This window comes from Mus musculus, chromosome 9 (assembly GCF_000001635.26).
Source record: "Mus musculus strain C57BL/6J chromosome 9, GRCm38.p6 C57BL/6J".
NCBI lineage: Eukaryota > Metazoa > Chordata > Mammalia > Rodentia > Muridae > Mus > Mus musculus.
Genome location: NC_000075.6, coordinates 12,176,695 through 12,248,783, shown reverse-complemented (window position 1 = coordinate 12,248,783; position 72,089 = coordinate 12,176,695). Strand labels below are relative to the sequence as shown.

Sequence of the window (72,089 nt, the reverse complement as noted above, 5' to 3'; positions counted from 1 at the left end):
TGCTCCCTCTACTACTCTTCAATAATGGATTACTGAAGGGAAGGGATGAAGGACAGAAGGAAAGGATGGAAGGAATGGAGTAAAATTTTAAAGAGCATTGATTGTAAGAGCCAGAGGACCACCTGCTGTAAGATAGCATCTGCTTGACATGACAGGGAGCTGCTCACATGAAGTCACAATGCTAGGGTCACCTAAACGTAACAACAGCATAATAATGAATAATGATAACAACAGCAGCCGTGCCAATATGGGTGAGAAGTTTTCACAAGTTCACACCTCTGTGGAAAGGCTAAAGGCAACTAATGAGTAATTATTCTCCAGGGATCTGACCCCTTATAGATTATCCAAACCCAATTGGTCAGTTCTAAACACATATGCATTTGAGGATAACTTAATGTCATCAACACGCAATATTTATGTTATATATAAAATATATGTAACAATAATAAAGAAAAATAGATCATGAACTTAAGAGAGAGTCACAGAAGCACAGGAGAAATGGAAGAAGGAAAGGACATGGTGAAAATGATGTTAAACTTAGGGTTCCTGTGTGAAATTCCAAAAACAAAACAAATAAATAAAATAAAGCAAATCAACATCAACTAAAACACCACCCACCCAACAACAGCACCACCTACCAAAACCAGCAATGAGAGTATCCAGGAAAGTCAAGTTAGTAGTACCATTGCTAATGGGGCTTTATTAAAAAAAAAAAAAAAAAGAGTATTCAGCTGAGATGAAGAGCCACAGACTGAGCATGTGCTCACTATTAGTAAAAAATGTTCCAATGCTAAAAAATCAAAATGAATTTAAATAAGATGAGGATTTGAAGAGAGGTATCACTAGTAAAGCAAGGATGACTGCCAAAACATTTAACTTGATTTCTGAGGGAACGAAGGGTTACTACTCACCACATTTTTAAACCCCTCACTTCTATTAATGTATCGATAAACACTGCCAACTTTAATTCATTTAATTACAGAGAGAAATCTAATTGGATGCCAGGAAAATCCCATTTATACTGGGCATAAGTGTCCCATTTGTCTACATCCTTCCCTGACTTCCAGAGTACCTGAATCTTCCTTGTTTCCCCTTTCCTAGGGCTGGCTTCTCTTTGCTCATTACTCTTCATCTTCTGATCGGATCACAGGGTAACTCTTGGCTTTGGCTTACTCTTTTTGGATGTCCTTTTTCTTGATGATTTTTCTATTTTAATTTATTTTGTTGTGATATAATATACTGACCAAAACAAAACAAAACAAAACAAACAACAACAACAAAAAAAACCTTAACAGAGTAAAGTGTTTATTTTAGCTATAACTCCAGTTTATATACCATCAACTGAAAGGAAGGAAATATCAAGGCAGGAAATAAAACACCTAGTCTGGACACATCGACAGTCAATAGTAAAGAGAAAAGAAATGCCTTCTCTTCTGCTTGCACCTAGGTTTCTCCTTTTATTCCTTTCCATCACTCATTCATGGGGAATGTGTAACCTACAATGGGTTGGATCTTCCTTTATTAAATAAGAAAGAATATCATCCCCTATGGACATGCCCACTGCCCAAATCCATCATTAAGACTCTATCTATGTCAAGGCTATTCTTGATTGTGTATAAATAATAATGACAGCTAACCAGCACAGTAACAGGTCATTTCCATGTTTATACCTTCTAGATGTGCAAGGCTGGAAGGTCTCTTTCTGTTCTAGGTCTTGGCTCGGGGAGGTAGAAAACACCAGTTCCTCTTTCTGTAGCTCCAAAGTTCTTCCCCGTGCCGAATTTCCTTTATTAGAAAGTGTTAGATTGTTCCAGTTGTACTGGTAAAAACGGAAGTTACAGAAAGAAATATCCTATGGAAACTCAGTGTGAACATGGATTCATTTGCTATTTTCATCTGGCTCTTAATGTAGGTCAAAATACCTGTCATCTCTGATGAGGACAGACAGATCTCTGCCTAGTAAGTTTTTTTTTTCCTTTTTGTCCTCCAAAAGTGTTAAACCAATTTGATTTCATTAGATAAATAAATAAATAATTACATAAATGAATCTCCCCAACACTTAATTTCAGTAAAATGGAATATAAACCATTTAGTCCTACCCAAGGTGTCCTCAAAACTGTACCCTAGTATTTCTATTGCTCAGATTCATGCTCCACCCATGGATTTCTTACTTTAGTCACCAGAGCAAAGCTACACTTTACTGCCTGAGACATTCATAGAGCACTTAGTTCTTTTTATTTACTGACAGATATCTCTTAGAATAGTGCCTGGGATATATCAGCAACTGTCTATGAACCTAAAGAATTGGTGAATCCTAAATTTATGAGAAAAGAAAACCAAATTTCACAGTAAAATCTGGATTTAGGAGGGACAAGCTATTTGCCTAATAAGAACATGATTAGCCTCAAATACATGGTGAATAGACTAATATAATTGATACAATCTTCTAAAAGGAAGTACAGTTTTTATCTATTCATGAGCCCCAAGTAACTATAGTGACTAGTGTGTGCTAAATTCAACGTTGTGATCATCATAGTTGCTTGGATAGCTTAATAAATACATTGGAAATCCTGACCTACCAAAAGGCATTGGTTTACTTTATCTACTTTGTGTATATGTACAAATGTATTCATATACTTTCTTGAGCAATATTCTAATTCACATGTTCTTTGGATTCTGAGATCCAAAGCTTGAACTAGAGTAACTGATCTTTCCTAAACTTAAGAATGACAGAGCAAGGCCATTGCTTGTGGTCTACCAGTATACACTAAAAATGTACTTATGCAGAAAGGAAAGCACCAGTGGTCTCATGCCAGTTCATTTCTTGATTAATTTTTTTTTCTTCTTTTTTATTTTGAGACAGGACTGTATAGTCCTGGCTATCCTGGAATTCACTTTGTAGACCAGGCTGGCCTTGAAATCAGAAATCTGCCAGCCTCTGCCTCCTGAGTATTAAAGGTGTGTGCCACCACACCCGGCTACTTATTTTCTTTTTCAGCAGTGTTTTTTTGGTTTTTGTATCTATCTTCTCACCTGCATTTCCCCATTCTACCCATTTCCATTATTCCATGTAACAGAGTTCTTGGATTATGCTTGTCTTTGTCCTTAGCCTGGCAGCTGAACACATGTTTGTATGGAAAAAAGAAAAGCACTCTCAAATTTTATAATTGTATACAATACAAAGTATAGTGGAATAATGCACAGGGGGATATATGTCAGGCTCAAAACTTTTTTTTTTCTTTTGCTGATTGTAGACAGGACAAGCAGGGGAGATAACGGGGTGCCTTCAGCAGACTTAAGTATGCTGGAATTGCTGCAAGGTAACAAGCAAGTCTGAGTGTTGTATCCCCATGGAGAATATCTCTGTAGATCCACTCTTTTCATCCCCATGCGTCATGATGACATAAATGGTACTAAGAGTAAAATAATACTTTCTAGTTGCTTAATTAAGATACCTTTTGCTTAATTGTTTATACATGCTTCCCTACTCTCACCACCTAGCTTTTCTGAACAATTTCAGAAGATAAGTACAGTGAGATTTTAACGTCCTCAGGGCAGAAAATCTTCTAGAAGCTCTTATGTGTTTTTGAAATTATTAATTGTAGAGGTAAAACTTTAAAATGGACAGTATCAACTACTGCTAGAAAAAAAATTAAGCTCATGTGGAAATAAATGTACACCAATAAAACAAATTTATATTCTTACACAAAATGGATGCTTAGTACTTACAATAAACTAGAACTGTAATAGAAATATTGAGTAATTCATTCAATTACTCCCAGGCAGTGTTTTAAAAATGTTTTATTTATAAGAATATAGCAGTCAAACCCACAGTGTGAGCGAGCTTCTAACAACATACCAAAGATGACAGCACAAATATGAGTGATGTACAAAAGCAAAGACCAAATCATATTTTAGTTGTAGAAATCTAAGCAAATCATAATTTTAATTATAGTTACTGTTGTGTACTAACTATACAAATAAATAGGACAAATGTGACTATAAGTGGTGTTGGACACCACTATTAAGGCTGTAATCTTCCATGTCACAAAAGGTTTTCTGACATTGTTACAATGAAGTACTCCCTTTTTTCTTCAATTACATTTCCAATGCTATCCCAAAAGTCCCCCACCCTCTCTCCCCACTCCCATACCCATTCACCCTGAACACCTCTTCCCACACTCCAAGGTTCATATAGTCTTTCTTCACTCCAAATAAAGCACACTAGCTTCTTCACTAAATATCATCTAATAGAGCAATTTCATTGAATACCATTTAAAAGAGTTGTAACATTGAAATACTCAGAGAAGACTTTTTCCTCCTGGCACTCACTGGACTGAGATCTTGCCAACCCACCCATTTGGACTCTACTCCATGCTTCCCTACTGGAGAAAGTGAACCACAAAACTACAAAGGGGCACCTTCCTCATGCACACAATAACACTAAAAGTGTTATGTGAGGTCAGTTTATCACAACTTTGTAGCTAATAGAAGGACTACCAATAATAGCTAAGGAATGCTCCATTTCTATGATATATTTTACAGAATGTAATACAAATTAGTAGAAGTAGAATGTGTACAGAACAGAGTGAATATTTTCATATTATCCATTTATCATGTTTTTAGGAACTGATATTTTACTGTAGAGTATAAAGCATTAAGTTAAAGGTCTGGGAAACATATTATAATTATGCAGAGAGAAATGAAAGCTGATCGTGTCCAGGGCAATTCTCAGTGACATTAACCATCAATCAGAATATAAAGTTAATGTTGATATTAGTGGGTTTAGATGAAGGACAAATGAGTCTGTGATTCAGAATATCTTAGCAATAATTAATAAGGCTTTAATAAGATGTGTGACTGTAAAATCAGCAAGTTGTAACATGAATGCCATGGAAACTGAAGTCTTGTTAGAAGCAAGTTTTTAATTTAAGCCAGCCAGAGCCTGTATCATCCTGCTCCAGCAGGTTGCTAGCTTCTGCAGAAGTCAGTAGTGACTGACATATCTCAGATGGAGACACACATTTTCTCTTTCCCCAAGTTTTATCTCTCTTCCTTTCCTCTTTGTTTAGGGTACATATTTCCTGCTCTCTTGATACAAGCAGGAACCATACCATTGAAATGATAACAGGCTTTTTTCAGATTAATGACTTCTACCCTCAGTTAAGATAAAACAAGAGCAACATTTTGCTCATCTTTTTTATCCCTCTCTGGATGTTGTTGTTGTTGTTGTTGTTGATATTATTATTGTTTGTTTATTTATTTTGCATTCTTCTCATAGTTACTTGAGAAGTTAAGACATCCAGGATTTGTTCAAATGTACTGAGTAGTTTTTTGCTTCTGGCCATTCTTGGACATTCAAAACCAGGTATAAACATATCACCTTAAGAACACTATAATAAAAGAGTAGCTGATCATTTCTTGAAGTGAAAAAGAAAATCAGATCCCCTGACATGAGATCTAAGTCTGTTTGTCATTGCCTTGCTGCATCTGGGAAATATAGAAACCAGGCTGACTCTAACATATGGACTAAGGACACAGAATTAATTCAGGCATACTGAGATATGTTCAAATACTATTACTCTAAGAACTTTTATGGTGCCAATCCCTCTCATACTCTCACAGTGCTCATTCATAAAGCAAGAATAGCAAAGTATTTTATAAAATACTATGTGAAAAGAACTCAGCTCAGTGCACAGTGTACATCAGTCCCTTGATAAATGGTAGTACTGGATTTTGGTCGATGCTAGTCAAACTAGGTACTTAACTCTATAGGTGGAACAACATTATGAACTAACCAGTACCCCGGAGCTCTTGACTCTAGATGCATATGTATCAAAAGATGGCCTAGTCGGCCATCACTGGAAAGAGAGGCCCATTGGACACGCAAACTTTATATGCCCCTGTACAGGGGAACGCCAGGGCCAAAAAGGGGGAGTGGGTGGGTAGGGGAGTAGGGGTGGGTGGGTATGGGGGACTTTTGGTATAGCATTGGAAATGTAAATGAGCTAAATACCTAATAAAAAATGGAAAAAATGGGAAAAAAAGAAAAAAAAAGAATTTGTGTATGTGCATGAGGCATGAGCTACAGGTAAACATCACTATGCCTGGCTGTATTTAAGACAATTTCTGCCACATTTTCAGATGATCCTCAGGCCTTCCTTATAATACATATGACTGATGGCATCGAGTAGACAAAGGAAGGGAGGTCCAGTGAGATTATAACCCACCCTAGTGAATACCATTAACGACAGATTCTTCTCAATTGTGATTCACTCAGTTTCTAACTACACATCCCCACTTGTTCATAGTCTTCTGCTAAGTATTTCCTGATAATGTTCATACTGCAGCCTTTCTACCATCCCATCATTCAAGTTTTCATTTCAGAGTTAATAACATGCTTCACCAGCTGTTACTGATAAATCACACGCAACACCACTTGTTGACTTATGTTCTCACACAAGAGGATTGCTGGAAGTCAAATATACATTGTTGGTAAGCAATTTTCACATTGCTTCTACAGAAAGAATCTTAAGGCCTTGTAAATGGAGATGTGAGGTAATCTGAAATCCATTAAGAGAAACAGGTTGTTGAACTCCCACCTCATTCTATACACAAGGTGAACGTTCTTTGTACTAGAAACATGTATCTAAACTGTCCAAACATGAAAATGCATAAATATACATTTTATTCCTTTCAGTAAGGAACATTTTCTGAAACAAAGCATGAAGGGTAAATCTAATTAATAATCTCTTAAACTCCCAGATTATTGAAAAACAGGGAAGAGGTAATATAGATGAGAGAAAATTGTTAAAAAAATATGTTGACAATGAAGAAAAATTCAGCATATGTTATCAAATTTCTACCTTTCAAAGCTTTATAAAATGTTAGAGATGAGCAAGAGAGTTTCAGATACTTTGTTAGAGATCTAGAACACATCAAAGAAACATAAATAAAGTTCATGAATCCCAATAAAGATCACAAAATGATGATAAATTATATTTATACATATCAAACATATAGAAATGAAAGTTATAAAACTAAATAGGACAGTGGAGACTTTATTCAAACTTTAAAACATAGTACAAATTGAAGAGGTTTAGCAATGAGTGTGAAGATTGGAGATATATATGTATATACATCTATCTATCTATCTATCTATCTATATATATATATATATATATATATATAGATAGATGTATACATATATATACATATATATATACACATACACATATATATCTCCTGTTCACAGACACACACACACACACGTGTGTGTGTGTGTGTGTGTGTGTGTGTGTGTGTGTATCCTATATATAATAAAAACTGTAAATGCTCAAGTAAAGTTTCAAGAAACATCAACAAGAATGTCTATGGAAAAGATGTCCTCAACAGTTTTGAGAAGAACAAAGAAGGTATGATAAAATCATGGCTAAATGCACTGGAGTATGTTCCCCTCAGAGGATTTTAAATAAATGTTTAAGGAATGTATCTGAACAATATTTTCAAATAAAAATGTAGATAATTTTGAGTGTAATAAAACTCCAATGTATCTAGAAAGAAACATTTCCCAATTCATTTCACTCAGTCTTATATAGTCAACTCAACTGTCCTAATTTCTACACTCATGACCATGTAACTTGGAAACATAGTGGACAAGCAGAGAGAAATATTTGACAAACACTCTGTATACAGATTAATAGTCTGTGGGGTCTTAATGAAAGTAGGTGTCATCATGAACCTTGAGCTTTCTCTCTGAAAGACAGGAAAATAGATTTTGCTTAGGCAAAGGCAGGAGGGAAAAGAGATCAGAAAGCTTAAAGTTATATCTATAGCTTTGAAAATGAAGACTTGTTCATTATGTCTACTTCCTAACAAAAAGCAGTTTAGAGATATCCATCAGAGAATTGTTAACATGTTACTAAAATCTATAGGTATGAATCAGATTATCAGGGGCAGATGTTTATGAATAAATATAATATTTAGAAATAGGAGCAGACATGACACAAAATATAGAGAAACAGAAAACTACAAGAGAATGATTTTATTCTTGTAAGAAAACGGTATTTGCCTAATCTTTTGAAAAATCAGCATTGAATATGTGGGGCAGTCAACATGGAGGCACACACACCCTGGAGGTGAATCCAGAAGAAAGAGAATGGTAAAGTCATTCCTGGCAATATACTGATTTAGAAGATATCCTGTGTTACATGAGAACCTGTCTCATAAACAATGATAATAAAACCATAGAACAGCAACAATGAGATGCAGGAAGATGGACGGTCAAGAATAGGTGTGCATTTCCTGGGTCATCAGAAGTTGTTCTGACTTATATTTTGTATGTGTACATATTTTTATGTTTTTTAAATGCATGTTGTAATTATATATAGCTATGACAGAGGAGCCAGAATATAATAGAAAATAATAAGGAATCTCTAAAAAATGATTATAAATTCTAAAACCAGCTTGGGACATGTGATTGTCATCCATTTCTTGGGAGGTAAAGAAGGAAGGATCAAAAGTTCTTTTTCATCTTCATAGTCACCAAAGATTCAGAGCAGTCTAGGCTATGAGAGAATCCCCCACTCCACACATAGAGAAATACACACAGACAGGAGAGAGACAAAGAAGGGGAAAGTTAGGTGAGAAGACAAAAGAGAAAACAGAGACTTGAGAGGAAGAAGAAAGAGGCAGAGAGAGTGAGTGCATTCTAACTCTGATATATTCAAGCAAAAGCTTTATAGATCTTAGACTCAAGACATTATAAACACAAATAACTTTCTGAATGGAAAACAGCCATTTGCTGATCACTGTAACTTAGGATCAGCTAGCATTAAGATAGTACAATTTCCTCATGTGGCTTTAAACATTATGTCAGTGCACATAGGATTTGTTTCCCTTTATGATGAATAGATATAACAATAGTGGTTTCTCTCTTGAAGCACAAATTGTTTGCTTGACAATCAAGAAAATTATAATGTTTCAGGTTATACCTTAAATCCACAGATCACTTTGTCAAATCCAGACCAAAAATGGATTAAAATGCATTAAAGATTCACAGCCACCTGCCAGATAAACTGAGAACAGGAGTTTGAAGTATTGCAGCACAAAATAAGCACAAAATAAGTGCCAAGAAACCTGTTCTTCATTGTTTTATAACCTCCTACATACAGAAGGTTTTTGATATCACTCTACATTCATACAAGATGTGGATAATGTGGCTTGAGGATCAACTGCTTGCTAACTAGCTAGAATTTGCATCTGTGATGTTCCATCATCACTGAACTTGTTAGTGTCATTATACTGTATGACAGGATGCTGTGTGGTTTGGCTGATGTGCTTCAAACTGTATTTATCATTTGGGGAAAGGTGAATCTTGTCTTTAATCTCTGGGTTAGGATAACCATGAACATTCATCACATAATGTACTGGTTTCCTTTGCATATTTGTTCACAGATATACAAAATACTTATTGTAAATAGAACTGAGGAAGCATCAGGCTTTTCCTGTGGGGATTCATCTGTTGCCTGTAATGTGGCTTGATGTGAACGTTGTTTCAACTACCCAGTAGGTGCTGCTTTCAACCAGAGATCTACAATCCAGGCTCTGCTTCTATGGACTTCTTGGTAATAACTGTCTTCCTACACACATTTGAAAACAAAGTCATTGTGAAAAGTCATTGCCTTTTCATGAAGAATCTTAAACAGCATCATAAGCACAGAATATCAGGCTAAGGATGATAATGAAAATAATAAACATTTCTCTAAACATTGCACTGAGTGTATTTCACATTTTCAGCTTTCTATCTTCTTTTTTTAATATTTTTTTACATATTTTACTCAATTACATTTCCAATGCTATCCCAAAAGTCCCCCATACCCTCCCCCCCCACTTCCCTACCTACCCATTCCCGTTTTTTTGGCCCTGGCGTTCCCCTGTACTGGGGCATATAAAGTTTGCGTGTCCAATGGGCCTCTCTTTCCAGTGATGGCCGACTAGGCCATCTTTTGATACATATGCAGCTAGAGTCAAGAGCTCCGGGGTACTGGTTAGTTGATAATGTTGTTCCACCTATAGGGTTGCAGATCCCTTTAGCTCCTTGGGTACTTTCTCTAGCTCCTCCATTGGGAGCCCTGTGATCCATCCAATAGCTGACTGTGAGCATCCACTTCTGTGTTTGCTAGGCCCCGGCATAGTCTCACAAGAGACAGCTACATCTGGGTCCTTTCGAATAAATCTTGCTAGTGTATGCAATGGTGTCAGCGTTTGGAAGCTGATTATGGGGTGGTTCCCTGGATATGGCAGTCTCTAGATGGTCCATCCTTTTGTCTCAGCTCCAAACTTTGTCTCTGTAATTCCTTCCATGGGTGTTTTGTTCCCAATTCCAAGGAGGGGCATAGTGTCCACACTTCAGTCTTCGTTCTTCTTGAGTTTCATGTGTTTAGCAAATTGTATCTTATATCTTGGGTATCCTAGGTTTTGAGCTAATATCCACTTATCAGTGAGTACATATTGTGTGAGTTCCTTTGTGAATGTGTTACCTCACTCAGGATGATGCCCTCCAGGTCCATCCATTTGGCTAGGAATTTCATAAATTCATTCTTTTTAATAGCTGAGTAGTACTCCATTGTGTAGATGTACCACATTTTCTGTATCCATTCCTCTGTTGAGGGAAATCTGGGTTCTTTCCAGCTTCTGGCTATTATAAATAAGGCTGCTATGAACATAGTGGAGCATGTGTCCTTCTTACCAGTTGGGGCATCTTCTGGATATATGCCCAGGAGAGGTATTACTGGATCCTCCGGTAGTACTATGTCCAATTTTCTGAGGAACCGCCAGACGGATTTCCAGAGTGGTTGTACAAGCCTGCAATCCCACCAACAATGGAGGAGTGTTCCTCTTTCTCCACATCCACGCCAGCATCTGCTGTCACCTGAATTTTTGATCTTAGCCATTCTGACTGGTGTGAGGTGGAATCTCAGGGTTGTTTTGATTTGCATTTCCCTGATGATTAAGGATGTTGAACATTTTTCAGGTGCTTCTCTGCCATTCGGTATTCCTCAGGTGAGAATTCTTTGTTCAATTCTGAGCCCCATTTTTTAATGGGGTTATTTGATTTTCAAGACATCCATAATTAAAATTATGCAGCTACTTCCTGTGGATTAAAAGATTCATCCCTGGATGAAGGCCCTTCAGACTGAGGAAATAAATGGTAAATATTGAAACTCAAGAGTCACCAAGTTCCTTCCCCAGCAGGGGTACACAAATAGTAGCACCTTGCAGGTGCAGGTTACAAATGAGGGCAGTAGTTTCAATGTGTATCCTGAAAATCCTCCAGGAACTCCAGGATGTATCTTCAGTGAGATCTCTCCCATTCTAGCACGACTTAGATGCCTTTGGATTACACAAAATTCTATAAATAACCTTAGTGAATATAGGAATTCAGTAAGCTATAATCTTAATCAAATCATTTTCATGGCCTATTGTCTGTGCTGTATTTGAGGTTTACTTATCTTTGTGCAAATTTCCTCAAGAAGACCCATGCAGGAGCAGACATAATAGGTTTATTCTTATCATGAAATTTCTAAAATCGTTTTACATGATCCTAAAATATTTTTAAAATTTTTCTTTACATATGCTGATGTTCAACATTATTACAGGAAACTAGTTTAGATGCCAACTAACTTAATGTTATGACTTCAATGAGAATGTTACATGGGCTCAAATATTTGGATATTTCCCCAGTTGGTGACTCTCTTTGGGTTGTTTCAAAGACATAGCCTTGCTTCTGGAAGCACATCACTCTGTTTTGTATGTGTGAATGAATTCTCACCTCATGTCCAGTTCTTTCTCTCTGTTTTGTGCTTAGATTAGGTTTAGGAAGTGAATGCTCATCTTCTTGTCACTTGCTGCCATGCCTGTCACTTGCTGCCATGACTTACTAACTTGATGAACCACATATCTGGAAGCACAAATCCAAATAAACATTTTATCACAGCAAGAGTACCTTATTTGGTACTTAGTACCTTATTTGGTAATTAGTGTGTGCTTTTGTTCTACCATAAGTTGTACATCTTGGGATACAAAGATTCATCTTTTTAGAGAGTTTGATCTCCATTTTTAATATTTACCATCTATTCAAAAAACTCATAAGTGCTTCAGAAATAGGAGAAAGAACCTCAACATGTTCAATGTTCAGAAAATAACACCTAGAGCAGAGCTTCCCAATGCTGATGTGAAGGAAATCAGGATCTTGGCATCAGTCTCCTTCTGCCATCAGCACTTCCTTCTACAAGGTAGGCTATGAAAGATGAATCTACTTTGACCCAGGTTCTCCCATAGAACTTTGATTCCTGTCCACACAGCCAGCCATGGCCACAAACTGCATAAGTATTCATGTAAATTTGTTCCACATCCCTGTGTTAGAGTTGTCAGTGAAGAAACCTCAGGTCACCATCATCTGATAGTAGATTCTAAAAACCTAATTCTAAAAAGCTTGCCTTGTTCCTAGAGCAAGTGAGCTATTTGGGGATGACAAGGAGAATTACACAGCAAGACTGGGCTAGGTTTCCTCTCTCATTCTATCAGAATTATATCACACTTTTTATCCAATCATATTTCCACACAGCTGCCCTTCCTCAAATCCAAGCATAAAAATGCATACTTTCTTACACATTTTTAGGTTTTTATTTATGAAGAATCCTTTCTCCTACTATATAAAATATTAAGTTTTTGTCAGGCAGTTTGTCTTGTTAACATATAATTTTCTGCTAAGAACGTTAGCTAGGAACTCAATGACTAGTAAAGAAGTATTTAGTGACCTTTTTGCCCTACATCAGCTTTGAATGATCTTGTATTGTAAGACGCAATATCTAGTTTAGATCAAGAAATAGGAATGAGAGAACCAAATGCTTACATTTATCTTTGGTCTCTAGGTTATTCCTTACCTAATGTCTGCACTTTCTCACCTACCCCAGTGGAATCTCACAAAGAGTAGGTGGAAACTCACTAAAATGGAAACAAATGGACCAATCACCAGAAAGAAGCATTCCCCTGCAGCAGTCTAAATATTTTTCTTGCAATTATAAAAATTCCATAGTCAACAGAATAAAAAGTTATATGGAGGTTAGCAAAAAGTCTGAAACTTTGTTTATCGGTTGAATCCAGAAATATGTGTAAAGAGACATTAATTAAATCATTCTGGACGCAGGGCTGAAACATGTTCCATGTTTTATTTCCAATAGAATTTATGCTCAATAATATCACCAAAGAGAGACTATCAGGTATAGTGTAGTAAGTTAAGATTGAACATTATCATTCTGAAATAAGGTACCAAAATAGAGATGTTCCATAGTTGAATGTAATTCCCTATTACTAAATTCTCAGGTAAAATTAAAATTGAAAATGGTACATTCTCATAAATAATATTGCCATGGCATTAAATTCTCTCTAGAGTCAGAGTATCTTCATGGTGAGACTAGATTAAAAGTCATTTCCCCTTTGTAATGCTTTATACTCCCTTCTTGAAATACTCTCAATGACTTAGTTTAGTTGGGTTCTATTCAATATCTGTCCTTCTACTGATTTCTAGTGAGTTGGATACTTGATTGTGAGTTCCTAAAACTATTGTTTTACTATAAAATTCTTAAGAATTTTTTCTTTGTACTCTAAGCCCAAATTTCTTAAACACAATTCTTTACAATAAAGGAAGTTATTATTATGTACTCAAATTTCTAAAGGTAATGTATTTTCCATGACTGATTTATTTTTAATATATATTTACCAGTCAATACTTGAGATGCCAACTCCACATGTGTAGTCACGAATTAATTCTTGTAGTTCTGTTTAATCCTTACATTAACTACACCTATTGCTCACTTACTCAAGGTTCCAATGTAAACTGAGGTCTGGGTTACAGAATCATCCTTTATAAATATTAAATTTGTCAGAACACAACCTTCATCTTGAATGATAAAACATCCCCTTTGTTGCCTCTTCTTCTCATCCTTCCATCTGGCCCATTTCTTCAATAGCATGTATTTCTCTTTTCAATTTACTTAATCTTTGTTTTCCATTTTCAAATGGTATTTATTGCTTTTCTTTGAGAGTTTTGTGAATTTACCCAAAAATAATAAATAAATAGATGGATGGATAGATAGATAGATAGATAGATAGATAGATAGATAGATAGATCAACATTTACAAACAATGAATTTGTTCTGAGAGGTCAAGAGGTGAGGTCCTGTGCTGCCTGGCTAGTAGCCAAGGCTGTGCACTGTTCCCCAGCTGCCCCCTTAACACACTGCATGACATACATCAGTCACACCCACCTTAATGGTAAAAGGTTGGGGTTTTTTATGGTTGGGGTGCTTTTTTGCCTTCCTACTATACAACTGAAATTTTCAGTTCATTTCTGAAAAATAAATTGGTCAATAAATTCACTTTGTTCTGCTTCTACTTTACACAAAGCTTCATATTCCACCTGATACCTTTCTAGCTGCATCTTTTCTGCTAACAGTGCTCGCAGTTGCTGCAGTTGGCCTTCTCTCTGCTTCACTATAGATTTCAGCAAGTTCTGAGCACCAATGGCCTTCACCTTCTCATTCTCTGCTTCTTTGTCAAACTGATTAATATGCTCAGTTAGATCAAAAACAGTTTTCTGAAACTGGCCAATGTTGTCCGCAAAATCCTGGCACTCTTCCTTGAGCTCTATGGTCTTCTGGGTAACCTCTGGGTCCAATACCTGAAGCTTGTCAGCTCATCAAAGTGCAGCCCTGCCTTGGCCAAGATTAACCCATTAGCTGCTCTCACCTGTCTAGTAGCTCTGCAAATCAAATGATATTTTATGACTTCTGGAGCTTCTTGTATTAACTACCACTGATGAGTACTCTTCCCTCAACACTGGGCCAGGAACTGTACCACGTTCCTTGCCTCTATGCTTTCAACCAAATGATCAGCTGTGCATGATAACTCCACAGTTACTCTTTTGTCTCTTCTGGTTCCCCATTTTGTGTCAAATTGTCCATAACATAAAAAGCTGATGAGCTGTTCTAAGTTACCATTATCTCATTTACTTTGTCAGATCAAACTCTTGACCTTTCTGCACTTATTCTTGAATCCTTTCATCTAATTGGTAATGTTATAAATTTATTTTTAATAATTACAGATACATAGAAATTTGATAAAGTCATTTGGAGAGATGTCATGACATATGTCTCATCCTTTCCCAATCATTTATATCTGATAAAAAAATACAGTAAGAGATCAAGGCCAGAAAACTGTAGTTGGAAGGTGTATTTGCATCATTGTATCATGGTAATATTTAAGTAAGCAATCTAGTAAATTCAGTTTTCTCAAAGCTGCTAATTTATTTGAACAGAAACTTTGATCAAATTTGCTTCTAAATTTGCGTAATTAGGAGTACATAAGATCAAATTCCAGTCTCTTGTACCAAAAGTAACCTTACTGTTTCTGTAAGAAAGGCTCTATGCCTGCAACTCTGGGCTATCAACCTTTCCAAGAAGTGTCTCATCATTTTTTCTGGACTTTTACCACCATGTATTACTTTCCATTTGTGGCACCTACTCCTCACTGCCCATTGTTAATACTTTTTATTATAACTAGGTATAGGTTCCGCCTAACAAAGCTGTACTAAGCACCAGTATATTCATAGCTAGGGGTATGTATCTCTAAAGAGAACATAATTATGTGTACGTAATAGGAGTCTATGCTAAACCTCTAGTGATAATCACAAATCAAAGGGCTTTATTTATTTAACTCAAGAAAAGAAATAGTTCACAACACACAATTAGATACCTAAAATAAACATCTAGAGAAGATTCACTATCTCGCCCATAATTCTAGCACTGAACGCGACTATGGCTCTCTCCCTGCAGTGCTATTCCTTGTCTATTACAACCTACACTACAAAATTCTCTACAGCTTGCCTGAAAATATTTTACCTACTCATTCTGGGGTCCAATTAACTCTTACATAACTACATTTGACTTATATCTTCATTGATATAAGATTCCATTGCTAAGAAACACTTAAAATGCACTTATTAGTTCCTTTTTCTCATCCATTAATGAAAAAATACAGAAAAAAACTGAGAGAGATAACCAATCAACCTCCTGCTTTCTTTAAGCTTCCTTTTTTTGTTTCTTTACTACGTTATAAGTATCATTATATTTTCTTATTGTTATATTCTCAGCACAAAATAGAGTACCTTAGGTATTGTGTTCTCAAAAGATAATAAGAATGAAATAATGCAGCATTTTCTCCCCCACTTCTCAGATAAAAAAAATTATAGCCAAACTACATGGACATAGGTATAAGCAACTAAAGGTCATTTTTTTGGTTGGTGGCTCCATGTCTGGGGGCTCCCTGGGGTCTAGCTTCAGTGAAGGGGAGGACTGGTGGGCAAACCACATTTTCATAGGCAAGGTAAGGAGGAATGGGATGAGGAACTGTGGGAGGGAGCTGAGGGGGGAACGACTGGAGTGTAAATAAATATAAAAATTGAAAAAAAAACTTGCAAAAATGTCATTTTTTATCTCTGCCAGCAAATTATTAAAAACTTCAACAGGAGTCAGGGAGAAGGTTTCAGTCATCCCTAAACATCTGAACATCTCTTTTAGCTCTTATTCCACAGACTAGATGTTGAAATGACAAATATGGGAGTGCAGAGGGAAACTCTCTGTTTACTTCCAGAAGTTGTGTTGCTTTGGTTGTTTGACAGTGTGTCAGATTGCCTCTAATGACTTACTAGATAGCTCCATCTGGAAAGGCTTCTGAGAATCTTTCTCCTCGTATGTATCTCATGCTTGACCTTCTACATATAATAAATATTTTCTATAATATTCGAGAAACTTGAAATCATGAGTCTGATCTTGTCAGGAAGCTGTTTGGTACAGATTTTAAGGACAAACCCAAAATGACATATGCAAGAGAAAAATGATTGATAAGTTAGGAATTTCTAAGAGACATTACTGCACAATTAATATTTTGATGGCATTGTCTTCTGTCTTGTATCTCCTCTTTAAATTCTATTAGGTCTATCTTAGGAGAGATTTTCCTCCAAATAAACTCTTTCACTGATATCATTAATGGAAGTAAATATTCTCTTTTACATTAATTCCACAGGAATTTGAGAATTAACTTTCATTTATATTGTTCTAATCTATTGCTCTGTTTAAATAATGTTCTTTTGTTGACAGAGAGTAACACTCTGCTTGGGGAGCTTTGGGGCACAGTATTTATTCCAATATTCAGAAAACATGAAATACAGTCAACCTCATCTGATTTCAGTGAAGCCCTTTTTTGTATTATAGAAATGATATTTCTCAATGGGAAAATCAATGTTTTCTTATCCAGAATTAAAATAAACACTGTGTAAGCAGCTATGTCAAGCAATTAATTATCTTCTATTTTTCCATAGAATAATCTTGTGTTTTGCTTTCAGACCCTTGATTTTGAAATAGCAGGGATTTGCAGTTTTAATCCTCTAACCACTTTTCTTATACTAACCATGGTCTTCTATATAACTTCCTGGGGCGACACTGCTCCTTTCAGTGCTCTCAGGGGAATAATGTGAACTTGGGTAATATCTCTACTCGCTTTCTTTGGCTTCTAGCACAAGAGACTACAGAAAGAAAACAACTTCTAAGATGGATAAATTCTGACTTTTCATTGAGTAAATTTGAGCTGTGAAGAAACCAAATTTTTATGAACTGACTTTTATTCTTTCTGTTTCCCAGGAAATTTTGCAGCTATCATCATTAAATTTAGATGTAGATTGTAACAGTATTGCAAGAAATAAGGTATAAAACATAAGTAGAGGTGCAACCAGTATATCTGGTGAAGTCAGAATAGGTGTGGTGTTTGTAAGAGAAATGTCTCCCATTTGAACACTTGGTCCCCAGATGCTATTACTGTTTAGGAACATCTTAATACTTTTAGGAATAGAGCCTTGATGGGGACATATGGTACATTTACACAATGAAGTATTACGCAGCTATTAAAACCAATGAATTTATGAAATTCTTAGGCACAGGATGGATCTGGAGTATACCGTCCTTAGTGAGATAACCAAATGACAAAAGAACACACATGATATGCACTCATTGATAAGTGGATGCCCAGAAGCTCAAAATACCCAAGATACATTTTGCAAAACAGATGAAACTCAAGAATAAGGAAGACCAAAGTGTGGATACGTCGATCCTTCTTAGGAGGGGGAACAAAATACCCAAGAAAGGAGTTACAGAGACAAAGTGTGGAGTAGAAATAGAAGGACTGATCATCCATAGACTGCTCCACCTAGGGATCCATCCTATATACAACCACCAAAGCCAGACACTATTGTGGATGCCAACAAGAGCTTGCTAACAGGAGTCTGATATTGCTGTCTCCTGAGAGTCCAGTGCCTGACAAATACCGAAGTGGATACTCACAATCATCCATTGGATGGAGCACAGGGTCACCAAGAAAGGAGCTAGAGAAAGAACACAAGGAGCTGAAGAGGTTTACAGCCACATAGGAGGAACAACAATATACTCTAACTAGTACGCCCAGAGCTCCCAGGGACTAAACTACCAACTAAAGAAAACATGGTGGGATTCATGGCTTCTGCTGCATATGTTTCAGAGGATGGCCTAGTAGCGCATCAATGGGAGGGGAGGCCCTTCATCCTGTGAAGGTTCTGTGCCCCAGTATAGGAGAAGGCTAGGACCAGGAAGCAGGAGTGGGTGGGTTGGTGAGCAGGGGGAAGGGGGTAGAGATGGGGGTTTTTTGGAGGGTAAAGCAGGAAACGGGATAATATTTGAAATGTAAATAAAGAAAATATATTAAATAAACAAACAAACAAACAAAATAGAGTACATACTATCACCCCACTTCCAGTTTTTTTCTCTCTACTCTTCACTTCATGTATGGGTTTGAAAATGTGATCTTCCTGTGCCTGTCACCTTGTCTAACTGCTACCAAAGTTCTCCCACAAACTATGGTCACTCCTATGGGAACCAAGGGACAACGTATACTCTTTCTTCTATAAGTTGCTTTTGATTGTGGTGTTTATTACAACAACAAAGAGTAACTGATACAATGGTGAGTATACAGAATAAAGATATGATAGGTTCTTGTGCACAGACTTATCAAGAAACAAGGGTGGATAAGAAAAGTTTCTTATTTTAAAACAATACTACAAAAAGTTCCAGCAAGCAAATTGGGTGTCTTATACCAGAGATGCTCATTTAAAAATTCATATTCTGTAAAAATAGGTCCAAAGTAGTATCCTCACTTTTGCTTAGGCCTGGTATATCCAAGGGGACAAAAGTCTTTGGTGTGTGCTTGCCCCCGTGGGCGCACACACACACACACACACACACACACACACACAGAGAGAGAGAGAGAGAGAGAGAGAGAGAGAATTGAAAAAGTGACATTGGTTCTAGTAATATGCGAGTCAAAGTCTTTTTTGCCTCTGTAACCAGTTCTTTAAAACTATGCAAACAATAAGTGACCCTGTCCCAGTATAGTAATGCTCCTCAATTATGGTCTCACCTCTTTATGATGCATGGTTTTCTGTACTTATCACACTCCTGTTTTTGTACACAGAATGAATGCTGTCAATTTGAATGAACCTTTGTATTTTTATATAGACCCTGTCTGATCTTTTAGTAACACCATTAATTCCTTAATGAAATAAGTCAAATAGTTTATTTCAGAGGAAAACACTGAGAAATAAACAATAATTTAAAAATCATAACTTAGCCATTGCCTGGATATATTTTTGAAGATTTTATCCAGTTTTTAATGAATGCACAATAAAAATATATGGAAACATCAGAGAATACTAAAGATAGAATATTTATGTTCGAAATATAATCCCAAGTGCTCTTGATAAGTAATTACATTATTTCAAAGTGACTTTAGTGAGTTAATGGGTTTTATGAAAAATCAACAACTTGTTATTAGTCTAATCCCAGTATAAATATATTGAAAGACTTATAAAATAAGAGGTTTAAACAGAAGAAAAAATCTGTTCCTTGGCAGAGATAAAAGTACCAGATAGAAGACTAGATATTCGGGAGAAAAGGTCAAAAATGAATTATTTCAAATTTTGTGTAAAATCTGATTATCTACAATGATCAATAGTGCATAAACACTGGAATTGGTTAGCATTATATGAAAAATATATTTTCAGAAAAAGAATAAAACACCACATGTGCATGCATGTATATAGTTTTGAGTATTTGGATATTTTATTGTGCTGAAAACAAAATTAACTTACATATATGGAGTCTAGAAATCATGAAGTTTTTGACAAGAGGAAAATATTTCTATATATTCAGCTGTCCAAAATAAAGCCAAAATTAAATGGATCATGAATCATGTCATTTCTGGCAGAGTTCTCTCTGATGTACTGTGTAGCTTTACCAGAGCCTTGGTTCTGAACACTCAGGGTGGGCACCATACTCTGCATGTACTATCATCCCATACAGCACCACAGAATACTGCTTAAACAACTGTATTCCAAACAGTAATTTTCCCTCTGAAACAAAGCTCTCTGCTCTTCCACAGGAATATAATATTTTGCTTATAAACATAGAAACCATCTAGTTTCTTATTGTTACTCCTCTGCATGAAAATACCAAATTATTATGTCTTAAGAGTGTACTGTTTTAGACTGGTAGATTACATAATTCTTGTTTGAGTTCCTGACTTCAGTTTTTAAAAGAAAAGTTAAATTAATTTTGGCTTGCTATTGATAAAGAATTAACAATTTCTCTTTTGCAATTTTGTATTACATATTCTTTTATCATTTTATTGGCTATTTTATTTATTTACATTTCAATGTTGTCCCCATTCCCTGTATCCCCTCTGCAATTTCCCCATCCCATACGCCCTTTCTATTGCCTATCTAAGACAGTGTGCCTCCACCCAACCACCGATGCCTCCCTCATTACTCTAGCATTCCCCTACACTGAGACATCAAGCTTCCACTGAAACAAGGGCCTCCCATCCCATTAATGCCAGATAATGGCATTACATTCTATGCTACATATGTAACTGGAGCCATGGATCCACCTGTGTATACTCTTTGGTTGGTGGTTCTGTCCCTAGGAGCTCTAGGGGCTCCAGTTAGTTGATATTGTTTTTCTTACTATGGAGTTGTAATCTACTTCAGCAGCTTTAGGTCCTTCTTCTAACTCTTCCATTGGGGTCCCTTGGCTCAGTCCAATGGTTGGCTGCAAGTATCTGCTTCTGTATTAGTCAGTTGCTGGCAGAACCTCTCGGAGGACTCCTATACCAGAGTCCTTTCAGCAACCACTTCAATAGTTTTGAGGTCTGGTATTTGCAGACGGGACGGATACCAAGGTGAGGTGATCTCTGGATGTCTTTCTAACACAGTGAGGTGATCTCTGGATGGCCTTTCCTTCAGTCTCTGCTCCATTTTTTGTTCCTGCATTTCTTTACTCAGAAACACTCGGAGTTAAAAAATTTAAAATGGGTAGGTGGCCTCAATTTCTTGACTGGGGGCAGTGCCTATGTAATGGTACTAGTCGCTACAGGTTCTATATCCCCATTATCAGGTATTTCGGCTAATGTCATTCCTGTTGGATCCTGGGAACCTCTCTCTTTCCTGGTATCTGTAACTTTTTAGTGGCACCTCCCCTACCCTGTTCCTCACCCCCACAGCCACATATTTTGATTCATTTTCCTGAACCTCTGGACTTCTCTAAATCTTCCCATACCAGATATTGCCCCCAATTTCTCCCTCTTAGGTCCCTTCCTCTCTCTCTACTTCTTGGAATTATTTTGTTTCCCCCTTCTATGTTAGGATTGAATCATCCACACTCCAGTTTTCATTCAGGTTAAGCTTCATATGGTCCATGATTTGTGTCATGAGTATTCTGAGCTTTTGAGCTAATATCCATTAGCAGTGAGTATATATGATGTGTGTCCTCTTGAGTCTCAGCTATATCTCGCAGAATGATATTTTCTAGTTCCATCTATTTACCTGAAAATTTCATGAAGTCATTGTTTTTAATAGCTGAGTAGTACTCCATTGTGTAAATGAACCACATTTTCTTTGTCCATTCTTCCTGTGAGGGACATCTGACTTGTTTCCAGTTTGTGGCTATTATAAATAAGGCTGCTATGAATGTAGTGGAGCACCTGTCCTTGTTATATGTTGTAGCATCTTTTGAGTATATGCCCAGTAGTGGTATAATTGGGTCTCCAAGTAGAATTACTTCCAATTTTCTGAGGAGTCACCAGATTGATTTCCAGAGTAGTTGTACAAGTTTGCAATCCTGCCAATAGAGGAGGAGTGTTCCCTCTTTCTCCACACCCTAGCTAGCATTTGTTGTCACCTGAGATTTTGAACTTAACCATTCTGATTGGTGTGAGGTAGAATCTCAGGATCGTTTTGATTTGCATTTCCCTGAAGACTAATGATGTTGAACATTTCTTTTGGTGCTTCTCAGTCATTTGAGAGTTCTCATTTGAGAGTCCTCAGTTGAGAATTCTTTGTTTAGCTCTGTACCACATTTTTAGTTGGGTCCTTTGGTACTCTGAAGTGTAACATGAGTTCTTTGTATGTTTTTGGAAAATAGTTCTCTATTGGATGTACTGTTGATAAAGATCTTTTCACAATATGTAGGTAGCTGTTATGGTCCACTGACAGTGACCTTTAACTTACAGAATCTTTTCAATTTTAGAACATCTCATTTGTCAATTGTTGATCTTAGTGCCTGAGCCCCTGGGTTTTGGCTCAGGAAATGTTCTCCTGTACAGATGTGTACAAGGTTCTTTCCCACTTTCTCTTCTACTGGATTTAGTGTATCTTGTTTTAAGTATAGGACTGTGATCCACTTGGATTTGAGGTTCCTACAAGGAGATAAAAATAGATCTATTTGTAATTTTGTACATGTCAATTGCCAGTTGAACCAGCACCATTTGTTGAAAATGCTGTCTATTTCCATTGGATAGTTTTGGCTTCTTTGTCAAAGATCAAGTGGGCATTGGTGTGTGGGTTCATTTTTGGGTCTTCATTTCTATTCTTTTGATCTACCTATCTGGCTCTATGCTAATACTATGTGGTTTTAAATCACTATTTCTCTGTAGTACAGCTTGAGTTCAGTTCAGGAATGGTGATTTCCCCAGAAGTTATTTTATTGTTGAGACTGTCTTTTTTTTTTTTTTGCTATTTTGGATTATTTTACTATTCCAGAAGAATTTGAGAATTGATCTCCCTACCTCTGTGAAGAACTAAGTTGAAATTTTGATGGAGAATGAATTGAATCTGTAGATTGCTTTTGGTAAGATGGCCATTTGTACTATGTTGATCCTGCCAATTCATGAGCATGAGAGATCTTTTCATCTTTTGATGTCTTCTTTGACTTCTTTAGAAACTTGAAGTTCTTGTAATACAGATCTTTTACTTGCTTGGTTAAGAGTCACACCAAGATATTTTATATTTGTGACTATTGTGAAGGGTTTTTTTCCCTATTTTTTTTCTCAGCCAGTTTATCATTTGTTTAGAGGAAGACTACTGATTTGTTTGAGTAAATTTTATATCCAGCTGTGGAGAGCCATGCCGTGAGCAATTGCGTGCGTGCCGTGAGCAATAGCCATTATAAGATGGCTCTGGCTTCCACTGCACCTAACTAGTAAACAAGCCTTATGCGCAAGTGCAAGAGTGAACTCATGCCTAGTCACTGCCCATCTCATGGCGTAGTAATGGGGTGATGGGCGAGCAACAAATCAGGAGCTGTCATGCCACATCAGGTGCTGAAACGCCATGCTGCGGGCTATATAAGCTGCACCATTTTCCCGGTTCGGGGTCTTCCCTCCTGATAAGTAAGCAATAAGAGCTTTGCTGCAGAAGATTCCGGTTGTCCTGAGTGTGTTCTTGCTGGTGGGGACAAAAGCTCGGGCAATAAGTGGCACCGAGAATCCCGGGAACTACCATCACACCTGCGCAAGGGAGATCCCTCGTTCGCGAGGCGGAACCAGAACTGCGAGACACATTACAGCTTTACAAGGTATGTCTGGCCTTGAACTTTCTCCAGTGTTAGAAGCCTTTTTGTTTCTTTTCACATGTCAACAAGTGGTTAAGGCAGGGCAGAGAATTCTGGACAAAATTCAAGACAGTCTATCAGAGGTAAAGCGGGGAGAGAGAGTAGGAGCAAAGAGGAAACGTGGTGAACCAATTAAGCATACAGGCCTTTCCACGGGTCTTGAACCCGAGGAAACGTTAATGTCAGGGAAGAATACCTGGGGAGAGATTGGAAGGAAGGAGAAGGAAAAAGAAAAGAAAAAAGATCAATCAGCGGAGGTTTCTAGGAGAAGGAACTTATACCCACCACTAGATGAGTTTAAGCAGCTAGCTCTTAGTAGCTCATAATCAGATGAAGGACTTAGCTCCTCTGAAGAAACGGACTTGGAGGAGGAAGCAGTTCGTTATAAGGGAGAAAGGTACCAGCAAGATAAAAAGCGAGCTACTCAGTCCAGAAAAAGGCAAAAAGCGGCTGGCAAAAGCCAGCTTGCTGCTCGGCCTCCAGACTGTCGGCTTCAGGGTCCTAGTGCACCTCAGCCCTATGTGCAGAGGTACCATTCAGAGCCTTATGTGCAGAGGTATCATTCAGATTCATTTATTCCAAAAGAGGAACAGAGAAAAGTACAGCAAGCAGTCTCAGTTTTTGAAGGAGCTGAGGGAGGGCGTGTTTATGCTCCAGTAGAGTATACACAGATTAAGGAGCTCGAAGAAGCAGTTCGCAATTATGGAGTCAGCGCTAATTTCACTATAGCACAAGTCAAAAGGCTTGCGAATCATGATATGACTCCTGGTGATTGGCAGACTGTAGTAAAAGCTGCAGCCCCCAGTATGGGAATGTATCTCGAGTGAAAAGCCTTGTGGCAGGACTCCTGCCAGACGCAGGCAAGGGCCAATGCCACCATGGAAGGGAACCAAAGAACGTGGACGTTTGAATTACTTACAGGTCAGGGACAGCATGCTGCTAACCAAACAGATTATCATTGGGGAGCGTACGCTCAGATCTCTGCTGCTGCTGTTAAGGCATGGAAGGCACTCTCTAAGAAGGGAGAGGCAAGTGGGCATTTGACCAAGATTACTCAAGGTGCACAGGAGTCCTTCTCAGACTTTGTGGCCAGAATGATGGAGGCAGCAGGGAGGATATTTGTTGATCCAGAGGCAGCTATGCCTTTAATTGAACAATTGGTTTATGAACAAGCTACGCAGGAATGCAGATCAGCAATTACACCTAGAAAGAGTAAGGGGTTACAGGACTGGTTAAAGGTTTGCCGTAAGCTTTGAGGGCCGCTTACTAATGCTGGATTGGCAGCAGCCATTCTGCAGGGGAGGAGGCGCTCAGATTCAACTGAGCTGAAACTTTGCTTTAATTGTGGCGAACCAGGACATTTAAAAAAGGACTGCAGAGCCCCTATAAAAAGGACAGCACGAGGATTGTGTACTAAATGTGGAAAAGGATATCATTGGGCTAAGGACTGCCGTTCAATTAGAGATATATGAAGCAGGCTCTTGCAGCCTACAAGGTTTTATTGTCCACCCTGGAGTTGTAGATCAGGATTATAAAGGGGAACTTCAAGTTCTCTTTTCTTGTCCTCAAAGTGTCTTTTCTATATCACAAGGGGATAGAATAGCTCAACTAATAATTTTGCCAAGCCTACATGGCTGTTTTCCCTCCTCTGGTATTCCTCGAGCTGCTAGAGGGATTGGTTCTACTGGAAATGATTCTGCTTACTTAATAATGCCTTTAGATTCCAGGCCATCCTTGGAGTTAGTTATAGAAGGGAAACAATTTAAGGGAATTTTAGATACAGGAGCAGACAAAAGTATTATTTCTTCTCACTGGTGGCCAAAAACCTGGCCCGTAACTCAGTCATCACACTCTTTACAAGGGCTAGGCTATCAGTCCTGCTCTACTATTAGCTCCCGTTCTTTGAGCTGGCAAATGGATGTCACGCATATTTCCTCCTTTGGGAAAAATCAATATTTACATGTTTGCTAATATGTCTAGGCAGATTTCTTTGTATCTTGCAGGAAATTGGTCTGAAAGATTCGATGAGACCCTTGAGGCCCTGAGAGCGGCTGTTCTCAGGATCAACTCCACACTAGTGGATCTGTCATTGACAGAGGGTCTCTCCTCCTGGATTTCATCTGCTTTTTCTTATTTTAAGGAATTGGTGGGGGTCGTTTTATTTGCTGCTGTCCTCTGTTGTGATCTTGTGTTTATGCTCTGGTTAGTTTGCAAGCTCAGAACCCAACAAACAAATGACAAGGTTGTGATAACTCAAGCACTTGGTGCCATCGAACAAGGGGCCTCCCCTGAAATTTGGCTGTCCATGCTTAAGACCTAAATGGCATCTGAGTTCTCTGCTATTGCGTCCCATGGATTTGTGGATACATTGCACTGGGATGTAAGAGACTCAACGCTCATTGATCAGCACTTACACCTCGCTGAGGTTTACTAATCCGCTTTTTGGCTGGCCTCTTTTGTAGAGTTCACCCTAGGTCATTTGGCAGTTACTGTCACACAGTACTGCGGTATCCAGAGACGAGCAACTTTCCTCATACACAGACCAACCTAAGATACGGGACCCGGTGGCAATAGGGTTATCCTATGACAGGAAAGGCTGTGACAGAGGAATGACCTAAGACAGGAGCCACAGCAGATGGACATGACTGCAGAGGCCTAGACCAGCTTCAAATTTTAATAAAATAAAAAGGGGGAGATGTGGAGAGCCGTGCCGCGAGCAATCGCGTGTGTGCTGTGAGCAATCACCATTATAAGATGGCGCTGGCTTCCACTGTGCCTAACTAGTAAATAAGCCTTATCCGCAAGTGCAAGAGTGAACTCACGCCCAGTCACTGCCCATCTCGAGGTGTAGAAATGGGGTGATGGGCGAGCAACGAATCAGGAGCTGTCAAGCCACATCAGAAGCTGAAACATCACACTGCGGGCTATATAAGCAGCGCCATTTTCCCGGTTCGGGATCTTCCCTCCTGATAAGTAAGCAATAAAAGCTTTGCTGCAGAAGATTCTGGTTGTCCTGAGTGTGTTCTTGCTGGCGGGGACAAAAGCTCAGGATATCCAGCCACTTTGGGGAAGTTGTTTATCACCTGTTGGAGTTCTTTGGTTAAATTTTTCAGTCTCTTATATATACTATCATATCATCCACAAATAGTGATATCTTGACTTCTTCCTTTCCAATTTGTATCCCTTTTACCTCCTTTTGTTGTCTAATTGCTCTAGCAAGAATTTCGGGTACTATACTGAATAGATAGGGAGAGAGTGTGCAGCCTTGTCTAGTTCCTGACTTTAGTGCAATTGCTTTAGCTTTCTCTCCATTTAGTTTGAGGTTAACTGTTGGTTTGTTGTATATAGCTTTTATTATGTTAAGGTATGAGTCTTGAGTTCCTGATCTTTCCAAACTTTTAACATGATGAACTGTTGTGTTTTGTCAAAGGACTTTTTCAGCATCTATTGAGGTGATCATGTGATTTTTTTTGTTTGTGTGTTTCTTTCAGTTTGTTTATAGTGGACTACATTAATGGATTTCCATACATTGAAACATTGCTGTATTTCTGGAATGATGCCTACTTTATCATGGTGAATGAACATTTTTATATATTCTTAGATTTGGCTTACAACAATTTTATTGAGGAATTTTGCATTGATATTAGTAAGGGAAATTAGTCTGAAGTTCTTTCTTCATTGATAATTTGTGTAGTTTAGGTATCAGCTTAAATGTGGCCTCATAAAACAAATTAGGTATTGTTCCCTTGGTTTCTATTTTGTGGATTACTTTGAGCAGTATTGGTATTCGGCTTTGTTTTGGGTCTGATAGAATTCTGTACTAATGCTGTCTGGCTCTGTGAATTATTTGATTGGGAGACTTTTACAAACCACCAGGTTTGCAATCCCACCAGCGATGGAGGAGTGAACCTCTTTCTCCACATCCTCGGCAGCATCGGCTGTCACCAGAAATTTTGATTTTAGCCATTCTGACTCATGTGAGCTGTCATGTCAATTGACACGACAACTGGTAATCTCAGGGTTGTTTTCATTTGCATTTCCCTGGGGATTGAGAATGTTGAACATCTTTTCATGTGCTTCTCAGCCCTTCCATACTGCTCAGTTGAAAATTCTTTGGTTAGTTCTGTGTCAAAATTTTAATGAGTTTATTTGATTTTCTGGAGTCCATCTTCTTGGGTTCTTTGTATATATTGGATATTAGTCTCCTAACAGATTTAGGATTGGTAAAAATCCTTTCCCAACCTGTTGGTGGCCTTTTTGTCTTTTTGACAGTGTCCTTTGACTTACAGAAGCTTTGCAATTTTATGAGGTCCCATTTGTCAATTCTCGATCTTACAGGACTAGCCATTGCTGTTCTGTTCTGGAATTTTCCCCCTGTGGCCATATCTTCAAGGCTTTTCCCCAGTTTCTCCTCTATAAGTTTTAGTGTCTCTGGTTTTACATGGAGTTCCTTGATCCACTTAGACTTGAACTTTGTATAAGGAGATAAGAATGGATCAATCCATATTCTTCTACATGATAACTGCCAGTTAAACCAGCACCATTTGATGAAAATGCTGTCTTTTTTTCCACTGGATGGTTTTAGCTCCTTTGTCAAAGATCAAGTGACCATAGGTGTGTGGGTACATTTTTGGGTCTTCAATTCTATTCCATTCATCTAACTATCTGTCTCTGTACAAGTACCATGCAGTTTTTACCTCAATTGCTCTGTAATACAGCTTAAGGTGAAGCATGGTGATTCCAACAGAGGTTCTTTTATTGTTGAGAATAGGTTTTGCTATCCTAGGATTTTTGTTATTCCAGTAGAATTTACAAATTGCCCTTTCAAACTCTGTGAAGAATTGAATTGGATTTTGATGGGGATTGCGGTGAATCTGTAGATTGCTTTTGGCAAGATAGCCATTTTGACTATATTACTCCTGCCAATCCATGCGCATGGGAGATCTTTCCATCTTCTGAGATCTTCTTCGATCTTTCCATTCCCTTAGGGGTTATGGATCTGTTTAAGTGTTTTATCTAATCTTCATTTAACTTTGGTACCTCGTGTCTGTCTAGACTATCATATATTTTATCTAGTTTTGTAGAGTATAGGTTTTTGTAGTAGGATCTAATGATTTATTTTTAAATTTTCTAAGTTTATGTTGTTATGTGTCCCTTTTCATTTCTGATTTTGTCAATTTGGATTCTGTGCCCTATAGTTAGTTTGGCTAAGAGTCTATCTATCCTGTTAATTTTCTCAAAGAATCATATCCTAGTTTTAATTGATTCCTTGTATAGTGGTCTGTGTTTCTAATTGGTTGTTTTCAGCCCTGAGTTTGAGTATTTCCTGCTGTCTACTTCTCTTGGTTGTATTTGCTTCCTTTTGTTCTGAGCTTTCAGATGTGCTGTTTAATCTGCTAGTATAGGATCTCTCAAGTTTTTAAAGAAGGTATCCAGAATTATGGGTTTTCCTCTTAGCATTGTTTTCATTGTCTTCCATAACTTTAGGTATGATATGCCTTTGTTTTCATTAAATGCTAAAAAGTCTTTAATCTTCCATGGCTGAGTTATCACGGAGTAGAGAAATGATCAGCTTCCATATATATATATATGTATATATATATATATATATATATATGTGTGTGTGTGTGTGTGTGTGTGTGTGTGTGTGTGTGTATGGACTTTCTGGTTTTTTTGTTGTTATTAACGACAAGCTTTATTCTGTGGTGGTCTGATAGAATGCATGGGATTAATTTAATCTTCTTTTATCTGTTGAGGCTTGTTTCATGTCTGATTATGTGGTCAGTTTTGGGGAAGGTACTATGAAGTGCTGAGAAGATGGTATAGTCTTTTGTTTTAGGGTGAAATGTTCTATAGATATCTATTAAATCCATTTGATTCATAACTTTAGTTAGTTTCACTGTGTCTATGTTTAGTTTCTGTTTCCTAGATCTGTCCATTGGTGAGAGTGGAATGTTGAAGTCTCACACTATTACTCTGTGAGGTTCAATTTGTGCTTTGAGCTTTAGTAATGTTTCTTTTACAAATGTTGTTGCCTTTGCATTTGGGGCATAGATATTCAAAATTGAGAGTTTTCCCTCGTGAACTTTTCCTTTGATGAGTATGAAGTGTCCTTCCCCATCTCTTTTGATAACTTCCAGTTGAAAGTTTATGTTTTTGTATATTAGAATTGCTCTCCAGCTTGTTTCTTGGTACCATTTGATTGGAAATTTTTTTCCAGTCTTTTGCTCTGATGTAGTGTCTTTCTTTGTCACTGAGGTATGTCTATAATAGGCAACAAAATGTTGGTTTCTGTTTATGTATACAGTCTATTAGCCTATGACTTTTTATTAGGGAAATGAGTTAATTGATGTTGATAGATATTAAAGACCAATGATTTTTGCTTGCTGATTTTTTTTGTTGTTGCTGTTGCTACAGGTAGAATTGTGGTTCTCTTCATTTTGGTTTGCTGTGAGAAGATTCATTTCTAGTTCTTTCTTGATTGTAGTTTTTACCCTTGTTTTGGAGTTTTCCTTCTATTATCTATCCTCTGTAGGGCTGGTTTATTTTTGTCATGCAATATCTCGGTTTCTCTGTCTATAGTAATTGAGAGTTTTACTAGGTATAGTAGCCTGGGTAGGCATTTGTCTTTTCTTATAGTCTATATGACATCTGCTGAACATATTCTGGTTTTCAGAGTATCTTTTGAGAAATCTGGTGTTATTTTAATAGGTTGGCCTTATATTACATGGCCATTTTTTCTTACCACTTTAATATTCTTTCATTGTTGTGGGAACTTGGTGTTTTGATTCTTTTGTGATGGAAAGAACTTTTTCTGTTCTGTTCTACTTGGTATTTTTTAGGCTTCTTGTACATTTATAGGCATCTTTTTTCTGTAGGTTCAGGAAGTTTTTTCTATGATTTTGTTGAAGGTGTTTACTGGTCCATTGAATTGAGAATCTTTGCTCCCTTCTATATCTATTATTCTTAAGTTTGGTCTTTCAATGGGTCCTTATTTTCTTGGATGCTTTGAGTTAGGAGCTTTTTGCACTTTGTATTTTCTTTGACCATTGTGTCAATGCCTTCTATTGTATCTTCGACATCTAAGATTTTTCTCTTGTACCTCTTGCATTCTGTTGGTGATCCTTTTATCTGGGACTCTTTGTAGCTGAAAATATCAAAAAATTCAATCCAAATTATGCCAGCAGAACCCTGTAGGCTGGCCAGTCAGGCACTGGCAGGCATGGTTGGCCTGGTCTCATCTCATGGAGACTCTCTGACTCAGAGCTCTGAAATCTCTCCACCCAGCTTACTAATTTTCCACTAGCAGGTCTCTACCATGCCAGCCCCCTTCTTCCAAATATCCACAGCCTTTTGGGGTGCACTTCTTGCAAACCCATACTTTTCCTGTTTCTGGAATCCAGTTTAGCTGTCACATGTAGAAAAACACCACACAAATTTAGTTCAGAATTATCAGGTAACTCAATCACTGGGCAATCAACTAGAATCCTAATCTTGAAAGCCATAATAAATATAAATCCTCTGATGATGAATCCTGGTGGATTCACCATCTAAACCAGGGGCCACTTGTAGGTACCTCTTGTCCTCCCACTGTCACCTTCCAAAAACCCGTATCTCTTCCCTACCTCTTGTCTTTCTCTCTCTGACCTGGAAGTTCTGCCTACTCACCCAATTATTGGTTCCTTTATTCATTAAAAGGGTCACATGAAGTCCTGAGTACATGATTCACACCTCATCCCTGGTAGCACTTCTTGGGGAAGCTGGATTAGCATCAAAATACAAACAGCATGGGTTACATTTTTTAACATTTCCTACTAGAGATGACATCCAATGTGGCAGGCGAGAATCCACTAGAAATTTAAGATTCTTATCCTAAGAGTTAGAAATATAGTTAGAAATTTGGTGGTTTGGTGAGTGGAGCTGAGTCAAGTCACATGACTAACATGGAAACCTTGAAAGAAAGAGGGTTCTGAAGTTCTCTACTCTGAAAAGAGACAAGTGGCTGGTCTGAACCAGAGAGCCAGAGAATAGAAGTTGCCTAAATCTTGGGACAGATATTGATTGAACTTTGAATTTATAAAATTGGGATTATTTGCTTTTAGGATAGATTCATATACAGATTTTGTATGAATCATATGGTTAATTTTACCTGCAGTTTGGAAATAGAATAGGGAAAATTTACTAACTCCTAAGTAGGGAGCAGAGATAATTGCCTACTTGTGGGGAGCCGCCCTCACATTCGCCGTTACAAGATGGTGCTGACATCCTGTGTTCTAAGTGGTAAACAAATAATCTGCGCATGTGCCAAGGGTAGTTCTCCACTCCATGTGCTCTGCCTTCCCCGTGACAACTCGGCCGATGGGCTGCAGCCAATCAGGGAGCGACACGTCCTAGGCGAAGGATAATTCTCCTTAAAAAGGGACAGGGTTTCGCCATTCTCTTTCTTGCTCTTGCTCTCTTGCTCCTGAAGATGTAAGCAATAAAGCTCTTGCTCTTGCTCTCTTGCTCCTGAAGACATAAGCAATAAAGCTTTTGCTGCAGAAGATTCCGGTTTGTTGCGTCTTTCCTGGCCGGTCGCGAGAACGCGTGTAAGACCTACTAGAAGATGTATTAATAAGCAGAAGTCTGTGGCTCCAAGTAGAGGGCATAACAATAGATGGTATATTAAAGTATGTAGGATAGCTCATATTCTTTGAACATGGGCTCCACAGGAATTTTGGGCTAATTATTCCGACATGACAGATTAGGAAAAAGGTCTGAGAATGGGTTTTTACAATAAACAAAAGGTTTTTTAGGATAGTAAGGAGACTGCATGAAAACAATTGTTTTAGGGAAGCTTTGAAGTCCTGAAAGATAACTCATATTCTTTGTTCATGGGCTCCATGGGAATTTTGGGTTATTTTCCTGTCATGATAAAATAGAAAAAGCCTAAGAATAAGCACATATCATATTTTAGTTTACTTCATTGGTTTTGGATTGTTTTAATTTTCAAAATGGATGTGATTTTGAGTTTTGTGTTTCTATTATTCCTATGGGAGAAACATCAAAATAAAAGTTTTTTTCTGGTTACTGGCCCAAGGATATGCTATTTTGGGAGAAAGGTTTTGTCATTTCATTTTTAGAAAAGGTGATTAGTGCCTATACAACTTCAAGAATTATATGGATCAGATATGATGAAGGGAGACCCCAGAGGATTAGATTCCCAAGAATCAAACCAAAACGTTATCTTGATGATACTAACATGTTGTTTTGAGATCTTTATATTATAGAATATACAGCCTTGGTGAGTCTCATTATCAGACATGCTGAACTGATCTGATTTGAACTGCTGATCCCTTTAACTTCTAGGCATATCCACTCAGGATACAGACATCAGAGACTAATACAACTGTTGGTATGGGCTTCTTAAGGCCAAACAACTCCCCCATTTTCCTTACCCTTCCCCACCCCTTCAAACATATTTCAATGCCCACATTCTGCTTGAAGAAGTTATGAAGAGTCATCTGACCAGTTCTCTGGACTTGGAAAATATATAATAATAATAATAATAATAATAATAATAATAATAATAATAAAAAGAATCCAATCACTTGATGAATATGTGGGACTTTAGGGTCAGAGAGAGGAAGAGAAGAGGAGGGAGGAGAGTGTGCTGGAGGATGGGGGCATGGAGGTGAAACCGTAGATAGCAAAGACCCCCTTTCAGGTGGTGGATCCATTTTAATCCTCTTCCAGAGAATTTAACTTGGAATGGCTAATAAATTAGGATGTTAGTTGTTGTGCCTAGTGATTGAGTTACCATTGATTCAGAACTAAGTTTGTGTGGTGTTTTCCTTCATGTGGCAGCTTAATTGGGTTCCAGAGAGAAAGTTATATTGGCAAAGTATGGGCTTGCAAGAAGTGTGCCCTAAAAGGCTGTAGAAATTCTGAAGCTTGGGGCTGGCATGGCTGTGACCTGACAGTAGGAAATTAGTAAGCTGGGTGGAGAGATTTCATAGCTTTGAGTCTGAGAGTCTCCTGGAGATGAAAAAAAGGCCTGTCAGTGCATTGCTGGTGATAACGTAATTCCTCTTTAATATTTCCTGCTACAAGTCTTGATCTCTTTCCTATGTTTTCCAACTCCAGTATTATTTCCCTTTGCAATGTCTTTATTTCTATTTTAGATCCTGGATGGTTTTGTTCAATTCCTTTACCTGTCTTATGGTGTTTTCCTGTATTTCTTTAAGGGAGTTTTGTCCTTCTCAAGGTCCTCTATCATCTTTATGAGATGGGATTTTAGATCAGAATCTTGATTTTCAGGTGTGTTGGGGTATCCTGGATTTGATGTGGTAGGAAAACTAGGTTCTGATGTTGCCACATGGCATTGTTTTCTGTTGCTGTTGTTCTTGTGCTTATCTCTTGGTTATCTCTGCTGCTAAATGACCTTGCTGTCTTGGACTGGAACCTGTCCATTTTGTGAACCTGATTATGTTGGTCCTCCTTGGGTCAGGCTGTCTCTGGTTATGGGAGGGGGGTCAGAAGAGCCTGATCTGTCAGCCTAGCTATGTCAGAACTCCTGAGGGTCAAAATGTCTCTGGGTGAGTGTAGGGTGTTGAGCAGGACTACTACACAGGATCTGCTCCTGGACATAGTTGGGAGTGGACAGGAAGATGTATCTCTGGCATGCTGAGAGGTCCTCTGACATCTAGGACCCTGGGGATCCCAGTTAGGCCCGCTCTTTGGGTGGGGGTGGCTTACCTGCGAGCCTGGTGGTGTCAAAACTCCTGGGGGTCAATCTGTCTCTTTGTGCAGGTGGGTGGAGCACAGGATCTGTTCCAGGCTACAGATGTAAACAGAATGGAATGTGTGTCTCCAGCATCTCAGGAGGAGGTTCTGCATGCTAGGGGTGCTGAGGGTCCCAATTAGGCCAGGTACTGGGGCAAGGGGGAAACTTTGCTACAGCTTTTTAATCTTAGATTTAAACACCTGATTTTTATCTTTGAAGGTCTATGATTAACTTACAAAAGCAAGTACAAGTTTATGAGGTTCTTATGCTTTCTACTCCAAATTATTTTGTACACAATCATATTAAAATGCTTTTCTTTTCATTCTGTGGAAAAGAAATAGCTTTCAGAATAATGCATATATTTAATGAGGTTGAATTTTACCATTCAGAGTCTGTAAATAATTCTTCCATTATGCTCTGTCCTCTGTTTTTCACCCTTAAGCCATCTTACGCATTAGTGTGGAAATAAAACCCTGCTACATATTTTTCCAAAGCCCTCACTTCTTTGTCAATGACTTCAGTAGATATTACTTAGCACAACTCATACAATTTCTCAAACAGACACAGCAGTGTGGTTAGAATTTGTAACATTCCATATCAAGAGTTGATAATCTGTCATCTCTTCATTATACTAACTCTTCCTAATTGAGTTGCCTTTTGTAATAACCTTAGCCTTTATGAAGAGCCATTAACAAAAATAGCATTGTGAAAATTTATTCTCTGTTTGTTCTACAAAACTGTAGAGATGCACTACCTGCTTGCTAGTTCATAGGATCTATATTTAGTTTCATGAGAAAAATGTTAGAAAGTATGAGTTTATTTCCACTGAAAAAATATTGTGTTTTATACTTTCAAAGAAATGGTATGTTTATTTATATATCTAATATTTTGTTAATTTTTTCACTTGATATTATTCTATGTAACTATACTTATCATTGGAGTGGTTTGAATAGGTTTGACTCCCCCTCCCTCCATAGTTTCATGTGTTTGAATTCATGAGCATAGGGAGTGGTAGAATTTGGAGGAGTGGCGAGTAGGTATGGTCTTGTTGATGGAAGTATGTCACTTTGGGAGCAGGCTTTGAGGTCTCATATGCTCAAGCTACTCCTGGTGTGACCATGTGGAAGGCTTATCTTCTTCTTCAGCACCATGTATCCCTGCATGCTCCTATGATGATAATGGACTAAACTTCTCAGAGTTTAAGGCATCCTCAATTAAATGTCTGCCTTTATATGAGTTGTCTTGATCATGGTGTCTCTTCACAGCAATCAAACCTTAACTAAGACAGAAGTTGGTAGCAGGGACTGGAACATTTCTATGATATGTCTGAACATGTTTTTTTTTTTTTTGTTAAAGGAATGTGAGTTTAATAACATTGAGTTAGGAAAGCAGTGTAATGCTTTAAATGAGGCTTAATGGGATATCCTAGAAAGAATATGGAAGACTTTGTTCTGTGATTTCAACTGTGCTGACTGACTTGGCCCAAGAGGTTTCAGTGGAGAACTTTAGTGTGTTGCCTAGAGACTGTCCTTATAATATTTTGTAGCCCTCAGATGTATGATTAAATGGGCTGAGAAAAATTAGGGAAACATTAGTCACAATAACAATGTCTAAAATATATTGATGTATCTTTAACCAAGCAACCTCTAAGGTAAGAACTTCAAATAACTAGAGAAAGAAATTGAAGAAGATATCACAAGACTGAAAGATCTTCCATGATCAGGAGTCAGTAGGACTAACATAGTAAAATGTTCATCTTACCAAAAAACAAGCTATAGATTCAATACAATGCACATCAAAATTCCAACACAACTCTTTACAGACCATGAAATAACAATACTCAACTTCATTTGGGGAAGAAAAAATATGGTAGCTAAAACAATTCGGTATAATAAATGAAATTTTGTTGGTATTACCATCCCTTGTTTCATGTTTTTCTACAGAGAAATGATATTAAAAACGACATGGCATTGGCATGAAAACAGATAATGTGATCAATGGAATATAATCAAAGATGCAGAAAAATACTCACATACCTATAGACAAGAATTTTTGAGAAAGAAGCTAAAACCATACAATGGATAAAAAAGAAGGCATCTACATGTATTGGTCTAACTGTATGTTTGCATGTAGAAGAACACAAGTGGGTTCATATCCCTCATTCTAGACAAAATTCAAGTCCAAGTGAATCAAACAGCTCAACCAGGAATGTTATACCTTAAATTTAATAAAAAAGAAAATGGGCAATATCCATGAATGCATTAGCACAGAAGAAAACTTTCTGAACAGAACACCAAATGCTCAGGCACTATAATCAACAATTAACGAATTGGACCTCATGAACATGAAAAGCTTCTTTAAGGAAAAAGATACTATCAATAGGACAAATTGAAGCCTACAGAATAAGAAAATATTTTTTACCAACTTCACAGCTGAGAGAGGGCTGGTATCTAAAATATAAAAGGAACTCAAGAAATTAGACATTATTAAACAAATAACCCAGTAGAAAAATGGTGTACAGAGCTAAACAGAGAAGCACTTAAAAATGTTCAAAATATTCATCAGGGAAATGCAAATAAAAACTTCACTGATATTGCAACATTAACCCTTTAGAGTGCGCTTGTTGGCATCTACAATAGTGTCTGGTTATTTATGGGATGGACCCTCAGGTGGGGCAGTTACTGGATGATCAGTCTCTGCTCTGAACTTTGTCTCTATAACTCCTCCAATATGTATTTCCCACCCTTCTAAGAAGGATTGAAGTATCTCCTGAGAGACTGTGCCAGTGCCTGACTAATACAGAAGTGGATGCTCACAGTTATCCATTGGACAGAGCACAGGCTCCCCAATGAATGAGCTAGAGAAAGTACCCAGGGAGCTGAAGAGGTTTGCAGCCCCATAAGAGAAATAACAATATGAACTAATCAGTACCCCCCAGAGCTCCCAGAGCCTAATCAGTAGCCAAAGAGTGCACATGGTGGGACTCATGGTTTCCAGCTGCGTTTGTAGCAGGGGATGGCCTAGTCCATCATCAATGGGAGGAAAGGCCCTTGGTCCCGTGAAGGTTCTATGCCCCAGTATAGTGGAATGCCAGGGCCAGGAAGCAGGAGTGATAAGTTGGGGAACAGGGGGAGAGTATAGGGGATTTTTGGAGGGGAAACTAGGAAAGGAGATAACATTTGAAATGTAAATAAAGAAAATATCTAATAGAAAAGAAGTTTAAGCAACTAGGGGGGTGGGAAATCTGTAGAATGGTGGTGGAGATGTAAAACAAACAAACAAACAAACAAACAAACTCAAGAGGCAACTCCTGATGAGAACGATGTGGAACCAGGAGAATACTCCCTCATTACTGCTAGGATTGTAAATTTGCACAACAACTTTGGAAATTAATTTGGTGTTTTCTCAGAAAATTATGAATAGGTTTATTTCAAGAATAATCTATACCACTCCTGGGCATATTCTCCAAAGCCCATACCACAAGGACCCTTGCTTAATTATGTTACTCACAGCTTTATTCATAATGGCTGGAAACTGGAAACAACCTAGCTTTCCCTCAACTGAAGAATGGATAATGAAAATGTGGCACATTTATATGATGGAGTATACTCAGCCATTAAAAACAATGACATCATGAAAATTGAAAGCAAATAAATGGAACTGGAAGAGATCTTCACCTACCAACCTTTATATGAGGAAATGGAACTCTCAGCTTTGCCTGCACCATGCCTGCCTGGACAGGGCCATGTGCCTGCTTTGATGATAATAAATGGAGCTTCTGAACCTGTAAGACAGCCCCCAATTAAATGATGCCCTTACAACAGCTGAAAGATCCCAACCAGGTACTTTAGGTCCAGGCACGGTGCAACACACTTTCAATCCTGAGACACAGAGCTATGCAGATCTCTGATTTCAGGGTCAAACTCCAAACAACTCCCAAGACAGCTAAGCTTCAGGGATACAGCAGGAAAACAGAATGCTGATAGTAGAATAAGGGAGACCATGTTCCAGCCCCAGCAAGACCCAGAACTTGGCAGCTTCAGCTATGTGGCTCTCACAATAGAGTCAAGAATAAAAGGAACTACTGGAAAAATTAATGTTGATTAGCTTGAACAAAGAAATGGGCAGCAATTAAGAAGAGACCATCATCACTGAGGTAAAATCAGAGAAGTGTTTTCTGTGAGCACAAAGAAGCTGTGTTCCAGAGTTAGCCAGTGTTATACCTTACTGAAACTGCCATGAACTAGAAGGACTTTTAAAGTTGGACTACATATGCTTTGCATTATGCTATATTTAGGTATGGCCCTCATAGACTCATGTTTGAACAAGCTTATGGGGGCCAGAGAATAGAATGTGATAGTTTGAATATGCTTGGTGGAGGGAGTAGAATTATTTGGAGGTGTGGCCTTGATGGAGTAGGGGTGGCCTTGTGGAGTAAGCATGTCACTGTGAGCATGGGGTTTAAGACTCTCCTCCTAACCACATGGGAGCCAGTCTTCTTCTATCAGTCTTCAGATGAAGATGTAGGACTCTCAACTCTGCCTGAACCATGCCTGCCTGGATGCAGCCATGCTCCTCCCTTGAAGGTGAGGGACTGAACTTCTGAATCTGTAAGGCACTCCCAATTAAATGTTTTCCTTATGAGAGTCACCTTAGTCATGGTGTCTGTTCACAGCAATAAAACCCTACCTTGTATAGATTGGAACTGGAGAAATGAGGTATGGAGAGGACTGAAGGAGACTATTAGAAAAGATAACTAGATTGAATGGGTTACATCTCTAGAATGAACTAGAAACCTATGGCATATTGAGACCCACAGGAATCTGTTAGAGTGATCCAACTAATGCTCCTAGCAATGGAGAATATTGAGCCTGAACCAGCCATGTCCTGTAACCAGGTAAAACTTCCAATGGAGGGACCAAGATACCAACCCAGACCAAAAAACCTTAGAACTACAATACATCCTGCCTTCAAGATGTACAAGGGTAAAGATGTAGCAGAATTTGAGGGAATGGCAAAATCAATGACTGACCCATCTTGAGGCCCATGTCATGAGAAGGAACCAACGGTGGACATGATTACTGATATGCTGCTGTACTTGCAGAAAGGAGCCTAGCATAACTGTCATTTGAGAGGCTTCATGCAGAAACTGATGGAAAGAAATGCAAAGACCCAAAGCCAACCATTAAGCTGAATTTAAGGAAGCCCATGGAAGACATAGAAGAAAGATTGAAGGAGCCAGAGGGTTCAAAGATACAACAAAAATCCTACAGTGTCAACTAACTTGGGCCTATAAGCAATCATAGAGACTGAACTGCCAACCAGAAAGCATGCCTGGGAAGGACCTAGGTCCTAGCTCATATGTAAACATTGTGCAGCTGTGTCTTCAAGAGGGACTCCTAAAATGGAACAGGTCCCATCTTTGATTATACTGACTGTCTTTGGATCCATTTCCTCTAATTGAACTTCCTTGCCTAGACTCAATAGATACTCCTAGTCTTACTGCAACTTGATATTATATTGATATGATATTGGTATGATATTGATAGTTGATAATAATGGGAGAATGGGAGGAGGAAGGGTGTATTGTGGGAGAAAGTAAGGTGAGAAGGAAAGACTGGGAGGAAAAGAGGGAGGGGAAGCTGCAATGAGGATAAAAATTAAATAAATAAATTAATTTTAAAAAGGAAAGCAAAGCAAAGCAAACAAACAAACAAACAAAAAAACTACACAAACAAAAAGAGAGCTCCCTCAGCTGCCACAAACATGATACAATAACATCTGACTTTAAAATAGTTTTGAGAGATAACAGATTTCAGGACAGCAGGCATTTTGCTCTTGTCTATCTCAGTTCCAGACATATGCTCATAAAGACAGACTGTGAGAAGAAAAGTCACACAGTACTACATTGACAACATGGAATGGGGAAGGAATGTTTAAAAGTGTGCCATGAGTGACTTAGTTACTCCCTTGTGCTCCCTCTAAAGCTCCTCGTGCTGCCCTAGTTTAGCATCAGCAGCTATGAGATATGCAAGCCATATATTAGTCTGTGGTGTTTCCTATTCAAATCATAGCATCTTGCCCTTGTTCCCACATCCAGCTACGATAGCCTTCTCATGATCCAAAGCATTAACATCCAAATTATACGTCTCACTTATAGTTTTAGCCAAGAGATTATACAGGGATAAGAACAAATGTCAGAAATCAAAAATTTCCCTCATCTATCTGCTCAGGGGTAAGTCTCATTTCTGAGACTGTTCCACATGGATATTTCCCCTTATTATCTAACCTCTGTTGCAGAGAGCTACACCAAGACCGAAGTTTAATTTAGAGCAAGCAAACCTTGAGTACTGTGTTTAGAAATGTTCATTCCTACAATGAAGTAAAATATGTCTGTGTGCTGGTCCTGTCATTGGACTTCTGCCACTTCTAAGACACAATGAAACAGTAAATATTCTTTAATAAATGGGCAAAAGGAGCAAGAGAAATCAGGGACCACTTCCCTCAAGGAAATCATTCAATGTTCTTCACATCCAGGATTGAAGGCATGGGGTGTTGTGTATCTCAGTGTACTTTGAATGTTCCACCACTGTCTTGCCACTTGAAGCACACATTTTCTCTCTCACACTTGACTCATTGCCTGTGGCTTTCTTCAGTAGATATTCCACATTCATAGCATGTCTAGAACTCTGATTTATCCACCATAGCTTAAGGCTTCTCTCTCACAGCTTTAGGAAACCACCTTCTCAAAGATTTCTTACAGAAATTTTGACCCTGATATACAATGCCTGGTCTAGCAATTCCTTTGAAATTTGGATAGAATCCCCTCTGACATCATAATATTTGGTATGTATAACAAATAATCACACAACTATACCAAAATTTGCCAGTTGATCAAACAATGGCAGTTCCTCTTAGACTGTGATAAGGAAGATTCAAGGACCTGGTCAGTTGAGTGTGGTGGAAACAAATCTGGTAAACACTTTCTGGTGGGAGTAGAATAAGCTTAGGTTCTGTATTCCCAGATGAAGACCTTTCCAGTAAGTCTATTCTTCCATGCCCTCTGCTTGTCTGTCTGATATGGTCAGGTCCCAAGATATCATCTCATGTAAAGTAGTTGGTTGACGTGGGGTAATCTCTTCAAAAAAATTTCTTAGCTCTACCGTTAACAATGATTCTTTATCTCAAGATCCACATTTTCTGAATCTTTTACTACAAGTTCTCACTGTAAATCTATCAAAAAGCAGCCAGCGATACCCATGCCACAGCTTGATTGCTGGGCTGATTCAACATCTTCTCAGCCTGATTAATTTAACCATTATTTTAAAACTCAGCCTTGCTCAACAATTCAAAATATAAACTACAGATAAGTTCTTTGTCACAAAAATGGCATTTGGTCTAATTTCCAAGGAATTCTGGTTCTGAAGATGCATCGGCCCATTCTATATCTTTTATTTTTATTGGTGTATTGCTGGGTTGAGTTCCTGTAAGAAACACCCACTAAACTGGACCCCTGCAAGCTCGAAGAGACTGAGACACCAACCAAAGAGGATACAAAGACTTGTCCAAGGATCCCAGTACATCTGAAGTAGAGGCCTGCTTCATCTGGCTTCACTGAGAGAGGATGTGCCTAATCCTGCAAGGATTTGATGCACCAGGATGTGGGAGATACCTGGGGAGAGGGGATTGCCCTCTCAGGTGAAGGAAAGGGAGAGGGGAGGGGGAGGAGGAGGGGGAGGGGAGGGGGAGAAAAATCTGCTGGGGGAACCATGAAAGGGAACAAAATGGTTGTTTGTCATGTAAATAATTTAAAAAATAAGTAAGTAAATGCAGAAACAATTCTGTACACAGAGAGAGAGAGAGAGAGAGAGAGAGAGAGAGAGAGGGAGAGGGAGGGAGAGGGAGGGAGGGAGGGAGGGAGGAAGGAAAGAAGGAAGGAAGGAAGGAAGGAAGGAAGGAAGGAAGGAAGGAAGGAAGGAAGGAAGGAAGGAAGAAAAATACCCACTAAGTTTTGCTTAAGCACTCTTGGCTCACTCTTCTGTTTGTTCCAGTCGTTCTGAATTCTCTCCTCAAACCAGTTCCAAAGGGCTGAAAGTCATGTTGTTTAGTCACAAGAACAATGCAGTTCACCAGCATCACCTTCCTATGCTAGTGAGACCCTCAGTTACTGTGAAATGTACTTACTATAAGGGACTGGTGGGCATTTCATTTCAGCTCAGGTTCATCCTTTGGTTCTGGATGCATGGTATGGAGAAAGATCATGAAGACAGAGATGTGTAGAGGAGAAGGTTTCCACTCTGCATCACACAGGAAACAGTACAAAGACTACACTAAGGACCAGATACTTCTTTTTAGGATGCCACACTCTTAGGAAACTGCCTGTTAATGTCCATTCTTCATGTATATATGGATTGCAAGGTTTCAGTTGGGTTTGTCAGGCAGACATCCTATTTTTAACTTTAACATGATCCATGGTGTAACAAACTTACTAGATAATTTAATTCCATATTTGAACACGATTACAACAACACAATAATGAATAACACTTTTCAAATTATCCTTTAATAATCACTTTAGGAGTCTTTCAACATCTGAGAGGGAAAAGCACAAGGATTCTGTGAGTTTGAGGCAAGCCTGATCTATACATAATGGTCATGGCCAGCCATAGCTACATAGTGAGCCTATGTCTCAATAAAAAATACATAGATAAATAAAACAAACAAAGAAATATTTGAATAATTCAGGGAAGTGGAAAAATATACCTGTAAGTAGAAAATATAGATTTAAATAGAAAGAAATCTATAATTAAAAGTCATGACAGAGAACTTGATGAAAACCAGATGTTAATATAAAAATTCAAAACACAGAAAGATGAAATATAAAACAGATGAGGTCCAGAGGTTTCTCAAAATTACATAAAAATCAAATTGTCTGTCATGTTATACTAAAGGAAATTATTTAGTATACAATAGGAGAAATATAAAACTTTATGTAGAAAATAAAGAACCAAAAAGTAGATTAGGTCCTGTAATTTGCCTTAGAATCACACCAGTCTTCCACTGAAAAGGCAAGGTAGTGACAACTTCACAGGAAGTAATATACATTAGGTACAAATTGGTGCAGGCAGGATGATGGGAAAGTATAATTTATACAAAATAAATAAATAAAAAACATAACTAGAATTGTTAGTAGAAGAGAAAGTAGTCTAATTGAAAATACTGTGACTGAGTGTGTTGTAAAGTACACGCACACACACACACACACACACACACACACACACACAAACACACACACAAACGCACACACACAAAAGCAAAGCCTGGCATCTTTAGAGAAGCACACAACAAGGGACAAGGGAGAAACAACATCTCAACAGCATATTCATTATTCATCCTGTATTTCTTAGCAGGAAACCTGACAGGATTTAGAAATTTGATCAGTACTGTGCACAGTCAACCACTTGGGAACACACCCAGAGAACTCACATTGACAGTATGTCTGAGTCTTGAATGGTTCCTGGCCTCAGTTTGCATTTCTACCTCCAAGCACTGCTCTAGGGCCAGTAAGCATGCCCCTGATGTTCCATGCAATTCTCATGACTTTGGCCTCCCCAAAGCCTCATCTAGTCCCTTGTCACATTCTCACAGCTCCTCTCAGCACAGTGAAAGTCCTTGCTGACAGGCTTACCTCTTCCCCTCAGGACCCCCCAGAGCTACCAGCCACAAGCTATGACCCTGCTATCCTGCCAAGAGCCACAGACCCCATAGAAATATTTCCAAAGCAGTGCAACTTAGATAAAACTAAGGACAATAGACTAAAACCAAGTCTAACCTGTTCAAAAGGTTCAAAAATTCACAGAATGCATTAATCATTAATAAGCATTTCAATGAATTTTCAGAGGAATGACACCAAGAAACAAGTGATTGAAATAAGAAGGAAAATCAGATTATCAAAATAGAATTCAACAAAATTATGAATATTTTATGACAATAAAATATTCAAAATCAAATGAAGGTAGAGATTTAAAACTGAAAGTAAATAAAAATAAAATCAGTGAAAAGCTCCAGGGATAGAATGAGCAAATTACCGAGAAGAGAGGACTGAAGAAAACTAACACAAGTTAATACTCAATGAAGCTCAGGGAATGGAGGTCTCTTCAGTGAGCCATGCACTGAAACCCAGAGAGCAGTCTTTAATACGCCACTTCACCTTTCAGAAATCGCAGGTATGTAACACCCAGTTTATACAGATGCTGAGTGAACTCAGCTCAGCCAGCAAGGGGACAGGGCTGTTCATCCCCGCTGTGATGGTCTTTGGGGCTCATCCCTCCACACACCTTCCAGTCTTCACTGAGAACTTGGAGCACCAAATCAAAGGAGCTTAGGACTGCAGTGTCTTCCCTCACCACATGGACACACCCCGACTGGTTAACTTTCTTCTTGCGTATTTTCTTTACTGCAATGGGGCTACCTTTTCCCTACCTGCGCTCAAATTATATTGGGAAGCACTTATTGTCATGGGAAGCAATGGGTTTGCTTCGGGACGCATCATGCCTTCATGCCTTGATTCATTCTATATCTAATTTAGGTAACTCTCTAGATTTTTGAATTTCTGAGTTTGTGGAGTAATGAATTTGAGGTTACTGGAATATAATCAATATTTCATATATGAAAATAACACTCAGGGGATCAGCAATGTAATGTTAGGATGCAAATGCATTTTCCTATGCTCAGGTGTTAGAAATTCAGTGTCCAGTTCCCAACTGTTTTGAGAGTTCGGTTCATTAAAATACAGGAAAGCTAATTCAACATGCCTGCAAACCTTTTCACTATCACAGGGAAAGGTGAGTTTTGCAGCCCCATCCTTGTTATGCAGGGTGCTCTCTTCACTTTTTGTATTCTGCTGGAGAACAGCTCTGTTAGATGCAGGCCCGTCTGCTTGAACTTCACTGTTCATAGAATTGTGAGAAATCACCATCATGAAACTTCTCAGTACCCAGTTCAGTTATGTAACAACTCAAAATGATGTAAGAAACATGTGTAATCTAAAACATTACACTTGTGCAAGGAGAAGTTACAACAGACACCTCCAGGGATTCGGAGGAGGGCCAGGAATACTACAGTCAACAATCTAAAATCTCACAAGGATTCGACTTTCAAGTATTTCTGAGATCTAATGATAGCCTGATGATGATCATTAATAATAATATATTATGCATTTGGGGCTGGAGAGATGGCTCAGTGGTTAAGAGCACTGACTGCTCTTCCAAAGGTCCTGAGTTCAATCCCAGCAACCACATGGTGGCTCACAACCATCCTCAATGAGATCTGTTGTCCTCTTCTGGAGTGTCTGAAGACAGCTACTGTGTACTTACATATAATACATAAATAAATCTTTAAAAAATACATATATATATTTGTTACCTCTTTCCAGCCTAGCAAGGCTGGCAGTGACCATCCACCGCTTAAGTGGAGCCACCTGCTGTGCCGCTCCTTTGATGTGCCACTACCTGCCTGAGGCCCAACCTGCCTGAGGCCTAACCAGTTCTCTTCCAAGAACACCTAGGGAGTTCCCACTAGAAGGCTGACCTATCTATTTCAAAGGAACTTTGCATGGCTAGGGATGGCCCTCCCTTCTTCTTTATAAAGCGTGTTTGCTGACATTAAAATTGAACCTTGATCAGAATGACTGTCTTGGTTACATCTCTCTCGCTCCACCTAGCCCCCCTCTTCTCTTCCAGGTTTCCAAGATGCCTTTCCAGACTAGAACCCAGACATGTGAGCCGATGGCCGGACACAACATATATTATTTATGAATTTGAGAATTAGAAGGAGATTTTTAATTTTAATTATTCTATCGAAATTGTAAGTATGTAAGATAATGGTTATGCAGTTACCTTCATTTAACTGTTTCTCTGCATTCAAAACAAAAATACTAAAAAGAAAAGAAAAAAGAAAGGAAGGAAGGATGAAACAACAAATATAAGAAAGGAAGAAAGAAAGAGAGAGAGAGAGAGAGAGAGAGAGAGATTAAACAATGGTTAGATTTTGTCATTTTTACTTTTCTACTTAAAAAAAAATCTTTTTTTGTGTTCTAATGACCAAGTAAATCGTCAGTTATACCAGTTCATATATTATCTTTGCACTTATGAGTTATTTAACTTTAAAATTATTTCTAAAGCTGATATTGATACATAAAGTAATAAATCACTGGATATTTTACGTACAAAATTATGTCTATTGATTTCTTTCCTATTCAATATGTCCCCAAAGACAAATAGAAACATCACACCATATTAAAGACTATTAAGAAAAATGATTCAAAAATATATTTTAAATATTAGTAGTGTTTAAAATCCAGATATAGAACAAGGGTGAGGTTGTTAGTCTCTTTCTTGCATGTAAATCTACTTTCCAAATGTGATAGTGTAACATGTTTCTCTGAGATAAGTACACAATCTAATTTTAAGTGTTCTTTTCCCTAAAATAAATAAGGTCACACTCTGAGACTCTATAGTTCCCTTGACAATAATGCACTTTCAAAAGCTTAAACAGTAATTGCAGTATGAAATATATGCCGTGTTTACAGACATTCACTAAGTGCTTCTTGGCACTAAATACTAACTTCATAACTAGATACATGGTAGTTTTCTAAGTCTTCCCTCTAAGTGACTACCTCTTCAGAAGCAGACTAGTCAGCAATGATCTATCGGTATTAATGACATTTGAATTTTCTGTACATTTCATGTAAGCCAATATGACACGAATCCAGAAACACTTTAGAATGCCAGTCAAGTGGTACCAAATATCTCAAAGAATAAGTGAAAACTCAAATAAGTAGAACAAGTTGTGTTTAGTGACAGATGTCTTCAATCCTAACACTTTAGAGGCTGATGCAGGAGAACCTGTACCTCCTCATGATCCCAGGCTCAAGATAAAGACTTGTCTCTAAAGCACACTAACAAAAACAACAAAAACAACAACAAAATAAAATCCTAAAACTATAAAATGTTTACTACAAGACTATCTTCTTAGTCATTGTCAGAACAGCTAATTAGCTCCGTTAATTACCACATACAACTCCTCTATACAAGTAAGTCTATATTTTCTATACAGAGGCAAACCCAAAACTATAAGGAGCATTTTGCTAGATGGGCTCTGTTTACAATTCTGTCCTCAGATGTAACCCCAATCTGTGAGTATTTGTAGGCCTCCTCTAATCCTGCCTACAACCCCTCTCTCCTCCTCTTAGAATTCTCTAAGAACAGGAACGGTTTTTAATAGAGAAGAGATACGAATGACTTGAATAAATACACTATTTTACGAGCTTAAATAACACAAGCAGTTTCATTTAACATGTCTTCTGTTTATCAGGCTTATTGCATATACAAAAGAGTATCATGGGATTTACAGGTGTGGGTTCAATATGAATATGACAAAAGTTTCATTAGTATCTAAGCGAGGGGGCTTGGTAGTTTTCTTTGATCAAGTATGTCAAGTATAACTTGAGTGTCTGTGAAAATATCTTTAATGTTGGCATAAGGTGTTTTAGAAAATTTATAATATGTAAAAAATATTTGTAACATGTTTTAATTTGTCGAAATTAACCAAGCATGGGTTATTCAGTTAGAGGTCAGAAATCATGGCCACATCTTAAAATAAAAAATAAATTGAAAGCCAGGTGGTGGTGGCGCACACCTTTAATCCCAGCACTTGGGAGGCAGAGGCAGGTGAATTTCTGAGTTCAAGGCCAGCCTGGTCTACAGAGTGAGTTCCAGGACAGCCAGGGCTACACAGAGAAACCCTGTCTCAACCCCCCCCCCGCCCCCCCAAAAAAGATAAATTTCTAAGATAAGACATTTCTAGAGATCTACTTATTTTATATATGTTAGTATACTGTCACTCTCTTTATACACACTAGCAGATGACATTGGATCCCACTAGAGATGGATCTGAGACACTGCGTGGTTGCTGGGAATTGAACTCAGAACCTTTGGAAGAGCACCTAGTGCTCTTTAACTGCTGACTCATCTCTCCATCCCTGAGAAAATATTAATTTTACATTCCTCATTAGGTTTTGTGTAACAGATGTGGGGAATGAATAATTCTTCATTGATTAATCAATTGAGTGACTGAATAAACAAATGGATAGTTGTGATAAATAGCCTTTAAAATATAGATACTCTATGAAGAGTTTAGCAAGAGCCTATGTATCTTGGTTGGATTGAAGTAACCAGGTTCCTTTCAGCTATGTTGAAAAGTAGAGCAGAGAGATCATCTTGAACACAGAACCAACAGGATACTAAGGTCTTGGATGCTGGCTCATCAGCAGGCTAAATGAAAGCTAACATGGAAATATATTTGTAAAATGCAGTGAGTAGAAGCCTTAGTGCCACTTCCACTGCCACACTGAAGCCATAATTCTGCTCTGCTCTTCCCTACTACACTTTGAATGCACACCTTGAGTGAGAGTTGAGTGGTTGTCAAGATCAATGATGCTTTCCCCTATTAAACCATGTGCTTACTTAAAATGATCCTAAGATTTTTACTGTATGGTATAATTTGCTTACTTGCTTATTGTACTTATGGTATAAATTGGTACTTATTTATGAAATATTATAAGAAATTCACACAAGTTCCCACCTGGTCAGATGGATTTTAGATTTGACATACAATTTATTTAAATGTACTGCTCATATTTAAAAGTTAAGCACTGTATGCACATCTTCTCCATACACCATACGATCCCATGTATAACGTGATCATAACATTTTGTCTTCTGCAGTTGTAGATAAGGAAGTATCTTTGGCTCAATGAAAGGTCTAGGGTTCATTTTCTCCTGTTGCTTTTGTGTCACTCATATCTTCAAGCAGGCCATTCCTACATAAGGCTCTATTTCTGTTCTATATTGTTTGTGTTCTTCTCAACCTCTACTCCAGTCTAGGGAAATTCAGAGAGTCACTAAATCTTATTAGTATTTCCCAGGTGTTTATTATATTAAAAATATATATTCTGTGGTTTAAAAGAAAGAGGATAAACATTTAAGTCTTACTAAAAATCCTATACTGAACAAAACTGAAAAATATACATGAAATGGAATATTTTCTAGACAAATACCATGTACCAAAATTAAATTAAGGTCAGGCAAACTATATAAACAGTCCCCAAAACCAATACAGAAATAGAAGCAGAAATTAAAAGTTTCTCAACCAAAAATAGCCCAGGGTGAGATGGTTTTAGTGCAGAATTCTACCAGAATTTCAAAAATGAGCTAATTCCAATACTCTTCAAACTATTCCACAAAATAGAAACAGAAAGAACACTATCTAATTTATTCTGTGAAGCCACAGTTACTCACAGATACCTCAACTATGCAAAGACCCAACAAAGAAAGAGAACTTCAGACTAATTTCTCTTATAAATATCAACACAAAAGCACTCAATAAAATTCTTGAAAACTGAATCCAAGAACACATCAAAATGATCATTCTCCATGATCAAGTAGGCTTCATCCAGGGATGCAAGGATGGTTCAATATATGGAAATACATTAACAAAATCCACTATATAAAGAAACTAAAAAAAAAAAAAAAAGCTACATGATTATCTCATTAGATGCTGAAGAAGCCTTCAAAAAAATATAACACCCCTTCATGTCAAAGTTCAAGAGAGATCAGGAATCCAAGCCATGTACATAAACAAGTTAAAAGCAATATACAGACAACTAACATCCAACATCTATTAAGTGGATAAAAAGCAGAAGCAATCCCACTAAAATCAGAGACAAGACAAGGCTGCCCACTCTCTCCCTATTTATTCAATATAGTACTGGAAGTTTTAGGTAGAGGGATTAGACAGGAGAGAGAGAGAGAGAGAGAGAGAGAGAGAGAGAGAGAGAGAGAGAGAGAGAGAGAGAGAGAGAGAGAGAAAGAGAGAGAGAGAGAGAGAAAGAGAGAGAGGGAATGGATACAAATTGGAAAGGAAGAAGTCAAGTAATCACAGTTTGCAGATGATATGAGAATATATATAAGTGACCCCAAAAATTTAACCAGAGAACTCCTATAGCTGATAAGCAACTTCAGCAAAGTAGGTGGATATTCAATTAACTCAAACAAATCTTTAGACTTCCTTTATACAAGTGATAAAGGGGCCAAGAAAGAAAGGAAACAACATCCATCACAATATAAAATATCATGGTGTAAACTGTAATCAAGCAAGTGAAAGATTTATATGACAAGAACTTCAACTCGCTGCAGAAAGAAATTAAAGAACATCTCAGAAGATGGAATATCTCCCATGATCATTGATTGGTAGACTTAACATAATAAAAATGTCTATATTACCAAAAGCAAACTACAGATTCAATGCAATCCACATCAAAATAGCAACTCAGGTCTACACAGAGATAGAAAGAGCAGTTCTCAAGTTCATCTGGAATATCAAAAACCCAGGGTAGCAAAAAAAAAAAAATCTCAACAATAAAAGAACTTCTGGATGGGTCACTATCCCTGAACTCAAGGTGTACTTCATAGAAATAGTCATGAAAAGCATATGATATTGATGCAGAGACACACAGGTCAAGCAGTGGAAACAAATTGATGACACAGAAAGAAACCCACATACCTATAGACACTTAATATTTGACAAAGAAGCCAAAACCACACAGTGAAAAGATGAAAACATATTATTCAACAATGGTTCTGGTTTAACTGGTGTTCTGCATGTAGAGCAATGCAAATTGATTCAGATTTAGACTCAAGTCTAAGTGGATCAAGGACCCCCACATAAAACCATATATACTGAATCTAATAGATAAGAAAGTGGAAAATAGCCCTGGATGCATTGGCACAGGGAAAATTTTCCTGAACAGATCACCAATGACTCAGGTTCTAAGATCAACAATTGACCAATGGAACCTCAGGAAACTGAAAAGTTTCTGTAAGACAAAGGCCACTGTCAATAACAAAACAGCATTCTACAGATTGGGAAAAGATCTTCACTAACCATACATCCGATAGAGGGATACTATCCAGGATATACAAACAAATCAAGAAATTAGATTCCAGAAAACCAAATAACCCAATTAAAAAATGGGGAATAGAACTAAATGGAGAAATCTAAAATGAGGAATCGCTAATGGTTAACAACAACAACAACAAAAAAATGTTCAACATTCCTAGTCATCAGGGAATGCAAACCAAAATGACCCTGAGAATCCACCTTACACCAGTCAGAATGGCTAAGGTAAAAAACTCAGGTGACAGCAGATACTGGTGAGGATGTGGAGAAAGAAGAACACACTTCCATTGCTTATAGGATAGCAAACTGGTACAAACACTATGGAAATCAATCTAGCGATTCCTCAAAAGAAAAAAAAATGGAAGTAGTTATACCTGAAGACCCAGATATACTACTCTGAGGCATATACCTAAAAGATGCTCCACCATACTACAAGGACACCTGCTCCACTGTGTTCATAGCAGCCTTATTTGTAATAATCAAAAGCTAGAAACCACCAAGGTATTCCTGGAATGAATAATGGATATAGAAATGTGGTTCATTTACAGAATAAAATACTACTCAGCTATTAAAAACTCAGACCTAAAATGGCATACATGGTATATACTCACTGATAAGTAGATATTAGCAAAAAAATTCAAAATACTCATTATACAACTCACAGACAATGTGAAACTTAAAAAGAAGGAAGATCCAAGTGTGGTTACTTCCATCCTACTTAGAAGGTGGAACAAAATAACGCTGGGAGGCAGAGGGAGGTATGGAAGGACCAGGGTGGGAAAGGAGAGGGATAGAGAAAAAGGGGGCAGGATTATGTATGGTAGAGACAGAAGAGAAGCCCTGAGGGCCAGGAGAATGAATAGAAATGTGCAGCACACTGGGGTGTGGGGGAACTCTAGAAAGAGTCAGGCATCAGGGATGAGAGAGACTCCCAGGACCCAATGGGGATGACCTTAGCCAAAATGCCCAACAATAGAGAGATAGTACTTAAAGAGACCATCTCCAGTAAACAGACATGTCCCTCATTTAAGATATGGGAGACCCACACATCTTCAAGTTCTTGACTCAGAACTGTTACTGTCTCAAAGAAATGCAGGGACAAAAGGGGATCAGAAACTGAAGGAAAGGCTATCCAGAGCCTGGCCCAACTTGGGATCCATCCAATGTACAGGCACCAAACCCTAGCACTATTACTGATGCTATGCTATGCTTGCAGACAGGTGCCTAGCATGGCGGTCCTGTGAGGGGCTCTACCAGCAACTGACTGAGACAGATGCAGATACTTACAGCCAACCATTGAACTGAAGTCAGGGAACCTATGGAGGAATTGGAGGACAAACTGAAGGAGATGAATGGGGTTGAAACCCCATAGAAAAAGCTAAGCCCCCAACCAAAGAGTATGCATGGGCTGTTTGGTGGCCCCTGCTACATTTGTAGCAGTGGACTGTCTTGTCCTGCCTCAGTGGGAAAGGATCCACATTATCTTGCACAAGCTTGATGCCATGGAAAGAGGGATACTTGTGGGGTAGGTGGGTTGTTAGGGGAGCACCCTCTGAGAAGTAAAACAGGGGAATGGGGTAAAGAATTCATGATGGGCAGACCAGAAGGGCAGCAACATTTGAAATATAAATAAATAAAATAATAAAATTAAAAAATAGCAGAATTCAGTTTTAACTAATGGCTACTGTCCTGATACTTTATAATAGTTAAAGGAAAGAAAATAATATTTTATTCTATTTATTTGAGAAATAACATTAAACAAAGATGAAATAAGTGTTTCTAGTTTAAGGAGTCTGAAAAAAAAAATGGTCCATAGTGTGTGTATAGATTGCACTGTCACTCCAGGTAGAGCTGTGGTGCCTGAATCTGTTCCATACCTGCAGGCATGGCTGTCAACTCCTATCAGGTTCTATTTCTAAAACACTTATCCAGGAAAGCTCAACTTAGCAGCAAGGAGATTAGTGTCCTGTCAGCTGTATGGTTACAGACAGCTTTGTGTTTTATTCAAGAAATGTAATTATTAGAAAATGTCATGGGTGAATATGTCTTTCTATGGACGTTTGTCTTCATTCTCAGTTGGCATAGCAAGTGGGACACAATCAGTGTCAGCACTGTCTCCCAGGTTTCACAATCCCAGTTATCTTTCTGAGATGATTAATGTACTAATCAGCTCTTTTTCACACACTGATCCCTGGGAGATAACTGGCAGAAAGGATGTGTGGTGTCAGTAGAAGAACTGTTTCTCTTTTATGTGTTGTGCTCAGAACATCCAGTGGCATCATTCTACTTTCCATCAAGACACCTGTCAGGAGACCCCAGGATGAGGCTGCAATCTCTGATGATCCCTTAAAAAACCCAGGTCTTCCACAAGTAAATGACAAAGGTTGTCTTAACGGCCATGTGGGATTTTTCTTGATTCATGTGCTTTTATTTGGAACTTCAGTGTAGAACAATTAGACAGATTTCATCAAACCTAAATTAAATCATCTCCTTCTTTATAAAATAATTGTCCACCTAAATTCTAGGTGCCATTTAACATAATTACAAATTGACTTTGACCTTGTCTGCACTTACCTGTTCCTCTCCATTATTACTTTCTAGACTCTGAACTTATCAAAATTTCTATAATGTTGACAAAGACACCCAAGAATATTCTTTATAGTACTCTAGTAAAACTGAAGAGTTTTCATGAACAATAATTTCAACACAGAAATATGGGACTCAAACACCTGCTTTGAGGACTCAGTATACATATTTCCACCACTCTATGGAGTGCTTACAGTATGCTTTTGGGACTTGACAATGTGGATTGCCACACTGGGCAATGCCATGATTTGTGTTTCAATTTTCCTAGTGTACCATATTTCTTCCCTTGTTAACAGTCACATACTTTGTCTCCTATATCTCAGATACCAACATTCAAAGTACTTGCTTAGTTGATCTGTAGTCAATCCAACTGTGGGTGGAATGTCAGCTTGTTAGAAACTTTATCTGGTTCTCACTATAGAAGCCCTCAGTCAGTCTCAACTAAAAGCAGTGACTCGGTATCATGGCACCAAGTCCCTCTTATGTGTCCTTTTTTTTCTCATTTTTCATCTTTTCTACCTCTCTCATGCTGGTTTGCAAGCCAAGAAGTCAGGTATGTGAATTTAGTAGAATAATTTGCAGCATTATCATCAGCCACATGGATTTTGGAATTGAACTCAGATGATCAGCCTTGATAATATGTTTCTTTACCTGCTAAGCCATCTTCCAGCTTCAGATGGACAATTTAAAATATATCACTAACATGTTTGAAATTAGTGTTTGTGTAGTTATAACTGAAAAATCTATAGGTATAAATGCATGCAATGCTTTACCAAAGGAAATAATGAAAATTACAAATAAAGCAGCCTTGTGCTGCCCTTGAAACTGCTATCACAGATGACTTGAGTATATCAGGCTCAATTTTGTTCTGATTTGTTTCGCACCTTAATTTTCTAAGATATATTTTGCTTTCAAGAAGATTCAAATAGGAAATATTTTCACCAAATCTTAATAGATTTGCCATCACCAAAGTATTTCCAAAGATTCATTGACAGTGTTAAACAAGGTTTATGACAATGCCTGTGAGATGGCCTTCTTTAGGACCCTATCAGTACACAGATATCTTGCCTATTATGTCTGGCCTTCACTGATAGAGAATTGCTGGTGATCATATACTCTCCATTCATATCAGTGTCCTCTTATGTTTATAACAATTAATTTGCATAAGATTCATATACTGAATATGAATTTAGATTATACACTGCCAGTGGGATTGCAGCTATTATTGCAGCCATTAAGGTTATGTCACATCAGATTTTTCTTCTACACGTGTACACATGTAACTCTATCTTTTATTCTGCTGAGGTGGATTAATAAATTTAAATTATTTATTATTTACTTGTTATAAGCATTGAATTAGCTGTGGTAGTTGCATCATTAGTATTGTTGTTACAAACTTAGACACATCCCTTCTTATATATGAACCTTGCTCTTATAACCAAACAGACCTACCCATTGATTAAATCAATTTTTTGATTAGTAATAGAATTAGTCACCATTTTAACAAGCCATTTTTCTCTAAATCCAACCACTTTCTTTCCTTGATTGTTTCTCTCTTCTGAATGATTTGCTATAATTTTAAGGAAAGTGGAAATCTGATGGTGTTTTCCTTTTCTTTGTAGTTCAATAAAATGATTATAAATCCACTGAACTATGTAATTATCCTACAAGTAATTCATTGGAATTATTCCTAGGAAAGACTGTCTGGAATTCGCCACCTTGTTCTGGTATATCCTAGTGATATTCTGAATTGTTGCACACCTTTATACGTGGAGCTTCGAATGTGGATTCTATGTTGTCAGGATTACTTTTTCCTGGGTCTTTTGGGTTCATTTTTGTTATTTTTTTTTGAAGTGTATAATCTGTCAAATAAACCGATTTGTTATTTTTCTTTAGTTTATTTTCCTTCTTTAAAATATATGTCCTTATGGTGGGCACCCCAAGTCAAGTACATTTGTCATCCTGTAGTGGCTGCCGGACCTTGTTTCAGATTATTCTTGAGATTCACAAAAAGGCCACTTTGCTTGGTAGCTGCCATCATCTACATATGCCAGGCCTGTGACTTTTCTATCCTATAGCATGCTCTGAAGATCCCTGCTGCCTTTGCACATCTCAGGTCACACCTAAGCACATTTGCAAGTGTTCTCAGTTAAGTTTTTATGTTCCTATGTTTTTTTTTTTCTCAACTGAATACTTGTTTGTTGAAAAGAAAAGAAAAAAAATGGACATTTGAGACATTTCTCTAGACCCATCAATCAAGGGGCCAAGACAGGATGAGTACGAATTTGAGGTCTAGGTGACAAAATGAGAAGTTGTGAACTTGTTCTTTATCAAGCTACAACAACTACAACCTGCCAGGTCATATGTGTGTGCACATACTAGTGTGGAAATCAAGTTTTATAGATAGATCTTTTTCTGTGTTACAGGCTAGCCTGGGATTTCCAGTGTAGATCAAGATGGACTGAAATTAGCTGTAATCCTTCTGTCTCTACCCTTTTATTTTTATTAGATATTTTCTTTATTTACATTTCAAATGTTATCCTCTTTTCTAGTTTTCCCTCCAAAAGTCCCCTATCCCCTCTCCCTCCCCCTGCTTCCCAACCCACCCACTCCCATTCCTGGTTCTGGCATTTCCTTATGCTGGGGCATAGAGCTTTCACAGGACCAAGGGCCTCTCCTCCCATTGATGACCTACTAGGCCATCTGCTACATATATAGCTAGAGCCACAACTTCTACCACTTGTTTTCTTTGATTGGTGGTAAAGTTAAGAGGAGGTCTAAGGGTACTGGTTAGGTCATATTGATGTTCCTTCAGTCCCCTTCAGCTCCCTGGGTATTTCTCTGGCTCCTTCACTGGGGTCATTGTGCTCCGTCCAATGGATGACTGTGAGAATCCACGTCTGTATTTGAAAGGCACTGGCAGAGCCTCACAGGAGACAACTATATCAGGCTCCTGCCAGCAGACTCTTGTTGGCATCTGCCTACTGTCTGGGTTTGGTCGTTGTGTATGGGGTGGATCCCCAAGTAGGGCAGTCTCCGGATGATCATCCCTTAATGCTCTGCTCCAAACTTTGTCTCTGTAACTCCTTCCATTGTTTTTGTTTGTTTGTTTGTTTTGTTTTGTTTTGTTTTGTTTTGTTTTTGTTCCCCATTCTAAGGAGGGACAAAATATTCACACTTTGGTCTTCCTTCTTCTTAAGTTTTATGTGTTTTGCAAATTGTATCTTGGGTATTCTAAGTTTCTGGGCTAATATCCACTTATCAGTGAGAGTATATCATGTGAGTTCTTTTGTGATTGAGTTACCTCATTCAGGATGAAACCCTCCAGATCCATCCATTTGCCTAGGAATTTCAAAAATTCATTGTTTTTAATAGCTGAGTAGTACTCCATTGTGTAAATATACCATATTTTCTGTATCCATTTCTTTGTTGAGAGATATCTGGGTTCTTTTCTAAGAAGGAAGGACATATCCACACTTTGGTCTTCCTTTTTCTTGAGTTTCCTGTGTTTTGCAAGTTGTATCTTGGGTATTCTAAGTTTCTGGGCTAATATCCACTAATCAGTGAGTGCATATCATGTGAGCTCTTTTGTGATTGGGTTACCTCACTCAGGATGATACCCTCCATATCCATCCATTTGTCTAGAAATTTCATAAATTCATCATTTTTAATAGCTGAGTGGTACTCCATTGTGTAAATGTACCACATTTTCTGTATTCATACCTCTGTTGAAGGACATCTGGATTATTTCCTTAGAAGGAAGGAAGTATCCACACTTTGGTCTTCCTTCTTGAGTTTCCTGTGCTTTGCAAATTGTATCTTGGGTATTCTAAGTTTCTGGGCTAATGTCCACTTATCAGTGAGTTCATAGAATGTCTGTTCCTTTCTGTTTGGGTTACCTCTCTCAGGATGATATCCTCCAGATCCATCCATTTGCCTAGGAATTTCATAAATTCATTGTATTTAATAGCTGAGTAGTACTCCATTGTATAAATGTACCACATTTTCTGTATCCATTCTTGTGTTGAAGGACATCTGGGTTCTTTCCAGCATTGGCTGTCACCTAAATTTTTGATCTTAACCATTCTGATTAATGTGAGGTGAAATCTCAGGAATGTTTTGATTTGTATTTCCCTGATGATTAAAATGTTGAACATTTTTTTCAGGTGCTTCTCAGCCACTTGGTATTCCTCAGTTGAGAATTCTTTGTTTAGCTATGTACCTAATTTTTAAAAGGTTTGATTTTCTGAAGTGCAGCTTCTTGAGTTCTTTGTATATATTGGATATTATTTGCCTATCAGATTCACCATTGGTAAAGATCCTTTCCCAATTTGTTGGTGGCCTTTTTGTCTTATTGACTGTGTCTTTTGCCTTACAAAAGCTTTGCAATTTTATAAGGACCTATTTGTCAAATCTAGATGTTACATCACAAGCCATTAGTGTTCTGTTCAGGAATTTTTCCCCTGTGCCCATATCTTAGAGGCTTTTCCCCACTTTCTCCTCTATAAATTTCAGAGTCTCTGGTTTTATGTGGAGGTCTTTGATCCACTTAGACTAGACCTTTGTACAAAAAGACAAGAATGGATCAATTCGCATTCTTCTACATGATAACTGCCAGATGTGCCAGCACCATTTGTTGAAAATGCTATCTTTTTTCCAGTGGATGGTTTTACCTCTATTGTCAAACATCAAGTGACAATAGGTGGGTAGGTTGATTTCTGGGTCTTCAATTCTATTCCATTGATCTACCTGTCTGTTGCTGTACCAGTACCATGCAGTTTTTATCACAATTGCTCTGTATTACAGCTTGAGGTAAGGCATAATGATTACACCAGAGGTTCTTTAATTGTTGAGAATAGTTTTTGCTATCCTAGGTTTTTTTTGTTATTCTAGATGAATTTACAAATTGCCCTTTCAAACTCTGTGAAGAATTGAGTTTGAATTTTGATGGGGATCGCATTGAATCTGTAGATTGCTTTCAGCAGGATAGTCATTTTGACTACATTAATCCTGTCAATCCATGAGCATGGGAGATCTTTCCACCTTCTGAGTTCTTCTTCAATTTCTTTCTTCAGAGACTTGATGTTCTTTACATAGAGATCTTTCACTTCCTTAGTTAGAGTCATACCAAGGTATTTTATATTATTTGTGACTTTTGTGAAGCGTGTTGTTTCCCTAATTTCTTTCTCAGCCTGTTTATCTTTTCTGTAGAGAAAGGCCACTGATTTGTTTGAGTTAATTTTATATCCAGCTACTTCATTGAAGCTGTTTATCAGGCTTAGGAGTTCTCGGGTGGAATTTTTAGGGTCACTTAAGTATACTATCATATCATCTGCAAATAGTGATATTTTGACTTCTTCCTTTCCAATTTGTATCCCCTTGATCTCCTTTTGTTGTCTAATTTCTCTAGCTAGGATATCAAGTATTGTATTTAATAGATAGGGAAAAATTGGGCAGCCTTGTCTAGTCTCTTATTTTAGTGGGATTGCTTCAAGTTTTTCTCCATTTAGTTTGATGTTGGCTACTGGTTTGCTGTACATTGCTTTTACTATGTTTACGTATGGGCCTTGAATTCCTGACCTTTCCAAGACTTTTATCATGAATGGGTGTTGGATTTTGTCAAATGTTTTCTCAGCATCTAACAAGGTTATCATGTGGGTTTTTTTTTCTTTCAGTTGTTTATATAGTGGATTATGTTGATGGATTTCCATATATTAAACCATTCCTGCATCCTTGGGATGAAGCCTACTTGATTATGATGAATGGTCTTTTTGATGTGTTCTTGTATTTGGTTAGAGAGAATTTTATTGAGCATTTTCACATTAATATTCATAAGGGAGTTTGGTCTAAAGTTCTCTTTCTTTGTTGGATCTTTGTGTGGTTTAGGTAACAGAATAATTGTGGCTTCATATAATGAATTGGGTAGAGTACCTTCTGTTTGTGTTTTATGAAATAGTTTGAGGAGAACTGAATTAGGTCTTCTTTGAAGGTCTTATAGAACACTGTACTAAAACCATCTAGTCCTGTTTTGTTTTTGTTTGTTTTTTTTTGTTTTGTTTTATTTGTTTGTTTGTTTGTTTGTTTGTTTTTTAGTTGGGAGACCTTTAATGACTGTTTCTATTTTTTTTTTAGCGGATATGGAGCTGTTTAGATTGTTAATCTGATCCGGATTGAACTTTGGTATCAGGTATCTGTCTAGAAAATTATTCATATCATCCAGGTTTTCCAGTTTTGTTGAGTATAAACTTTTGTAGTAGGATCTGATGAAGCTTTGGATTTCCTCAGGTTCTGTTTTTATGTCTCCCTTTTAGTTTCTGACTTTGTTAATTAGGATACTATCCCTGTGCCCTCTAGTTAGTCTGGCTAAGGGTTTATCTATCTTGTTGATTTTCTCAAAAAATCAGCTCCTGGTTTGGTTGATTCTTTGTATAGTTCTTTTTGTTTCTACTTGGTTGACTTCAGCCCTGAATTTGATTATTTCCTGCAGTCTACTCCTTTTAGGTGAATCTGCTTCCTTTTGTTCTAGAGCTTTTAGGTGTGCTGTCAAGCTGCTAGTGTGTGCTCTCTCTAGTTTCTTTTTGCTGACACTCAGAGCTATGAGTTTTCCTGTAAGGACTGCTTTCATTGTGTCCCATAAGTTTGGGTATGTTGTGGTTTCATTTTCATTAATCTCTGAAATTTCTTTTAACTTCTTTCTTTATTTCTTTCTTGTCCAAGTTATTGTTGAGTAGAGTGATGTTCAGCTTCCACATCAATTTTGGCTTTCTATTATTTATGTTGTTATTGGAGATCAGCCTTTGTCCTTGATGATCTGATAGGATGCATGGGATAATTTCAATATTTTTGTAACTGTTGAGGCCTCTTTTGTGACAGATTATATGTTCAGTTTTGGATAAGGTACCATGAGGTGCTGAGATGGTATATCCTTCTGTTTTTGGGTACAATATTCTGTAGATATCTGTTAAATCCATTTGTTTCATAAGCTCTGTTAGTTTCACTGTGTCTTTGTATAGTTTCTGCTTCTAGTATCTGTCCATTGATGAGAGTGGGGCTTTTTCTTAGTCAGGGTTTCTATTACTGCACAAACATCATGACCAAGAAGCAAGTTGGGGAGGAAAGGATTTATTTGGCTTACACTTCCATACTGCTGTTCATCACCAAGGAAGTCAGGACAGGAACTTAAACAGGTCAGGAATCAGGAGCTGATGCAGAGGCCATGGAAGAATGTTCTTTACTGGCTTGCTTTCTCTGGCTTGCTCAGCCTGCTTTCTTATAGAACCAAGCCTACCAGCCCAGAGATGGTCCCACCCACAAGGGGCCTTTCCCTCTTGATCACTAATTGAGAAAATGCTTTACAGTTGTATCTCATGGAGGCATTTCCTGAACTGAAGCTCCTTTCTCTGTGATAACTCCAGCTGTGTCAAGTTGACACAAAACTTGCCAGTACAATTGACCCCCTTGTCAACTTTACACACAAACACATCACTAGTAAGCCTCAACCCTTACATTCTTATTCATCCCCTAGGTCTAAATAACTTTAAACGGCCCACAATCTTTACATATTCTTAAAATTTCAATCTTTTTAAAATATCAATCTTTTTAAAATCCAAAGTCTTTACAATTAAAAGTCTCCTAACTATGGCCTTCACTAAAAAAGTTTCTTCCTTCAAGAGGAAAACTATCAGGGCACAGTCACAATCAAAAGCAAAAATCAATCTCTAACCTTCTAATGTCTGGGATCCAACTCATGATCTTCTGGGATCCTCCAAGGGCTTGGGTCACTTCTCCACCCATGCCCTTTGTAGCACACGCATCGTCCTCTAGGCTCCAGATGCCTGTACTCCACTGCTGCGGCTGCTCTTGGTGGTCATCTCATGGTACTGGCATCTCTAAAACACTGCATGGCACCTTCAGTCCTGGGCCATCAATTGCAACTGAGGCTGCACCTTCACCAATGGCCTTCTATGGCCTCTCACAGTGCCAAGCCTCAGCTGCTCTGTGTGACCCCTTCATGTCTTCAAAACCAGTACCACCTGGGTGACCCTTACACATTACCAAGTCCTGTTGCAGCAGGAGTGCAACCTTGGCCATCTCTGGAACACAGCCTCTTTGTGCTTTCAGAAAACACTTCCCAGAAGATGTCACCTCAACGTTGCTGGTCTCTTCTTAATCACCACTAATTTCTTAGCTCCAGCTAACCAGCATCGATAGTCCCAGTAATGCAAAGTTTTTGCTTTAGTAGTTCTGGTATCTTGTTAATCACAGCTGATTCTTCAGCCCCAGCTAACCAAAACTACAGAATCTTCACAATCAGCCATGGCCCTGAAAAGAGTCTTTAATTTTCCCTCTGAAATTTCACAAGCCAGACCTCCATCTTCTGCACTGTTCTCAACATTATGTTCCAAGCACACAACATCTGACAGAGCTCTTAAAAACGAATGGATCTTCAAGCCCAAAGTTCCAAAGCCCTTCCACAGTCCTCCCCAAAATATGGTCAGGTTGTCACAGAAATACCCCACTATGCTGGTACCAATTTGTCTTAGTTAGGGTTTCTATTCCTGCACAAATATCATGACCAAGAAGCAAGTTGGGAAGGAAAGGGTTTCTCCGACTTACACTTCCACACTGCTGTTCATCACCAGGGAAGTCAGGACAGAAACTCAAACAGATCAGGAAGCAGGAGCTGATGCAGAGGCCATGGGAGAATGTTCTTTACTTGCTTGCTCAGCCTGCTCGCTTATAGAACCAACCTACTAGCCCAGAGATGGTTCCACCCACAAGGGGCCTTTCCCCCTTGATCACTAATTGAGAAAATGCCTTACAGTTGTATCTCATGGAGGCATTTCCTCAACTGAAGCTCCTTTCTCTGTGATAACACCAGCTGTGTCAAGTTGACACAAAACTAGCCAGTACAGCCATTAAAATATCCCATCATTATTGTGTGTGGTGGAATGTATGCTTTGAGCTTTACTAAAGTTTCTTAATGAATGTGGATGCCCTTGCATTTGGAGCATAGCTATTCCGAATTGAGAGTTCATCCTGGTAGATTTTACCTTTGATGAGTATGAAGTGCCCCTCCTTGTCTTTTTTGATAACATTGGGTTGGAAGTCGATTTTATTCGATATTTGAACGGCTATTCCAGCTTGTTTCTTCAGACCACTTGCTTGGAAAATTGTTTTCCAGCCTTTTACTCTAAGGTAGTATCTGTCATTGTCCCTGAGGTGGGTTTCCTTTATGCAGCAAAATGTTGTATCCTGTTTATGTAGCCAGTCTTTTAGCCTATGTCTTTTTATTGGGTAATTGGGTCCATTGATATTAAGAGATATTAAGGAAAAGTAATTGTTGCTTCCTATTATTTTGTTGTTAGAGTTGGGATTCTGGTCTTGCAGCTATCTTCTTTTAAGTTTGTTGAAGGATTTCTTTCTTGCTTTTTCTAGGGCCTTATTTCTCTCCTTGTATTGGAGTTTTCCCTTTATTATCCTTTGAAGGGCTGGGTTTGTGGAAAGATATTGCGTAAATTTGGTTTTCTCATGGAATACTTTGGTTTCTCCATCTATGGTAATTGAGAGTTTGGCTGGGGATAGTAGCCTAGGCTGGCATTTGTGTTCTCTTAGGGTCTGTATAACACATGTACAGGATCTTCTAGCTTTCATGGTCTCTGGGAGAAGTCTGGTATAATTCTGATAGGCCTACCTTTATATGTCACTTGACCATTTTCCCTTACTCCTTTTAATATTCTATCCTTATTTAGTTCATTTGTTGTTCTGATTATTATGTCAGGAAGAATTTCTTTTCTGGTCCACTCTATTTGGAGTTCTTTAGGCTTCATGTATGTTCATAGGCATCTCTTTCTTTAGGTTTGGGAAGTTTTGGTTTTTGAGGGTTTTTTTCTTGTTGTTTTTTTTTTTTTGTTGTTGTTGTTGTTGTTTTTTGTTTTTTCTATAATTTTGTTGAACACATTTATTGGCCCTTTAAGTTGAAAATTTCCATCTCATCCATACCTATTATCCTTAGGATTGGTATTCTCATTTTGTCCTGAATTTTCTGGATGTTTTGAGTTAGGATCTTTTTGCATTTTGCATTTTCTTTTTTTGTTGTGTCCATGTTGTCTATGGAATCTGATGCACCTGAGATTCTCTCTTCCATCTCTTGTATTCTGTTGCTGATGCTCACATCTATGGTTTCTGATTTCTTTCCTAGAATTACTATATCCAGATTTGCCTTCCTTTGTGTTTTCTTTATTTTTGCTATTTTCATTTTTAGGCCATGGATGGTTTTGATTAGTTCTTTCACCTGTTTGGTAGTGTTTTCCTGTAACTCTTTAAAGGATTTTTGTGTTTACTCTTTAACAGCTTCTAGCTGTTTACCTGTGTTTTTCTCTATTTCTTTAAAGGAGTTCTTTCTTTCTTTCTTTTCTTTCTTTCTTTTCTTTCTTTCTTTCTTTCTTTCTTTCTTTCTTTCTTTCTTTCTTAAAGTCCTCCATCATCATCATGAGCACTGACTTTAGATCCATAATTCTTTTCTGGTGTGATTTTGTATCCAGGACTGCTATGGTGGGAGAGTTTCGTTCTGATGATGCTAAGTAACCTTGGTTTCTGTTGCTTCTGTTCTTATGTTTGCCTCCTGTCATCTGATTATCTCAAGTGCTTGTTTCCCTCAATATATCTAATTGGAGCATGTCCTTCCTATAATCCCATTTGATTCAGGATTCTGTGATTCCGGGTGTGTCAGAGTTCTTGGCAGTCAAGCTTCATCTGAGACCCTAAGATCCTGGTGTGACCAAGCTCCTGTTATCCTGGGATCCTGGAATCCTAAGATCCTGGGCATGTTACAGTGCCTGGAATTGCTGTCTCCTCTGGGGACCGTTGGGCTGTCTGGTGTGTTCAAAACCAAGGTATACCAGTACTGATCAGAAGGAACCTGAGCTGCTACTCAGGCAGGGCTCCCATGTCCTTGCCCCTGGTGTCACAGGCCTGTCACAATTGGTTTGGAACAGATGTTGTGTTCCACTCACCAGTGATCCTTAGGGAATCCTCTGGGAACTGTGGGACTGTCAGCCAAGTTTGTGCCCAAGGTGACCCAGAGCTGGCATAGAATTGAGCCCCTCTGTCTCTACCTTTTGTTGATTAGACTACAGAAATGTATGTCCTACTCTGTTTGAGTTAGTTTTTCTTTTCTTTTTTGTATTTTAATTAATTTATTTTGTACTCTCCATATTTTTCCACTCCCCCCAATCTATCCTCTAATTGATCCACATCCCATACCTCCTCCATACCCTCCTGTCTCCACATGGATAGCACCACCTGACCTCTAAACTCCCTGGGGCCTCCTGTCTCTTAAGTGTTAAGAGCATCATTTCTGAATGGACACATACCCGGCAGTCCTCTACGGTATGTGGGTTGGGTGCCTCATATCAGCTGGTTTATGCTGTCTGTTTGGTGGTCCAGTATTTGACAGATCTCAGGGATCCAGATTAATTAAGACTGCTGATCCTCCTACAGAATCACACTTCTCCTCAGCTTCTTTCAGCCTTCCCTAATTCAATAACTGGGGTCAGCTGCTTATGTACATTGGTTGGGTACAAATATCTGCATCTGATTCTTTCAGCTGCTTGTTGGGACTTTCAGAGGGCAGTCATGATAGGCCCCTTTTTGTGAGTGCTCCATAGCCTGAGTAATAGTGTCAGGCCTTCAGACTTCCCCTTGAGCTGGATTCCACTTTGGGACTGTTGCTGGAACTTCTTTTCCTAAGTTTCCTCTCCATTTCCATCCCTGGAATTCTTTCAAACAGGAACAATTATGGGTCAGAGTTGTAACTGTGGGATGACCTCACTTGATGACCTGTCTTCTTGCTGTAGGTGGGCTCTAAAAGTTCCCTCTCCCTACTGTCAGGCATTTTATCTATGATCCCTCCCTTTGAATCCTGAGTCTCTCACTTTCCAGGTCTCTGGTGCATTCTGGAGGGTCTACTCAACTTCCTATTTCGCAAGGTTGCCTCTTTCCATTCTTTCTGCTGGCCCTCAAGGCTTCAATACCAGATCAGGTTTTCCTGTCCCCCACTCCCCACTCGCCTCCCCATCCACTTTCCTTCCTAGGTTCCTCCCTCCCTTCCCACAGTTTTTCTATGGAAAGGATAAGATCTTTGCATTTTCAAAACACCAAAATGTTTATTTTTTGTTTTCATGTTTTAGAAGACTCTTACTTTTGGTAATTATGGTAACATGACCATAAGTAAATTCTTAATTTATAAACTATTCAAAAAGACATGAGTAGTTTCAGAACTTTCCATATTTCCCATATAAGCTCTTGTATTACACCTCAAATGGGATTTATTCTTATATTATCAAATTCACAATAATTTTTAGAAGAAATCTGAATCATGGAGATAATTTGTATTTAAAACGCTTAAATAGCTGAGCAGTGGTGGTGCATGCCTTTAATCCCAGCACTTGGGAGGCAGAGGCAGGCAGATTTCTGGGTTTGAGGCCAGCTTGGTCTACAAAGTGAGTTCTAGGATAGCCAGGGCTACACAGAAAAAACCCGTCTTGAAAAAAAAAAAAAGAAAGAAAGAAAGAAACAAAACAAAACAAAAACAAAAAAAATCAAAAAAGGCTTGAATAGTGCAACATCTTTTATAGTCCATGAGATTATAATAATGACAACATTTCTCCTTTCCCTATGCTCCTTTCAAACCCTCCATTGCAACTTTCTACATGTTCCTTCAAATATGTGGTCTATTTATCCTGCAATTGTTATTGTATGCACATATATTTAGGAGTATATATATATATATATATATATATATGCACATTCATATTTCTAAATTTAACCTGTTTCCCACAGTTAAAACTCAGGGAGCATTATAAAGAGGAGGAGGAAAGATTGTCAAAACCAGAGGATTGGTGCGTTTGTTGTAAGATTACATCTTCTAGTAACATCATAAGTTAAGCTCATAAAGTCTCACCAACACAGATGCTCAATTATGACTTAAACGAGGATGATACCAATGGACATGCCAAAAATTGACTGAGGAGAGCCTTCAAGACACACAAAACTACAGGCAAATAAAAGAAAATGGGACTAGGATCGTGACCATTGCTCTTTAGTACCAGATGTTCAGTTATGAAAGATATATACATACAATTTAAAATATTCTACTGCTAGATTTGGGTGGCTTTAAAAATGAAAATCAGTTACTCAATGAATACAAGTGATTTTTGTGTGTTTTAGTGATCTATCATTAAACTGACCATGGATTTTAGATATTCTGATTTATCCTTTCAAAAGAGTATTCCATTAGTAGTTCATGGTTTCCTATCTTACCTTTAACACATAATTTTAGTTTATTATAATCATCATTGTACTAGATTTTGGAAAATGATATTTAAATTCTTTTCCTTTCAGTTCATGTCATTAACTATACCATTACATTGATGAAGGAGTGTGTGTGTGTGTGTGTGTGTGTGTGTGTGTGTGTGTGCATATTGTAGTTTGCTGTATACTTTGCTACTTTCCTAGATGATGGTCAGATAGCTGAACGGTGTACTTAACTGCACAGATAAGAGATATTATGCACAGTTAGTTTAAACCTGGGCATTGGATGAATGACTATTTTGCATGATATATTAATCCACTCTCAACTCTGATGCTGGAATCTATGAATATGTACCTGATTCAGGAGTGAAAGCTCTAGTCTATTCTTAAGGACATGTGTTGAGCTCCATTCACTTAGTTTCTAGATCACAGTGTGGATAGCTACTACTGCAAGTTCATCAGTGTTTCTCAGAAGAGTCTGTGAGAGCCAAGAAAACCCCAAATGCAATTCAGAAGCCAGTACCTTCAGGCAAATTATTTTTATAGAATGAAAGTCTAAGAGGTAAATACACAAATGCTTTATCAGTGGAAAGTCACAGGACTGAATCAAATAGAATACATTCGTCAAACCAAGCTCTGTCTAGAGAGTTTTTAAAGTAATGTTAGCAAAATGATTAGCATAATGAATTGAATACTGTTTTTTATTATGCTTTAATAATAACTTTCTAATGTTAGTGTCTACCCAGTGACAAAGTATGTACTGGGATTATTTTCTTCCCAGAAGGTTTCATGTGCTATAAGCTCGGCCTATATTGCAGTCATGGTGAGATGGAAGGACCATTGAAAGGTGTCTAAAGGGATGTAGCTAGACAGATAATTAAAAGCATCTCTTCAGGAAAAGATTAATGTTGAAATCATGTTCTAGCTTCCTGGAGAGTCAGTAGTTACAAAAGAAAGGGCCAGCTCTCCTGACTCTCCCTTGGGTGCCTTCTCTCAAAAATAGTGATCCATAATCATGCTCTTGGCATTGGGAAACCATCAACCTTGGGCCCTTCCTGAAGAGTGAGGAAAGGTGGAAATGATTGAATCTCTTCTCATTACACATGACCCATGCTCAGGTGTTTCATTTTCTTCTGAGAAATAGATTATCATGCCTAATGAATAAAGAGAATTCAAAGCAGTTTATTATAAAATTACAAAATAGCAAATATTTGTGCAGCCATGTAAAACTAAATAACATCCTTGAGATATTTCCATTTCCTTATGTTACCAGGGTTACTTTAATTCTCACTTGTATTCTATCTTGTGTTTGAGTGACAACTCCTTTCCAATTTTTACTGTACAATCCTTCCGTTTATGATCTCAGTAGTTAAAATTCATGGGCTTAAATTATTGGCAGACAAAATGGGCCTCTCATTTTACAGTCACTCAGTAATACACTGTTGGTATTTAAAAATCTTGACAAATAAATTGAATTTTATGTTTCAAATTTTTCCTGTTTATTTACTAAGTGAAATGAATATAATTCTAGTTATCAGCTAATGTGATGATTCTGAATCTCTGTGAGGTATATAAATCATTGATCTAGACATGACAGTCTATACCTATAACCCAGCACTTGTGAGGTTTGAGGTAAAGGGATTCCAACCTGTAGTACAAGAGTTCTGACTCCAAAAGTATCAACAAGACAAAGCAGAACTCAAATAAAAACTAAAAAATTAATAGGTAATTCATTCCTACTTTCTAAGGTCCAGAATTGGGATAAAATGATGGTTACAAGAGAAAGGAATAGCAGTACATGTTTCTAGACAGCTATTCAATCTTTAGAGAAAACTCACATAAAATATAGAATGCTTTCCTTCCTGTGGTATAGGATGCCCATATGATATCTTGCTTTTGTTATTTATAAGCTTACTTTTATGTCTTCACATATCTATCAATAGCATCTAATTTAATGCTCAAATATGAACCAGTTGTAATGATAATTTAAATATTAAATTTCAAATCTTTTTTTCCATTTTTTATTAGGTATTTAGCTCATTTACATTTCCAATGCTCTACCAAAAGTCCCCCATACCCACCTACCCCCACTCCCCTACCCACCCACTCCCCCTTTTTGGCCCTGACGTTCCCCTATACTGGGGCATATAAAGTTTGCAAGTCCAATGGGCCTCTCTTTCCAGTGATGGCAAACTAGGCCATCTTTTGATACATATGCAGCTAGAGAAAAGAGCTCCGGGGTACTGCTTAGTTCATATTGTTGTTCCACCATTAGGGTTGCAGTTCCCTTTAGTTCCTTGGGTGCTTTCTCTAGTTCCTCCATTGGGGGTCCTGTGGTCCATTCAATAGCTGACTGTGAGCATCCACTTCTGTGTTTGCTAGGCCCTGGCATAGTCTCACAAGAGACATCTATATCTGGGTCCTTTCATCAAAATCTTGCTAGTGTATGCAATGGTGTCAGCCTTTGGAAGCTGATCATGGCATGGATCTCTGGATATGGCAATCACTAGATGGTCCATTCTTTTGTCACACTTCCAAATTTTGTCTCTGTAACTCCTTCCATGGGTGTTTTGTTTCCTATTCTAAGAAGGGGTAAAGTGTCCACACTTTGGTCTTCGTTCTCTTGAGTTTAATGTTTTTAGCAAATTGTATCTTATATCTTGGGTATCCTAAGTTTCTGGGCTAATATCCACTTATCAGTGAGTACATATTGTGAGAGTTCCTTTGTGATTGGGTTACCTCACTCAGGATGATGCCCTCCAGGTCCATCCATTTGGCTAGGAATTTTATAAATTCATTGTTTTTAATAGCTGAGTAGTACTCCGTTGTGTAAATGTACCACATTTTCTGTATCCATTCCTCTGTTGAGGGGCAAATGGGTTCTTTCCAGCTTCTGGCTATTATAAATAAGGCTGCTATGAACATAGTGGAGCATGTGTCCTTCTTACCGGTTGGGGCATTTTCTGGATATATGCCCAGAAGAGGTATTGCTGGATCTTCCGGTAGTACTATGTCCAATTTTCTGAGGAACCGCCAGACTGATTTCCAGAGTGGTTGTACAAGCTTGCAATCCCACCAACAATGGAGGAGTGTTCCTCTTTCTCCACATCCTCGCCAGCATCTGCTGTCACCTGAATTTTTCATCTTAGCCATTCTGACTGGTGTGAGGTGGAATCTCAGGGTTGTTTTAATTTGCATTTCCTTGATGATTAAGGATGTTGAACATTTTTTCAGGTGCTTCTCTGCCATTTGGTATTCCTCAGGTGAGAAATCTTTGTTCAGTTCTGATCCCCATTTTTAATGGGGTTATTTGATTTTATGGAGTCTACCTTCTTGAGTTCTTTATATATATTGGATATTAGTCCCCTGTCCGATTTGGGATAGGTAAAGATCCTTTCCCACTCTGTTGGTGGTCTTTTTGTGTTATTGACAGTGTCTTTTGCCTTGCAGAAGCTTTGCAATTTTATGAGGTCCCATTTATCAATTCTCGATCTTACAGCACAAGCCATTGCTGTTCTATTCAGGAATTTTTCCCCTATACCCATATCTTCGAGGCTTTTCCCTACTTTCTCCTCTATAAGTTTCAGTGTCTCTGGTTTTATGTGGAGATCCTTAATCCACTTAGATTTGACCTTAGTACAAGAAGATAGTACTGGATCAATTCAAAATCTTCTACATGATAACAGCCAGTTGTGCCAGCACCATTTGTTGAAAATGCTGTCTTTTTTCCACTGGATGGTTTTAGCTCCCTTGTCAAAGATCAAGTGACCATAGGTGTGTGGGTTCATCTCTGGGTCTTCAATTCTGTTCCATTGGTCTACTTGTCTGTCGCTATACCAGTACCATGCAGTTTTTATCACAATTGCTCTGTAGTACATCTTTAGGTCAGGCATGGTGATTCCACCAGAGGTTCTTTATTCCTTAAGAAGAGTTTTTACTATCCTAGGTTTTTTGTTATTCCACATGAATCTGCCGATTGCCCTTCTAATTCGTTGAAGAATTGAGTTGGAATTTTGATGGGGATTGCATTGAATCTGTAGATTGCTTTTGGCAAGATAGCCATTTTTACTATATTGATCCTACCAATCCATGAGCATGGGAGATCTTTCCATCTTCTGAGATCTTCTTTAATTTCTTTCTTCAGAGACTTGAAGTTCTTGTCATACAGTTATTTCACTTCCTTAGTTAGAGTCACGCCTAGGTATTTTATATTATTTGTGGCTATTGAGAAGGGTGTTGTTTCCCTAATTTCTTTCTCAGCCTATTTGTCCTTTGTGTAGAGAAAGGTCATTGACTTGTTTGAATTAATTTTATATCC

General features: G+C 38.0%; 1 pseudogene; it reads right to left on the bottom strand.

Annotated features, from left to right (window-relative positions):
• Nucleotides 1-14,370: 14,370 nt before the first annotated feature.
• Gm29785 lies at nt 14,371-54,459 on the bottom strand (annotated as a pseudogene).
• Between the last annotated feature and the right edge of the window lie 17,630 nt (nt 54,460-72,089).